The following is a 70,856-nucleotide window of genomic DNA, read 5'->3' on the forward strand; positions in this document are numbered from 1 at the left end:
TAGTTTCCAGTGGCCAAGTCTTCGACCGCAGCTAGAGTGTGCAAGTATCAGTTGGCTCCGCCCGGCCCCGCCCTTCTAGGTGTTACTTCCGGGACGCTTTAGGTGGGAGCGTGAAATAAGGTCTCATCTAGCGTACTGCGCCTGCACATACTGCGCCTTGCGCCTGTGCGTTCCTGGCAGCTCCTCCCCCTACCGGACATAACGGTCCGCGCGCGGCTCCCTGGGCCGGAAGTGGAGTCGAACGGTCGCAGGGTGTGTCTGGCCCTACTCAACGCCCGGCAGTTCTTGCCGTCGCCGCCGCCTTCGGCCACTGCCGAGGCTTCCCGCAACCGCCATGTCCGCCAGTGCCGTCTACGTGTTGGACTTGAAGGGCAAGGTACAGAGGGCTCCCCACCCTCCCTGTTGCCAAGCAACCGGCGAGTTCCTCGCCCCTGGGGACCCACCCTGTTACTGGGTAATCGGCGAGTAGGACCCACCCTGGTCCTAAGCAAAGAAACCAATAGGTCTCACCCAGTTGCTAAGTAACCAGTCTGCCCGACCCTGCTTCCCCTGTGGGCGGGGGCTCAGGCCTCGGTAGGGGCCGCGAGGAGGGTGAAGCGCCCCCGGCTTTGGAGCCAGGCCTAGAGCCAAGCAGCTGCGCGACCCGGGCCGGAGGTGGGGAGGCGTGTCGCGGCCAGTGTGCCTCAGGCCAGTCCCGCCCTCTAGGCGTGCAGCAGCTTCTGTTTATCCGGCTGTTTCTCTGTGCTAGTCTCTGTATGAACTTTTTAACGTTCTTTGTGACGTTAAGTTACCAGGGTTAGGTGAAGTGGGTGGGTGGCGGGAGAGCCCTTTCACAGAAGGAAGAAACTGAGGCACGGAGATGTTCCACAAACCAACCAAGGTCACATTGGTCACAGAGGAGTGGCAGGTTTAGGAGTTGAACCCAGAACCATCTGTTCATTCAGCTGATAATTGGAGGAGCATCTCCTAGGTGCCAGTCAGGGTGCTAAGCCTTGGGCTGCCTTGAGTGAGCAAAATCAGAATCAGATGCTGTCCTTCTGGAGCTCACAGTCTGGGGGAGAGGGACACGGATCTCAAAAAGCACAAATAAATACAAATTGCAGTAGTGCTGCGGTGAGGATGTAATAGGGAGACTCAACTGGGGCTGGGGTCAGGGAGGGCTTCCTGGAGGGAATGACAAATCCAGCTGAAACATGGAGGAGTTGGACATAACTAGGACCCAGGTGCCTTTCCCAGGGGTATCTGAAAAAGCTGCTTAAAGGAGGAGCAACAAGAACAGGTCCAGCAACATTAAACTTCTAAGTCCCACATTGATCAGTGAGACAACTGTGGGTGTCCAGCCTAGGTGGGGCAGGCAGGAGTTAGCTTAGAAGCAGGGGGGAGTGAGGTTGAGTGGCTGCTGCTTCCTGCCCCACTCCTCACCCCAGCACTTTCCCAGAGTTCCTTGAGTGGGTTGCCTGCCTTGGATGCTACCCAGAGTCAACAGCCAGTGATTCCCAGTGTGGGACTTCCTTCCCCAGCCTTCTTAGAGGCAAGGAAAGACACAAGGCTCGCCAAGGCTAGATAGGTGCTAGGTGGGTTCCTAAGTCCTGGTAGCAACTGTTCTTGCTTCCACCTTGGCCCTGTGTCCCCAGAGGTCCCCCAGGCTGCCTGTCACAGCTCACTTGTTCCTTCAGCAAACATTTCAGCAGTACCTAACATGCACCAGGCCCTGTGCTAACCATCTCACCGTGACTGGGTGGTTAGGGCTAGGTCAAAACTCTGCTGCTCAGTGATGTGACCTTGGGCAAGTGCCTTCACCACTCTGGGCCCACAGTCCATACTAGCCAACATGGGCCTGAGGTCTGGCAGGGGAAACACACGGATCCAGATGGTCAGAGCCAGTTAGCCATCAGGGCCTGGTCAAGGCCCCAGGTAATGCAGTTACCCAACCTCAATTTTGGCTGGAGAGAGAGTTATGGTGCTTCCAGGAGGAGCTAGAAAGGTGACCGGGGTACAGTCAGGTGGACAAGAAGGCATTGCAGTGTGTCCGAATGGTGAGGAGCAGCTGAAATTTTTAATGCTAGTGGGTGGAGTTTGGCACGAGGAGGGCTATGAGTGTTGATGATGTCCATACAGAAAAGAGGGCCAGAGAGGACCGTTTTGATCTCACGAAGGAGGAGCCACAATGAGGAGATTATAGCTCAGGAGAAGCATGGTCAGTCCTGCCTTGTGGAAGCTCTCGAGGCAGCCATGGGCTTCCCTTCCAGGCTTAGCAGCCATCCTGTCATTTATTATTCCACTCTCCACAGACTGCATTTTTTGAAAGTTTGCCTCCAGCATAGACTGCGTTTAATCCAAAATAAGGTCATGGCATATCAAGAAGTTCACAACCACACATCTATCTGCCAGCCAGAGCCTCTGATCACGAAGGAAACCAGCATGGCCATACTTAGCTAATAGACAGCGCTCCACAACACTTCTCTGCCCTTATCTTTCTTGCTTCTCTGCAGCTTCTGACACCACTGCCACTCACTCCTCAGCAGGCTTCCGCTGGCCTCCAGGTCACTGTACTCTCTGTTTTCCTCCTGTTTCTCTCACTGGCTCCGGCCCTTCCTCTCCTGCCCTACCCTGGATTCAGCCCTCAGGCTTGGGCCTAGATGTGCCTCTCTGACTGTCTCTTGGGCTGGCTTTGATTTATGTCAATGTGCCAATGACTCAAATTTGTACTATACTCCACAGCACTTAACTGGAGACCCACTGGCCTGCGGGACACCAGGGAGGTCCCACAGCAAGTGCAAACTCGGCATTTCCCAAAATGACCTGCTCTCTCTCCATCTCAGTGACACTGCCATCCATGGGACTGTCCACATTAGAGATCTGGGCATTATCCTGGCCTCCTTTTTCTCACCTCCACATTCACTGCACAGACATGTACTGAGCAGCTACGTGGGCCAGGTTCTGATCTGGATGGAGGGACATAGCCATGGACAAGTTGGAAGTGGTCACTGTTCTCTGGGAGTGTTGGACTTTGGTAGAGCGACAGGCAATAAATGAGGACACATAATAAATGCAGCTGTGATGTGGGCAGTGAAGGTAAACTCAGCTTGGGGGTAAAGAGGGATGGGATATGATTTTTCAACCAGAGCAAGCAGGATAGATTTCTTGGAGAAGGTGCCATCTGGGCTGAGGCTTGAGAAAGGAGAAGAGTCAGGCCAGGGCATTCTGGGCAGAGGGAACTGCATGTGCAAAGGCCCTGAGGCAGGAGCAGATGTGGATTGCTCAGAGACCAGCAAGAGGGCCAAGATAGCTAGAGTGGGGTGAGCCAGGGGAGTGTGGATGTAGAGGGGTTGGAGAGGCTGTAAAGAGCCAGATGGTCATGGAGACAGACTTGCAGTTCTGTGTGAGGGGAGGCTAGGGTATGTAGAAGTTTCAGCAGGGGAGAGACCTAGTCTGACTTCTGTTTAAGAAGACCCGTGGAGCATTTGAGAGCTTGCTTTCAGGCATGTCATCAGTTTGGCTCAAATAAACTCATAAAAATTCCCCCCCCCAACCCCCTCCAAAAAAAGAAGGCCCTTCTCGCTCTTTGTGGGGAAGGAATTATGGGTTAAGAGCAACAGCAGGGGTAGGAGATTGTCACCTCAGTGTTGCTTGCCTCCTCCCTTTGTCCTCTTATTTGGGACCCAGCTTAGAGGTTATCCTTACTCCACCTAACCAGTGCTCCCAGGTCCCCCCCCCACCCCCCCCGGGCTGTGTCCCCTACTACACCTATGGCCTCAGCCACACTGGTCCCTTTGCTTATATCCTGCCTGTCCCCTCAGACCTCAGTTTGAAGGTCAGATCCTCAGGAATGCCCTCAGTTCCCCCAAGCAAGTATCCCAGTGTAGGGACTGTTTGTCTTGGTCATGTGTGTGTCCCTAGGCCCAGCACAGTGCCACCATAGAGGGACACATGGTATGTGCTTGTTGAGTTGAATGAGCAGACCTCTGTTCATCTCTGGTGAGAGTGAGCAAATAAATTGCCCCCTCCTCTCTGTGAGCACTCTGGGGGACCAGGGCTCCATGCTAGATCCCAAAATTTGGATGTCTGGGGAGGAAAGTGGCCTTGGGAAGCTCAGAAAAACAATGTGTTTAGCAAGCAGAAGTGGCCCTGCAGGGATTAAGAAATGGGGCTAGAATCCTGACTCAGCTTTACTTGTTGTGTGACCTCAGGCAGGTAGCACCACCTCTCCTGCATAGACTGCATCTAATCCAAGATAAGGTCATGGCACAATGATCTCTGTAAAAATTAACAGTTCTCCCTCACGGCTGGGCAGTGTATGAGGCAGTATATACTCTTGGCAAGGAGTATCTGAGGGAGGACACTGGAGTCCCTTAGCTTGGTCCAGGTGCCCACAATCTCATCCACTGGTTGCTGGGTCCCTAAGAGGCCTGAGACTTGCCCACAGGCCAGGAAAGAGAAACTAGGAAAGGAAGGGTCTTTCTCCCCTTCACCCTCATCCCTCTGGCTTGAAACGATAAAGACAATGATGTGTTTTACGCAACTACAGGTTCCCAGGCAGTTCCCAGGTTGGTCAGCTCAGTGATGATCTCAGCGCATTTCTGAGTTTTGCAGTTGGCTGTCCTTGTGAGCCCATGAGAGCGGCAGCGGCTCTAGGTGGCATTTCCAAATGGAGCCTTGCTCAGGCTGGCAAAGCCTCAAACCTCCTTTTTATTCCTTCAGGGAGGTGTAACTGACATGTAACAAACTGGCTTATTTAAAGCCCAGAAGTTCAAGAGTCAGGCATTGTATATACTCAGGAAGCCATAAACACACATTCTGTCACCCCCAAAGATTCCTCATACCCCTTTTGTCCAGCCTATTTCCCAGGATTTTATAAAAGGGGAATCGTATAGGATATGCCATCCATTTGCTGGTTTCCTCCTTTTTTTTTTTTTTTTTTTTTGTACATATAAATATTTTATTTTTTTATTTAAAAAAATCTTTATTATTGAGAGTATTATAGATGTCCCCTTTTTTTCCCCTCATTGTCCTCCTCCACCTGGTTCCCACCCCAGGCCTTCACTACCCTATTGTCTGTGTCCATAAGTAATACATATATGCATATAATATCTTTGGTTAATCTCTTCCCACCCCCACCCACACCCTCCTTCCCTCTGAGATTCATCAGTCTGTTCCATGTTTCCATGCCTCTGGTTCTATTTTATTCATCAGTTTATTTTATTCATTAGATTTCTTCTTCGTTTATTTTGATTTTTAGATTCAATTATTGATAGATATGTATTTATTGCCATTTTATTGTTCATCTTTTTTACCTATGTCTCTTCCTCCTCCTCCTGTCTTCTTCTTTCTCTTCTTAAAGAATACACTTCAACATTTCATATAATACTGGTTTGGTGGCGATGAACTCCTTCAGCTTTTTCTTGTCTGGGAAGCTCTTCAACTGACCTTCAATTCTAAATGATAGCTTTGCTGGGTAGAGTAATGTTGGTTGTGGGTTCTTGCTATTCATCACTTTGAATATTTCTTGCCACTCCCTTCTGGCCTGCAAAGTTTCTGTTGAGAAATCAGCTGACAGTCACATGGGCGCTCCTTTGTAGGTAACTAACTGCTTTTCTCTTGCTGCTTTTACGATTCTCTCTTGGTCTTTAACCCGTGGCATTTTAATTATGAGGTATCTTGGTGTGGGCCTGTTTGGTACTCTCTGTGCTTCCTGGACTTGTAAGTCCATTTCTTTCACCAGGTAGGGGAAGTTTTCTGTCATTTTTTTAAAATAGGTTTTTAATATCTTGCTCTTTCCCTTCTCCTTCTAGCACCCCTATAATGTGAATGTTGGTACTTTTGAAGTTGTCCCAGAAGCTCCTTACACTATCTTCATATTTTTGGATTCTTTTTTCTTTTTGCTCTTCTGGTTGGGTGTTTTTTGCTTCCTCATACTCCAAATCATTGATTTGATTTTCGGAATTCTCTACTGTTGAATTCCTATAAATTCTTCTTTATTTTAGTTAGTGTATGCTTAATTTCTGACTGGTCCTTTTTCATGTCTTTGACATTCTCACTAAGATCCTTGAAAATCTCACTAAGTCCTTTGACACTCTCATTAATTCCCTTGAAGCTCTCATTAAGTCCCTTGAAGCTCTCATTAAGATCCTTGAGTAACCTTATAACCATTGTTTTGAACTCTGTATCCAGTAGTTTGCATGCTTCCATTTCTTTCATTTGTAATAGTTTCTTTGTCTCTGCGTTTTGGCTGCTTCCCTGTGTTTGTTTCTATGTACTAGGTCAGTGGTCGGCAAACTCATTAGTCAACAGAGCCAAATATCAACAGTACAACGATTGAAATTTCTTTTGAGAGCCAAATTTTTTAAACTTAAACTTCTTCTAACGCCACTTCTTCAAAATAGACTCGCCCAGGCTGTGGTATTTTGTGGAAGAGCCACACTCAAAGGGCCAAAGAGCCGCATGTGGCTCACGAGCCGCAGTTTGCCGACGACGGTACTAGGTAGTGCTGTTATGTCTCCTGGAATTGGTAAGTGGCCTTGTGTCTTAGGTGTCCTGTAGGGCCCAGTGACTCAGTCTCCCCAGTCACCTGAGCTGGGCACTCTAGGTGCGCCCCTGTGTGGGCTGTGTGTACAGTCTTGTTGTAGTTGAGCCTTGACTGCTGTTGGAGTCACTGGGAGGAATTGACCACCAGGCTAATTGGCTATGAGGACCAGCTGTGTCTACAGTGGAAGAGCTGCTGTGCAGGGGACACCCCTATGGAGCAGGACTTGCTTCAGTGGGACTTGGGTGCTCACTGAGTCTGCCACTTGAGTGTGTAACTTGTGGATGTATAGAGTTGTAATCTGGTATGGCCTGAACCTATCCACCAGGTGTACTGGCTCTGGGGCCACCTGGCAGGAGCTACAGAGATCTGCAGATGGCTTCTACATGTATTGGGCTAGGAAGTGTCCAGGGAAGGCCCAGCTGTAAAGCAAGGCAGGCTGGTGCTAGTGCCGGGTCTTGGGCCTTTTATTGATAGGTTTGGGGCACACTGACTCCAGTTACTGCTAGTTTAAGGTATTTTAGGAAAGTCTGAAGCCTGAGCCAGGATAGGCCATTCATGTGGGAAAGTAGCTGCAAACAGCTTAGGTTCAGGCTGCAAATTGGATGGGGCGGGGTCTCAGGGAATCACCAGGGCAGAACGAACAGAGTGGGCCATGCTGATGGAAACTCAGATATGGCTGCCAGTCAGTTCTGTACCGGGGGAGGTCCCAGCACAGAAACTGTGACCCCTGTGAGCACCCCTGTCTGGGAGAAAGCCACCCCCGAGTTCCTGCCCCAGAGCCAGACAGTCCAGTTCCTCCCCGTGTGTCCCTGGAATCCCCCCAAAGATGTTGTTCTGTGCTGGAGCTCAGAGGAAGCGAGACCGTGTAAGTTCATGTGCAGGCCTTTGTGTCACTCAGCCATAATCCTTGCTGGTTTTCACATCCCAAAGTTACGGGGACTTCTCTTCCCAGCTGTGGAACCCTGGGCTGGGAGGCTGGTGTGCAGCTGGGGCCCCCTGCTTCTCACAGGAGGCCTTGGAGATATCCCTCCTGATTAAAAAAAATGCCACATGCCGGGGTTGGTCTAGCATGCTTCGCACCTCCGCCCCCTCCTACCAGTCTCAGTGTGCTTTCTTCTTTACTTCTTTGGTTGTGCGATTTCCATTCAGCCAGATTTCAGGCAGTTCTGAATGATGGTTTTTCTGTATTTTAGTTGTAGTTTTGATGTGGTTGTAGGAGGCAATGAGTATAGGTGTTTACCTATTGGTTTTCCTGTACATATCAATATTTTTTGCTGGTTTCTTTCACACGGCCCAGTCATCCTGAGATTCCTTCATGCTGTTGCATGTGTCATTGTCACTCCTTTTCATGGCTAAGGAGTGTCCTATGGTGTGGATGGATATGGTTTGTGTCTCTATTCACATGTTGAAGGACATTAACATTATCTCCAGCCTGGGTCCATTTAAAGTAAAGTTGCGTGAACATTCGCTTCTGAATCTTCACATGGACAGTATGGTTTAATTTCTCTTGTGTAAAAACCTAAGAGAGGAATAGCTGGGTCACAAGCTGGGTTAGCTTTGTGAGAACCTGCCAAGCTTTACTGAAATGGTTGTCCTAGGCTGATCAGTGATTGATGCTTCTATATCTCTCTCCCTCTCCCTTCCTCTCTAAAAAATCAATAAAAAAATATATATTTTTTTTTTTTAAAAAGAAATGGTTGTCCTATTCTTTGTTCCCATTGGTAGTGGATGAGGACATATCTAAACCCACAGGCTATGAAATAGAGATGCCAGGAGAAGGGCTTCTCCTCTTCAAGCTACGGGATGGGGTGGGAAGGGTGGTTAGGTTCCAGCAGATGTGAGCACTCAGCAGTGTCCCCCAAACATGTACCCTGACCCAGGCAGAAGAGCAGGGTGAATTAGCACAGGAAAGGCTCCTAGAAGGTCTGCAGTGAGAGTCTATGGAACATTGTTGAACCTGGTGTCTCCCAAGCAATTCAATCCTGGGCCCTTGTCCCACATCGCCTCCCACCCTCCCCTGCAAAAACCCTGCTGGTCCCTGTAGAAGTTCACTTGGTAAACACTCTCCTGAGGAATTCCCTATGGTATGGCAATCAGATGGCCTCCAGTCTATGCTCTTTGATGGATAGGGGCATGATTGGGGCCCCCTGAGGGAGGGAAGCTGGCATTTCTCACGTCCTGCCCCAGGCCCTTGAATTGAGTGTCTTCTCTCCCTCCACCCCTGCCCAGGTGCTCATCTGCCGGAACTATCGAGGTGATGTGGACATGTCGGAAGTGGAGCACTTCATGCCCATCCTGATGGAGAAGGAGGAGGAGGGGATGTTGTCGCCCATCCTGGCCCATGGGGGTGTCCGCTTCATGTGGATCAAGCACAACAACCTGTATTGTATCCCTTTGCAGGAGAGCTCCTGGGGGCCTCCTTTGTGGGCATGTATGTGTGCACATGTGTGCTCACGCATACAACTGAGAGCTGCCAGCACCTGCCCTGGCCTGGCCCAGAGTGTCCAGGCACAGCCTTCCTGCAGCTCCCTGCTGCCTGAGTAGATGGACAGAGAACACACAATGACAAGGGTGATGGGTGTTAGAAGAAGAGGGGGTGTGATGGGACCTCACCTGATCTGGGGATCCAGGAAGACTTCCCTGAGGAGGCAACATTCGGGAGGAGACCTGCAGGCAGGCAAGGCATCTACCAGCCAGAGGAATGGTCAGACTCAAGGAGCACTAGTCCTGAGCAAAGGCTCTGCAAGGGAAAGCAGGACTCATTCCAGAAGCTACGGGGCGTGGAGGGGGCGGGGGGGGGGGGGGCGGGCAGGTGGCTGGACCATGGGGGAGGGATGTGTGGTAGGAGTGAGACCCGAGGAGTCAGCAGGGTGCATACTTCAGGGTCTCACAGGACATCACCTTAAATGTGATAAGAAGTGAACAGCTAGGGTAGAGTTGGGGGAGGCTCCAAGCCCCAGGATCTGTGAAGTGACAGCTTAGGCTTGTGAATGCTCCTTAACTACAGCTGCCATGCAGTGGTCGCCACTTCCAAGAAGAATGCGTGCGTGTCACTGGTATTCTCTTTCCTCTATAAGGTGGTGCAGGTGAGTCGGGCCACAGGGACCACAGAGGGCTGTGGGTCACCCTGATCTGTTGTGTGCCTCCCCATACCAGCCATTCAAGAGTTGTAGGGGAGCTCCAGCTGCCCCATGTATGGGATTCGTCGCCTTAGTTGTCCCCACTCCCTCTCCCCGCCCCCCGCCCTGGTGAGGAAAGTGAACAGGAGAAGGTGGGGCTTAGGGAAGGGGTGCCCCCTAGCCCAGAGGGACAAGTATGCCCCCCAGCTGGCTGTGGAAGGGTAGAGGCTAGCCAGCTGAGAGTTAGGGGTTGGAGAGGTGAGGTAATTGGGAGAAGGGCAGAGCCAAGCTTTGCTCAGAATCTCCTAGGGGACTCTCACGGTAGAGGCCCACTGAGGCCCGCCATGGAGAGAGCTGACATGCCAGGCCCAGGCTGACAGCGAGATAGGGAGGCAGAGAGAGTGGCACATGCAAATGCCCTGGGGCAGGTGTGCACGTGGTGCGGTCAGGGAGCATCAGGCAGGCCAGTGTGCCTAGGACATAGGGAATGAGGGACAAAGTCTGGGGCTGAGGTCAGCAAAGTTGTTAGGGCTGGACCACAGTGGGGGTGTGGAGAGGCATACAAACCTGGTGAGTTTAGATTTCATTCCAAGTGTGATGAGAGATGGTGGGAGGGCTTTAAGCGAGGACTGTTCAGACTGATCTAAGTTAAGATGATCAATCTCTGGCTGCTGAGTAGAGAAAGAATGTGAGGGCAGCAGGGAGGCCAGTGAGGAGGTCGCTGCAGCTTGTAGAAGAGAAATGGAGGGGCCGGGCTGAAGCTGGGGTTTGGGGTGGAGAATGGGACCCAGGAGACCTGGGGTGGGCCCAGGAAAGCGTTTATACCTCCAGTGGTTCCATGTGCAGCTAGCTCAGGAGCCACTTGTGCTAAAGGAGCGGGTGCCGGTCTGACAGTGAGGGCACGCAGTGTGGGAGGGGAGAGCAAGGAGTGGGCCTTCATTACTCAGTGGTGGTGCTGTCGCAAGCAAGGCCTGGGAACGGGGAAGTGGGAAGGAGGAAATTCTACTCCCTGGAGGGTCTAGCAGTTCTCTCTGCTTTGGTGTTAGTGCTAATGAAACATTTCTCCTGGGCATTCCTTCCCTGAGCCTTATAACTTCCTGATGAAACGAGGAGGATGTATCTGCCTGTATGGCTATACAGACTGGGAACTCAGGGAGGCCAGAAGAGTCCAGAAGCATCGCTTGTTCTGTTCCCAGTGGCTCTTGCCTCTCACTTGAGTCACCTCTGACTCAGAGGCCAAGGATGACAGTTACAGTAAGGACTAAAGAGAAGCTGGGAAGGGGCCGCAGGGATGCAGATGTGGGGCTTCTGACCAGGCCTCAGAGGACACCTGCAAACTCTAGCCTGGTTCCTGCCTCTCAGATAGCCACATTGCTGCCCTCATTCTCTGAGTCAAAGGTCTGTAGTATGTTGCCAAGCCTAGAAAATGGTCAAGTGCAGCTTGTGGGCACAAAAGGGTTGTTGTCTCTGGGCCTCAGGGCGTAAAAGGCAAATGGATTTGTGTGGGCCTTTCTCCCTTTCTCATCCTTCCCTCACCCATCTGCCTGCCCCCACTGCCAACATCACAGGTGTTTTCAGAGTACTTCAAGGAGTTGGAGGAGGAGAGCATCCGCGACAACTTTGTCATCATCTACGAGCTGCTGGATGAGCTCATGGACTTTGGCTACCCCCAGACCACAGACAGCAAGATTCTACAGGAGTGAGTAGGCAGAGTGGGAGTCTGGCAGATCACGGCAGTGGGCAGTTTGGGATCCTTTCCCATGCAGCAGCCCTGCATAGTATGTGCATTTTCCTGTTACTGGGTCTTTATTTTCTATCCACAAAGGTGCACTAACTGCTTGGTTGTTAGGGTGTCAGTCACCTGTCTTTGTTTTTTTCTGTCACAAAGGAGGCTGTGATAAAATATCTCCTTTTCTGTAATCCTGCTCTTCAAATAATGGCCACTATAGATTAAGCACTTCTTGTGAACTGTGCCCTGTGTGAACACTTAGCATCCACTCGATTCACAATCAGAGGCACTGTCTCCCATTGTACCAGGGAGCAAAAGGACTCTCCGAGAAGCCATGTAACTTGCCCATGTCTCGTACCGGTTGCTCCCCAAGTGGGAGTGGGGTCACCAGGTTACTTTACCAGGGGGTTAATGCCCCTCTGCATGCCAGTAGTGATTTTCCTCACTACCGCTGTTTCCTTGGACCACCCCCCCCTCCGCCAAATGAATGTTCAATGCACATTGTAATGAGTTTTTTGGGCTTTTTGAAATTTAAGATATTCTTGAATTAAACAGCCACAGATGAAACCAGAGCCTGCTTTTTCTGGAGCCTGCTACGGTGAGGGGCTGTTTTCAAGAATGTCGGTGCTTGACTGCCTTAACACTGAGCATGGTCTCACAGGTACATCACTCAGGAAGGCCACAAGCTGGAAACGGGGGCCCCGCGGCCCCCAGCCACTGTCACCAACGCAGTGTCCTGGCGGTCTGAGGGCATCAAGTACCGGAAGAACGAGGTGTTCTTGGACGTCATCGAATCTGTCAACCTCTTGGTAGACTTCTTTTCTTTATTTTTTTAAAATGTTGTCTTCTCCATGATTGTTGTAAAAGCAACTAGACTTTTAAAATTAGCAAAGTCCTGAGAAATATTTAGATTCTGTGTCATCAGCAGGATTCAGTTGGGGCTACTCATTGCAACGTGTTTGTTTTATCTTCATGAGCTTTTGTTCTTACTTGGAATCAAGACATGGACATTGTTTTAGAAAAGAAGAATATATAAAGTTAGAAAGTGAAGGGCTCCATAACCAGAAAGCCCACCTCACTTAAGAATTTGTTCACATCCTTTGTGATTTTATTCTACAGATATATAAACATATGTTGTTTTTCTATAAAAGAGAGCATAAGATGTGGTTCTCCTGCAACTTGTTTTTTTTGTTTTGTTTTGTTTTGGTGGGAGAGGTGTTGTTTTTGTCTTACTGTTTCGTAATCTTTTTTTTCTTTAATTTTATTTTTTAAATTACCATTAGGTAAAGTTGACCTATAAATTTTAGAATATGTACATGTTTGTGTACCCATCATTATCAGGATACCAAACAGTTCCTCACCTCAAAACCTCCCTCTTGCTGCCTCTTGGTAGTTGCATCCTTCTCCCTGTCTCCAACCCCTGGCAACCACTGATCTGTTCTCCATCACTGTAGTTTGGTCTTTCTGAGATTGTCATATGAATGGAATCCTACAGTATGTGACCTACAGTATGAGTCTGGCTTCTTTCAGCATATTGCCTTGAGATTCATCCATGTTGCTGTGTTTATCAAAAGTTTGTTTCTTCTTATATTTTTTTATTTTATATTCTGAACCACAGTATGTTTATCCATTCACCCACTGAAGGACATTGTGCTGTCTCCAGTGTTTGGCATTTGTGAAAAGAGTTGCTATAAACATTTCGTGTACAGGTTTAGATGTGGGCAGAAGTTTTCATTGCTCTAGGGCAAATACCAAGGAGTGGGGTTGCTGGGTCATGTGGTAAGTGCATGTTTAATTTTATAAGAAACTGCCAAACTGCCGAAACGGGTTTGGCTCAGTGGATAGAGCGTCGGCCTGCGGACTGAAGGGTCCCGGGTTCGATTCCGGTCAAGGGCATGTACCTTGGTTGCGGGCACATCCCCAGTGGGAGGTGTGCAGGAGGCAGCTGATCGATGTTTCTCTCTCATCGATGTTTCTAGCTCTCTATCCCTCTCCCTTCCTCTCTGTAAAATATCAATAAAATATATTAAAAAAAAAAAAAAGAAACAAACAAAAAAAAAGAAACTGCCAAACTGTTTTCCAGAAGTAGCCACACCATTTTGCATCCCTACCAGTAGCACAAGAGAGTTCTAGTTGCTTCACACCCTTGATTAGTAGTTTGTTTTTGTCGTCCTACTATGTATGTAGTGGTATCTCATCATGGCTTTAATTTGTATTTCCCGAATGGCTAATGATGATGAACATCTTTTTATGTGCTTCTTTGTCATCCATATAGCCTCTTTGGAGAAGTGTCTCTTCGTGTCTTTTGAGCATTTTTTAACTGGGTTGTTTGTTTTCTGATTATTGAGTTTTCAAAGTTCTTTATGTATTCTGGATATAATTCTTTTGTCAGATAAGTGATTTACAAATATTTTCTCCCAGTCTGTCACTTGTCTTTTCTTTCTCTTGGCAGTATTTTTCACATAGCAAAAGATTTTAATTTTTAGAAAGTCCAATTATCGAGTTCAAAAAATTGATTCTAAATTTTTTTCTTTATAGTTTTACATTTAAATCTATGATCAATTTTGAGTTAAATTTCACGTAAGTTATGAGGTTTATATTGATTCTTTTTGCATATAGCACAGTTTTTTGTAGTTGTTCTAATAATTTTTGAAAAGACTATCATTTCTCCATTGAATTACTTTTGCATTTTTGTCAAAAATCAATTGGTCATATTTATGCAAGACTATTTCTGGGCTATCTGTTCTGTTCCATTGGTTTGTATATTTATCTGTTCCTTTGCCAATACCACTCTGTCTTGGTAACTATAACTTTATAGTAAGTTTGAAAATTAGATAATGTGATTCTCCCAACATCCCTGTTTTTTAAAATTGTTTTAACTACTCAGTTCCTTTGTATAGAATTCTAGGATCAAGTTGTCTGTATATCTACAAAAAATTCTGCTGGGATTTTGATTGGTATTGCGTTAAATAACTATTTAGTTTGGGGAAGAATTGCTATCTTTAAATATACATATATATATATATATATATATATATATATATATATATATATATATATATATATAATTGATTTCAGAGAGGAAGGGAGAGGGAGAGAAAGATAGAGATAGAAACATCAATGATGAGAGAGAATCATTGATTGGCTGCCTCCTGAACGCCCCCTACTGGGGATCAAGCATGTAACCCAGGACCCTTCAGTCCACAGGCTGACGCTCTATCCACTGAGCCAAACCAGCTAGGGCTGATATCTTTTTTAAAAAAATATGCTTTTGATATTTTTAAAGAGGAAGGTAGAGGGATAGAGAGATGGAAACATCCATGAGAGATAAACATTAATTGGCTGCCTCCTGCATGCCCCCTACTGGAGTTTGAGCCCACAACTCAGGCATGTGCCCTGACCAGAATCAAACTGGTTCATGAGTTGATGTTTAACCACTGAGCAACACTGGCCAAGCAAGGATTTATTATATATTTAGCATATTAAGTCTTACAATCCATGAAATAGTATTGTCTCTCTGTATACAAGGTGGGGCAAAAGTAGGCTTACAGTTATGAGTATGTGAAACACAGAATTTATTCTTGTATTACTTATTAATTATTGTATTATTTGCTATACTCACAACTGTAAACTTTTGCCCACCCCCACCCCTAGTGTACTTAGGACATCTTTGATTTCTTTCATCAGCATTTTGTAGTTTTTACCATGTACATGTTTTAGGTATTTCAGTGTTTTGAAGCTATTATAAATTGTATATTTTTACTTTTATTTGGTAGAATTCACCAGTGAAACTATCTGAGCCTGGAGTTTTCTTTTTTTAGCATATTTTTAATTACAAATTTCAATTCTTTAAGTTGGTCCATTTCATCTAAGTCATTGAGTTAATATTCATAGTGTTGTTTATAGTATTCCCTTATCTTTTTAAGTCTGCAGGGTCTCTACTGCTATCCCCTCTTTTATTCCTGATATTGGTAATTTATGTTATCTTATTTCTTTGTCAGTCTTGTTAAGGTTTCATATATTTTATTAATGTTTACAAAGAATCAACATTGATTTTATTGATTTTTTCTTTATTATTTTTGTTTTCAATTTCATTGATTTCTGCTATTATCTGTAGTATTTCTTTCTCCATGATTGGGGTTGATTTTGCTCTTTTTCCAGTTTCTTAAGGTAGAAACTGAAGATATTGATTTGAAACTTTCCTTCTTTTCTAATATAAACATTTAATGCTATAAATTGCTCACTAAGCATTGCTTTAGCTGCATTCCACAATTGGGGATTTTCAGATTCAAATTTTCAAATTTGACTTGGATTATTTAACAAAAATGTATTGGTTAATTTCTAAATGTTTGCAGATTTTTCTTTTATCTTGTCATTGATTTTTAATTTTATCATTGTTTGACAATATACTTTGTAATATCAACTCCTTAAAGTTAGGTTTTGATTTAATGGCCCAGAATATGATCTATCTTCTCACTCTGTTCTCATCATTTTACATTCTTACATGAATATTAGACTTTCTGTTATTGTTCCATGGGTCCCCGAGGTTCTGTTCATTTTATTCCATCATTTTTTCTGTTATTTTAGATTGAATAATTTCCATTGTTCTGTCTTCAAGTTCACTGACCCTTTACAATGTTATCACCATTCTGCTATTGAGCCTATCCAGCAAGTTTTAATTTCAGTTATTGTATTTCTTAGTTCTAAAATTTCCATTTGGTTCTTCTTCCTATCATGTTTCTTTGCTGAGATTTTCTGTTTTAACATTTGTTGCAAGAGTGTTTGCAATAGCTGTTTAAAGTCTTTGTCAGATAACCTCAGTATCTGTACCAGTGTCGGCATCTGTTGATTGTACTTTCCATTTGAGCTGAAATTTTCATGGTTTTTTGTATGCTGAATAATTTTAGATTATATTCTGGAATTTTTGGACATTATATTATAACTAGAATCCCAGTGCACGAAATTTGTGCACTTGGGGGTAGGGGCTGTCCCTCAGCCCAGCCTGCGCCCTCTCGCAGTTGGACACCCTTAGCGCTGCCACAGAGGTGGGAGAGGCTCCCGCCACCACCGCTGCGCTCGCTAGCCGTGAGCCCGGCTTCTGGCTGAGCGGTGCTCCCCCTGTAGGAGTGCACTGACCACCAGGGGGCATCTCCTGTGTTGAGTGTCTGCCCCCTGGTGATCAGTGCATGTCATAGCAACCGGTCGTTCCACTGTTCGGTCAATTTGCATATTAACCTTTTATTATATAGGATATTCTAGTTCTTGTTTAAATTATATGGAAAATGTTGATATTTTTATGTTAGCCAACAGTTGACCTGGTTCATTGTAGGCCATGGTTTCAACCCCCACTCTGTGAGCCATGCATGTCAGTTCAGTTTTCAAAGCCTACAGCCATTTGCAATTTGAGTCTCTTCCAAGAATGCATTGCCCAGTGGTCAGTCAGGGCACTTGGGTTCTCAAAGTCTTTGAAATGCGTGCCCAGTTCTAGAGACATGAACAACTCCTTGGGGTTGCTTTCCTGAACTCCTCACTCTCTGCTATCTGCCCGATACTTTCTAGCAGCCTGGGGCTTCCCTTTTTTATTCTGGGGCCCTAGATCCCCAAACTGTCACACTTGAGCCTGAATCCTGGGCTTGCCCCACCTCTTGGAATAGCAGCTACATGCATTGCCTGGGGCCTGGGACATGAGAGAGCCAAGAAGTGGGGGAAGTGAGGGATTTCGTACTCCCCCTGAGTGGCAGGAAATTCCCTTGAGGCAAAGCTAGAGGTTTCTGAGAGCTCAGTCTGCACCCTAGTGATGCTCACTTCTACTTCCAGGTTCCTCGCACTTTCACATGGGGGAGGGCGCACTGCTCCTTCTTGGGTGCTCCTGGGTCCTCCTGCTGAACTTTCCAGTCTTCCCACATAGTTGCCAGTACCTCATGCCCAGGTTTTGTATTTGAATTTGGTGACAGAGAAAGAATGCAAGCCAACTCCACCTCACCTGCACGCTGCCTGTCTCCTCAATGGAAATTGTCCCACCTCTACTGTTTGGGTGGTCCATGATGACTGGGCCAGTCCCATCATGTGGCTTACTCAGGTATGCCCATTCTGATTATGACAGATGGTGGAGAAATGAGCATGCTCATGCATCCTCAGACATGCATTTTGGACATCTCCCTTACGTGGGCGTGATTTCTGGAGGTTGAGTTCCCAGACGTGGCATTGTTGAGAGAGCTTCCCAAAGAGATGCTCCCAGTGGATTTAATATGACTGTACTTGCCTTCCTTCTCGCTTTAAAAAAAAAAAAATAAATTTATTTTTTCATTGATTTCAGAGAGGAAAGGAGAGGGAGGGAGAGAAAGAAAAGTCAGTGATGAGAGAGAATCATTGATCTACTGGGGATTGAGCCCACAGCCTGGGCATGTGCCCTGACCAGGAATCCAACCATGACCTCCTGGTTCATAGGTCGATGCTCAACCCCTGAGCCACACCAGCCAGTCTGCCTTCTTTCTTTTTAAGCCAAGGGGCAAGATGGTAGCCTTGCTAATAACTATGTTTCCTCCTGCCTGAGACCTTGGTCTGACATTTTGTTGAAACCAAAACATGGTCCATCTGGTTCTGGGAGGAAAAGCAAATCCCAAGAGCACTTTATAACCATCTGCGTGGGAAAGCCTGGAGCGTTCAGCGGGTTTGGGGGTATGTTTGGGGGGCTGTGCCTGAAGAACCCTGTTCCTCCATGCATGGAGGCAGGTATGGACATCTAGGCACGTTAGAATGCCTTATTCCTAAGTGTGTTTGCAGATCTGGCAGCTGAGTCAACATTGGCCTCCAGATTCCGGAAATCTGGATGGAGTGGAGTACTTAGCAGCTGATCTCTCAGCAAACATCTCTGTGCCCACCTGGAGAAGGCACTGGCTTTGGGCCACCTGTCACACCTCAGCTTGAAAAGGCAATTTGTCATGATTGCTGCCCATAGGGCCAAGATTAGCCTCTGGCTTTGTAGCTTTTTGTCTCCACTTCCTGGCCCTCCTTCCCAGCATTCATGACTTCCTGTGTTTAGTTACAGAAGGCCATGCAATCCCAAATCCCCAAGGAGGAAACAGCCCCCCCAGAGAAGGGGACCTAGGGGGCAGTCACAGTCATGGGGAGCACGGAGGGCCATGGATTGAGGCAGGTGGGAGTAGCACCCAGCCAACCTGGAAAGAGAGGACCCACATCGACCGCACTTGCTGAGTGCCTCCTGTCCTCAGGCGCAGTCTCCCTGCTGACCCGGCAGTGAGCATCTTGGCATAGCCCCTCACTAGAGAGGGGATGAGACAGGCAGACAGGCTGGTGAGAGGCAGGGGAAGTGGCAGCTGCTGTGCCCTATGAGGTCAGGGAGCTGCCTGCTAGGGCGAGGACAAGGAGAGGCAGTGTGGCCAGAGTATAGCGAGTGATGGAGCTAGAATCTGTAGGGCCTTCTGTCCTGCTTGGTGCCTTTCTCAGGGTCATCAGCCACTCGGCACCTCAAGTCTCTGCTTCCCTCAGAGGCAAAGGCTTTCATGTGGGCATGTGGTGTTGTTGGGACACTCATGAAAGACTGGACAGAATTTCCTGCTTCTCTGCAGAGATAGGCAGCTCGGGCCCTCCACCATGTGAGTGTGGCTGGCACCTCTGAGGAGTGGCCCCAATGGCCTCAGACTCGCTGTTGGTGTGCATGTGGCCTTGTGCAGAGGGGCACTCTGGGGTGGTGGTCAGGGCTGTGGCCCCAGCACCTGCCAGCTGTTCTGTTCCTTTGGTACATGACTCGCCCCTCTTTGTCTCAGTGTCCTTTTCTCTAAAACGGACTCAAGGAGAATAGCTCCAGCCCTGCTCGGTTGCAGTGGTTAGACGCAGGGGTTCTCAAACTACGGCCCGCGGGCCACATGCGGCCCGCTGAGGACATTAATCCGGCCCGCCGGGTGCTGCTGCCTGTCCTGCTTAGCAGCCGACTCATCCTGGGCCCGCAGTGCGCATAGGAATTTATTCATAGTTTTTTTTTTTTTAAACTATAGTCCGGCCTTCCAATGGTCTGAGGGACAGTGAACTGGCCCCCTGTTTAAAAAGTTTGAGGACCCCTGGTAGAGCATCAGCCCGCACACCACAGGGTCGCAGGTTCAATTCCTGGTCAAGGGCATGTACCTGGGTTTAGGTTCAATCCCTGGCTCCAGTCTGGTTGTGTGCGGGAGGCAACCAATCAATGTGGGAGCCAACCAATTGATATATCTCTCTCACATTGATGTTTCTCTCTCTCCCCCTCCCTCCCTTCCACTTTAGATAGATAGATGATTGATTGATAGATAGATAGACAGACGATAGATAGATAGATAGATAGATAGATAGATAGATAGATAGATGGATGAAGGAGGGTAGCTCCAGTAGCCTCGTCGCACTCTCAGATACCTCCCGGTTGGCATATGAGTTATAGGGTTGCTCATGCCATAGCCCAGCCCCACAGACTGTTGAGGGGTACAAGAGGGCGCCTGGTGCAGAGACACTTTTCGGTCTGTGTGAACACCGATTCCCTCTGTTATTTTGGATCCGTGGTTATCAGACTTCAGGGCAGCCCGGGGGAGCAGGGAGGGTTCAGGGCTTAGGAAGCTCCATCTTTAACGAGCCCTCAGGGATGTGAGCCTGGTGGCCTCCCCACATGGAGGAGCTGCCAGGTCTACTCTGGGGCATTGGGGCTCCTGAGAGGGCATGGTGCATGGGAGAGCCCTGAGACAATATGCCAGGCCCAGGTCACCAGGCTTGTCCATGAGGGAGGAGCTCATGTGGCCCAAGACCTCGAGGGTAAGGCCACAAGTGTCTGCCTCACTGACCCTGGCAGGAAGGCTGGATGGGACGGATGAGGCTCCCCCAGCTCAGGAGACAGTGAGAAGGGCATCAAGAATGGAGGTGGCCGGGAGAGTCCTGCAGCATGGTGGGGGACAGCGGCTGGCGAGCTGGGACCTCCCCTCACACCCGTCCCCTTCCCACAGGTCAGTGCCAACGGCAACGTCCTGCGCAGCGAGATCGTGGGTTCCATCAAGATGCGGGTCTTCCTCTCAGGCATGCCCGAGCTGCGCCTGGGCCTCAACGACAAGGTTCTCTTCGACAACACGGGCCGTGAGTACCAGAGCCACGGGGCTGTGCACAGAACAGTCTCACCCGGCAGCTGTATCCTGGGCTCAAGTTAGAGCTGAGGGGAAGGTCACCTGAGTGAAGGAACATGTTGATCCCAAGCACCTGGAAATATTTTCACACCGTTTACAAGACAGCTATGAAAATTAATTTTAAAAAATTAATGATAACCTAAAATTAATGCGTAATAAATTAATAGGAGGGACCTGGCCTAGAAGTAGAACTTCCTGTGGTGGGACAGGGCCAGAGCAGCCTCAGGGGTCCAGATTGTTGGTGCCTTGTGTTTGCAAACTGGATCACCCACCTCCCGGCTTGCTACAGGCCCAGCAGCAGGAGCAGTGTCCCGCCTGGTCAGTTACATCCACAGCAGCAGTAGTCGGGGCCTCTCAGGCATTCGAATGCCCATCAGGGCAGTTCCTCTCCGGGGCTGGATTTGACCCACACAGCTCTCTGTGGGGTGGAAAACCAAGGCAGGACTCCAGAACCCATGGGGTCAATGGGGCCAGAGCCCTCGGGAGCCCCGAGCCATCAACACACACACACACACACACACACACACACACACACACAGCTGGGTTTGTTAGTCATTCAACAAACATGTCCCAAACAGCCACCCTACCTGGTGACTTGGTGTGAACCAGGCCAACCAGCCCTGCCCTCAGCATGAGCCCAGTGTCTGGACGTGAAGGGGGACCTCCATGTGGGTGAGGAGGGATGGGGGTGGGGTGGAGAGGTTTGTCTCAGAACCAGGTCCCTTTTGGTGTTCGTGGTCCAAGATGCTCTCACAGATTTGGGGCACCTCTGCTCTGCCAGGGGTGGGCCCCAGGCAGTGGGAGCATTGCTGAGAGTGGCCCAGAGGCCTCGGGTTCTTAACCCCTCTTCCCTTAGGCGGCAAAAGCAAGTCAGTGGAGCTGGAGGATGTGAAGTTCCACCAGTGCGTGCGGCTCTCCCGCTTCGAGAATGACCGCACCATCTCCTTCATCCCGCCCGACGGCGAGTTCGAGCTCATGTCCTACCGTCTCAACACCCACGTGAGTGCGCCAGGCTCCTCTCCCCGGAGCTGGCTCTCAGCTTTGGGCAGCAGCCGTGGGGGCTCCATGGTGGGGGTGGATTGGGGGCAGGTCCTGTCTCCTTCCTGTGGTTGGAACAGTCCCTGTCCAGGACGAGGCTCATGTCCATGACGTGACACTCAGGGTGGGCATGAGGACCCTGTGTTTAAAGACCCAAACTTTGGGAGGGGCCAGGCTGCTTTGGCATCACTGCTCCTTCCTGGGACCCCCACCAATGATGGTATCTGCATTTTCACAGAGGCCCTTGGCATCTCCCTACCACCTGGGTCTCTGTGTTCTGGGCTTACCTGGTGCAGCCGGGACTCCTCCTAGGGCCCCAGGCATTGTGTGTCGAGCTCACACCTGGGTGAACGATCCCTTGCCCTGGGCCCCGCCTCCCCTCTGTGAAATAGGGCTTTATAAAACAGCCAGGTGTGAGTGCCCTCTCCACTCTCCCTGACAGGTCAAACCCTTGATATGGATTGAGTCAGTGATTGAAAAGCATTCCCATAGCCGCATCGAGTACATGATTAAGGTGGGTGTTTGTCATGTGGACAGTCAGCCTGGGGGATGGGACAGTCCTTCCTGGTGAGGGTGTTTCTATGTCTCTGGCCTGTCCAGGGCCTTTGGCACAGAGTTCTAACACAAGGTTGGGGCTGCCGTGGGGCTCAGTGACTCCATCCTGGGCAATGAGGCCTGTGGCTGTCATCCTTGCTGCCTCACTGTGAGCTCAGATTCGGGAGTGGGCCGGGGGCACAGAGAGGAGACTCACTGCCCAGGTACTGGGCATGGCCATCATGTCAGTGGCCACATGTCAGGCATCTAGGACCGCAGACCTGGTCCCAGGAGGCCAGGGCTGGGACAGAGGGAGGGATGGGGAGCCCCGAAGGCCAATAGAATAGGAAGGCAGAAACTGAACTTTCAAAATCAAGCATAGGGAGATTCTCGGGGTAAGAGAGGGTGTGAGTAGTGCCTAAGAATGGGCGGGGGTCAGCTTGGTGGAGGGTCCCATAGACCATGCCAAGGGGCACATGGCCCTGTGGGAGGAGGGTGGGTGGGGGCTAAGCTGTCTCACTTTCACCGTTTACAACCTTGACCACGTGGGCCTCTTCTTTAGGCCAAGAGCCAATTCAAGCGGCGGTCAACAGCCAACAATGTGGAGATCCACATCCCTGTGCCCAATGATGCTGACTCACCCAAGTTCAAGACAACGGTGGGGAGTGTCAAGTGGGTCCCTGAAAACAGCGAGATCGTGTGGTCCATCAAGTCCTTCCCAGTAAGCACTGTTCTCAGCGGGGTACCCCCTCCAGACTTCCACCCAAATTCCACATGCTCCCTGTGCCCCAAATAGTGCTGTGGCCTGGCAGCTGTGCCCCCAAACCTTGAGACAGGGCACAGGCTAGGATCCCCACCTGGAGCTCCTGGGTGGGTCAGGACGGAGGGGAGAGCTGAGGAGCTGGCCAGGCAAGGAGGGAAAACTGGAGCCTCTGGGAAAGCAGAGGCTGGCTCAGCCTCGTGGGCCCCTCACCACCTTCCTCTTCAGCATCAGTAAAGTGCCCCCTCTTCCCTCCGTCCCTCCCTCCCTCCATCCCTTTCTCCCTCCCTTCCTTCTCTCCTTCTCTCCGACACTGTGGTGGGAACAGACTGCTTCAAGGCCAGAGCTGCATGGGTCTCGGGAATCCAGCTCCAGGAACATGCAGCACTTTATGCCCTGTGCCAGTTCTGCCCGCTGGTGCGGCTGCCTGGCTTGTGATTAGGATTTTGAGCACTGGAGTCTGGTTTGCAGGGATAGCACCTAGAGAGCCTGGAAGGCGGGTGTGTGCTCCTGATGGTCATTGCTTTCCCACGTTCTCTCTATCTGAACCTCGGTGGGGCTTGAGGACAATCGCAACTGAGTTAAAGAAGTTGGGCATGCAGTCATTCTAGTGCCTTGAATTTTTTTATGTTCACAATTTTCCTCAAATCTATAATTTAACTAGTGGCCCCGTGCACGAAATTCATGCACATTAAAAGGGAATTAATTAGAGGAAATATTTTAATACTGCTTTTTGCCCTTTCTCTATAATAGAAGTGTCAGAGATGAAAGAAAATTAGTAAAATGTATATGAAAATCTCCCTCCTGTCAAAGTCTGGGGCACGCCGCAGAACCCAGAGTCAAGTCCCCCCTCGAAATCACACGAGACCCAGACCCGCCAGTCCCACCCCTGTCAAGCCCCGCAGGGCGGGGGGCGCAGCCTCAGGTCCCCCATCCCTGCACCGGGGTGGGGGGCACAACCTCAGGTCCCGCGTCAAGCCCCGCCGGGCGAGGGGGCGCAGCCTCAGGTCCCCCAGCCCAGCGCCAGGTGGGGTCATGGCCTCAGGTCCCCCGGCCCTGGTGCGAGGGTGTGATGACCATTTGCATATTAGCTCTTTATTATATAAGATTATATAGGATTATGTTACAGAAAATAGAGGGAAAGGAGAAAAAAGACTGTAATCCTGCCACCATAATGCAGCTGCTATTAGGTTTTTGGTGTGTTGCATTCTAATCTTGCTGTGTGTTTTTGTTTGACTTTGTAGAGTGGAGACAATCTGGTGTTCTTTGTTCTTTGTTCTCTCAGCCTCGTATCAGAAGCATTTTCCAGGTCATTGACTATCTTCTTGGTGGTCAGTTTTGTCAGCAACAGAATATTCCATGGAGGGAGTATTAACCATCCTAGATTGTCCACTGTTTCCACTGTTCAAAATAGCATTTATGTTAAAAACCACAGTGGGAAGATAAATCAGAAGATAAGTCACATGGTTAGCTCTAGGGGAGGCAGAGGACATGGCTAAGGGCTAGAAGCCAATCATTGTGGACTGTACCTTATTTTGTAGGCTATGGTTTGTTTCAATCTAATCTTTGAAATTTTCACTTGACTTTGAAACCATTAAAGTGTTTTTCATTAGTATAAAACAAAATTAAATCAAAAAATGGAAAAAGATAAAAGGTGATTCCTAAAAATCAAAAGCCAAATGAACTTACCAGTGTATCAAGTTGAGAAAACCACACAGAGACGGATTACTTCAAGTGGTGTGCCCCAGGGACGAAAAGAACTGCAAAAAACAATCTTAAACATATACATGCATACGTATCCTTCCCCTGTCTTACATTTCTCCATATCACCAATTCAATATATAGTTTGATTCAGGGTTGGCTTTCTTATTTTTAAAAAGTATCTTTTTTATGATTTTTATAGAAAGAGGAAGGGAGAAGGATAGAGAAAGAGAGAAACATAGATGAGAGAGGAACATCATGATCGGCTACCTCCTCCACTGAGAATTGAGCCTGCAACCCGGGCGTGTGCTCTGACTGGGAATCAAACTGGTGACCTATTGGTTCCTTGCTCAACCATTGAACCACACAAGCCAGATGAGGGTTTGCTTTTTAAATTCAGTTTTTTAAATGTGTAAAATCTTCATGTGGTTAAAAAGACAAAACTATTTTTTAAAAAATGAAAAGGGAGAGAAGAAAGGCGCAGAATTCTCATTTCCATCCCTTTCCCCTAAATCTCTCTTCCCATTATGGAAAAGCATTTAACCTTCTGAAGTGTCTTTTGGTACAAAGAAACAAATAAAAATGGGTATATTACTGCTTCTCCTCCTTTCTTACCTGCTTTTTCCCCCCAACCATTTAGGAGAAATGGTTATAGAAGCAGATCCTCCTTGTTCTTTTTTTAGCTGCATAGTGTCCCACTGCGTGGCATTTATTCTGTCTTTATTCAGATACCGCCCCCTCCCCACTGAAGGGCATTTAGGTTTTTGGCAGTCTTTTGGAGACTGCTCTGAGGCTTGACCTTGGGCTTATGTCATTTTATTTATTTGTTGGTTTAGCTTCAACGTTGGTGCCAGAAATGAAATTGCTGGCTCAAAGGTGAAACAGGTCTGAGATTTTGTTGGGCCGTTTCCCACCTCCCTACGTGCTGTTTACATCCCATCAGCACCCGCTCCCAAGCTCCATCAGCAGTTGCCGTGGAGCTTTCAGACATCTGCCAACCTGAGAGCAGACATGGTCTCTCTGTGCCATTTCTCGTATAAACAGGATGAAATGAGGAGTTCACTCATTTGCTTCTAGAGCCTATCCAGTGGCATCTTTCACCTTAGATTTGAGGTCCTTTCAGGGCAAGGTCTGGTAAATGGGATGAGGTACAGTTTTATCTTTTCCAAATGGCTATCCAGCATTTACTAAAAGTCCATCTTTTTCGCAGTGGTTTGAAACACCAGTTGATAACAAATCAGATTTTCAGGCAGCATTAGGTCTCCTTCTGAGTCCTCCTGCATGGAGGCCACATTTTAACTTGGGGCTGTATTCTGTATTAACATCTGGGAGGGCCAGCCCCACCCACCATACACCCCCATGCCTATTGGTTTCGTTTTCCTTTTAAATTTGGGAATCTGCTTGTTTGTACTAAGTTTCTAAGTTAAGTGGGAATAATTAACACCTTTATGAGGCTGTGTTGTCCTTTCCAATAGCTTTGTCCTACTGGCACCTTTGTGCCTTTTAGTAATGTTTTAGCATTTGCCTTGTCTACCTCCAGTGGGCTTTCTCATTGTTAAAAAGTACTTTTATTGAAGTATAACTTGCGGAAAGGTACACAAATGAATTGTGAACAACTCCACTAGTTTTCTCAGAGTGAATATATCTGTGTCTGGAGCCAGGTAAAAGCCACAGGACACTCCACACCCTTCGAGTCTCTGGGACTCACCAACAGTTTTGCTCATTTCTCATTAAGATGATTTTTTAAAAATATGTTTTTATTGAAAAAAAATGTTTTTGTTTTTAGAGAGAGAGAGGGAGGGAAGGAGAGAGAAAGAGGAAAAACATTGATTGGCTGCTTCCTGCATGCACTCTGACCAGGAATTGAACCCGCAACCTTTTGGCGCATTAGAGGATCATCGCTCAACCAACTGAGCCACACTGGCCAGGGCTCATTAAGATGATTTTTAAGCCAATGTTTTGGTAAATGGGGTCTTCTCTTCCATTCTGTCCTTAACAGGTCACTAATATTTGTATGGCAATTTTATGTCCTGGGACCTTACTGGATTTTGGCTTGTGGTAGCTTTTCTTTTGATTCTTATGGGTTTTCAGATCTCCTTTCATATCTTTTGCACCTAGATGCAGTTTTTCTCTTTTCTCTCCTATTCTTTTCCATCTGATGGCTTCTGGCATCTCATTGCTTCTGTCTCCAGGGCCCTTAAGTGGTGATGGAGAGAATGGCCTCTTGCCCTCTACTGGAGACACTTGGTTTCTCCTCCAAGTTCAGTGCAGCTGGGACTGCAGACTCAACCCAGTCCTAGTTGCTGTGGTTTTAGCACAAGTGGGCATCGCATTTAGCCAGCTGCCTTGTCAGTGACCATTTCAGTTCAGATGTGCTCATGGATGGATCTTGAATGATGTATTTGTGCACCCTGGTAAGCTCCACCTGATCGTGGTATCTATTCTTTTTAATATGCCATTGAATTCTGTTGGTTAACATTGTATTTAGGATTTTTGCATTGGTATTCATACCTGAGATTGATTTTTGTTTTTGGTATAGTCTCTATCAGGTGTCAAAGTTATACCCATTTTATAAATTTTCTATCTCCCTTCTCTGTGCTGCAGAAGTGTTTAGCCTTGAGATTGGTTTGAGACAGTTGGTAGGATTTAGTTGTGTGACTATCTGGATGTCTGCTACTTTATCTCTTGGAATGGAATTTGGGCCATTTATAGTTTCTGTTGGAGTCTGTTCGGGTAAATTATATTTTTCTACAAAATTAACCAACTTTTCAGATTTGTATATACAAAGTTATAGAAAGTGGTTCTTTTCCCCCTTCTCTTATAACAGTTACATTTCTTATTTTGTATATTTGTGTCTTCTTTTTCCCTTGATAAGGTTACCTAGTGGTTTGTTTTTTTCAGATTTGCTTTTTAATTTGTTTGTTTTAATATTTTCCCATTTTATAAGTCTTTCATTTTAATTTCTTAGTCTTTTTTGTTCTAATTCTAATTTTCTGAGTTAGATATTTTAATTCGATTATTTTGTTTTTAAATTTGCATTGATGTAAGTATTTAGCCACAGATGTTCCTCTTTAGCTGTGTAACTGACTCGTTATATTTCATATCATCGTTATCCAGACATTCTGTCAGCAAGTAGAGTTGAGTTGTGGTTTTTTGTTTACTTGTTTGGTTGGTTGGTTTTTAATTGCCTGATAGAAGGGCCTTTTGTTTTCCATTTTCTCCATTTCCATTTGGTACATTGAGGTCAAAGAAAGTTATTTGTACTGTTTATACTTTTAGAATTTGTTGAAGTGTTTGTTGTGGGCCAGTATAAGGTCAGAATTTATAAATATCCCATCCCATGTGCACTTGAGAAGAAGTAAAGCCTGTTATTGGGGTAGAGAGTTTGACATATGCGCCCGCGAAGTCTGCATTGTGCTGTGACGGCATTACTGGAAGCTCTGCCTCGCTCTGCTTCCCATCGCATTTCCTGCAGCATCTGCTTTACAGAAGCTGTCCTGACACTTGGATCATAGATACTCATAATTATTATGTCTTCCCCGTGGTTCATAGGGCTGCAGCTTCTAGGATTGTGGCCTGAAATTCTTGCCCTGAACATCTCAGATTTTTGTTCTGGTTATTGTTTTATACACAGGCTGATGGAGCTGATTTTATTATTTATTTTCTGCCTGCTTTGTCTGTTGCCAAGCCCACATTATTCTCCCCTCATTGTCCCAGAGTCGTTAGCACACGTCACCGAGTCGGGCAGAGTACAGTCCCTGCTCTCAAGCTGGCCCTGGCGGCCATGACTGGAGAGTGACCACTCCATACCAGGCAGGGAGGCATGAGCCAGGCGCTGGGAGCCCTGGCTCTGGGGTGGAAGGACAGCCCCTCCTCTGGGGCAGAAGCCTCCCTGTTCAGCAGCCGCTCCTGCTGCCAGAGCCCTGGGGTCAAGGTAGTGTCCCACGTGTGACAAGACCTGCGCTCTTCCCTGCTCCCCGCTGCTCTGGTTGAGATGCACGGGAGCTCAGACAGCCAGTACTCCTCTCGCCAAGACCCCTTGCTCCTCTCGCCAGGACTTGGGTCCCAGTCATTCCCCGCCCTGCTCCGAGCCCTGTCCCTGGTGTCACTGCTCAGCTCTGAGGCCAGAGCCGCCACCCTTGGGGAACAGCTCCTCAGGCAGCCCCAGCCATGGCCTTTTAACTTCTGTTACCTCTCCCTGTCTGCATTCCTCATTTTGACAGTCCCCTCTTGCTCTCCGTAGCCTCCTGACGCTGGGCAGGAGGTGTTAACTTGGACTCTCATCCCCGGCAGCCTGCACCTGCGCTCTTCCCCTCTTCTTCCTTCCCAAGGCCCGTTGGTCTCATTTGCCTCGAAGTGATTAGTCTTCTCTCCCTGGGAGCCTGTGAAACTTGCTCCTGATCCTTAGAATTCAACCATCATGCCCATCATGGCCTTCAGTCCGCCCAATAAGGCTGGTGGGGGCAGTCCTGGAAGACAAGTGTACATGTGTTCAAAGAGCTGGGGTGCCAGGTGTCTGCTGGCCACACAGGGAGGGTTCAGTGGCCAGGCTGGCAGCCTGTGTTCTCCACCTAGGCCGGGGCCTCGGCCTGACCATCCCCACCCTTGTCTGCTTTCCCAGGGCGGCAAGGAGTACCTGATGCGGGCCCACTTTGGCCTGCCCAGTGTGGAGGCTGAGGACAAGGAGGGCAAGCCCCCAATCAGCGTCAAGTTCGAGATCCCCTACTTCACTACCTCCGGCATCCAGGTATGTGCCCAGGCTGCCGGGCCCAGAGCAGACGGGGACAACAGAGACGCAAAGTCCGCTCAGGCCCAGAGGATTGCAGGTGACACACAGCATCACAGCAGCTTAGAAAAGTGTTTCCATCAGGTTGCCACAGCTCTGCCTCCTCCACGGGCAGCCCGGCCCCGACCGAAAGAGGCCTGTACTTGTCTCCTCAGCCCTGCCCTGCGCTCTGCTCCAAGCCCAGGGGTGCATTCGGCCCCCAGAACTGGAGTTTGAGCCTCTAGTGTCCACAGACTTGTCCCTGTGGGGCCCATCTTCCTGGGCACCTCCATGGGAAACCTTTGAGGGGAGGAGAACCCTGGACCCCTCTCCAGGAATCTCTAGAAGCCACACTTGTGAGCACACATCCTGGCTCTTTGTCGCATCTTCTAGAAGCACAACCTAGGTGCGTTGCAGACAGACCAATGCCCTTCACCTCTTCCTCTCACCTCTGTTCACTCACTCATCACAACCTCCCCCACCCAGCCCAGGGGGGTGGTTAAGGGGTCACCAGCAGAGAGCGACATGGCATGCTCAGGGCCCTGGTACCTGTGCCCCAGGTGCGCTACCTGAAGATCATTGAGAAGAGCGGTTACCAGGCCTTGCCGTGGGTCCGTTATATCACTCAAAATGGAGGTACGTGCAGCCCACTGTGGTGGGAAGTGGGGGTGCCAGCTGAGAGGGTCCCTAGTGGCCGAGCAGCTGCCTCCAGGGTGGCTGCCCCTAGGGTGGCATTCATGGACACCTCCCTCCCATCTCCTAGATTACCAGCTCCGGACCCAGTGAGGGGTCAGTGCCCAGCCCCTGGTGCAGGGGCTCCTGGGGAAGCACTAGAAGGCCTGCCAAGCCCGTCAGAAGGAGGACACCCCGACACTGGCCACCATCCTGGCTCTGCCGGGAGACCCCTCCTTCTCCGGACATACCTGCTCTGCCGTCTCCACACTTGTCTCCAAAGCCCCTTCTCCCAGAAGAGGCTCGTCTTCCAGATGTCCTGTCTCCTTGCCCCGAGTCCGCCTGGGGGAGGGAAGCAAAGTCTTTCCCCAGAGGCCACGGGCAGCCTCGGGGCTGAGTCGTCCCAGGCACCAAGAACATCAGAAACTCGCCAGGCTGCTGTGGGGCACGTTTTGGCCACCTTGCCGTTCTGTTGGCCGTGTGTTTCCTGAGTGTCTCTGGGGTTTTGTCTTCTTCCTCGTTGCTGTTTACGTGAACCTTGCTGTCCGCTCCTCCTGCTCCTCGTCCTGAAGCTCTCAGGCAGCACTTAGTGGGGACAGGAGCCCTCCCCCTGGCCTCCTTCCACACTGCGCATCCTCCACTTGGGGCCAGAACCCCCAGCACTTTGGCCCCTTGGGGCTCCTGGCCTGGACCCACAGGCTTTGATGAGGTGCCACCCCAGGGCTAACCTGTGCCACACAGTGCTGTCGCTCAGCCACATCAGTGTTTGTCCCACCTGGGGAGGTGGTGCAGTGAGGGCCACTGGCCTCAGAGGACACAGGTCATCCATATCTGTGCTTGGTCACCCCTCCCCTGTCTGTGTTTGTGTCATAATTAGATTAAATTTCATTAATTAAACCCTGTGTCTGCCTTCCCTCGAATGCACTGGTGGTGCAGATGCCGCCCGGGTCACCAGGGGCAGGTGCAGGGTTCGTGTCAACCTGTGTGTGGCCTTGCGTGTGTCACCAGCTCCCAGCGCCTCTGCCCCGCCCCCAGTGAAGGAGGGACTGGGCAGTCAGTGGACAGCAGAGCCATTGACCTGAACCACCTGAGGGCACACAGGCAAATTCCCTCTCATCCAAGGGATTGTTGTGACCCCCAACCCTCAGACTGCCAACAGCCTGCCCCCATCTCCTCGGCCTGATGCCCTCTCTCAGTATGGGCCTCATCCCAGCAGCATCTGTGTCCCTGGGAGCTCACTAGAAATGCAGATTCATGGGTCCACCCTGACCTGCCAAGGTAGAGTCTGGGACAGGGCCCAGGAGACCAATGAACAGAGTGCAGTGATTTGTATTTGCACTGGAGTTTGAAAACTAATGCCTGGTCCATAGAGAGGATTGTGGCTGCCTGGTCAACAGAGGGAAATGTGGCAGGTGCATGGGCAGCAAGTGCCTTGTCCTCCCACCGCAGGCACCTGCCCTCATGCTCGCTGCTGCTCTAACACTGATGGCCTCCCCCCGCCCCCACCCCCACCGATTTCAAGGGCTGTGCTCCTTTCTCCTGCCATACCACCCAGGTCCCCTTGCAGGTCTACTGGACATCGCCTGAGTGCAATCTTAGCATTCCACCCACTTGGAGTAAAGAACACTGCCCCGGCCCAGGGCTCAGGCCCCAGCACTCTGAGCCACCGTGATGCCTGCCCTTCACTGCCCATGCCCACATCCACAGCAAGCTAAGAGGCCCTGGTCTGATTCCATTTTCCATTCTCACTGCCATTCCTGGAGGCCAAGCCCCAGCCTCTAGAGCCCCCAGGGCTCATCCACAATGCAGAGCAGACGCTCTGCTCCCAGTGATGTTTGGGACAATGTTGCTGGCAAACCCACTATAAATACACAGAAATGCATAAACTAAAGTGAATGTGCACAGCTGAGCCAAGCAAGGGGATATCTGCACGAGCCTAACACGAACCAGGCACCGAAGAAATAGCAAGAGCTGGTTTTCTTGGGAGCCTAGGAATTTGGATTGAAGGGCCAGGTAGTGGGTGGGACTTCGGGCCTGTGGTGGTTGGTGAAATGCCAGGGAGATTCCTACATAGTGACAGTAGGAAGATGGGCTCACTAGAAAAACTGTTGTCTGGTCCTGGGAGACAGGAAGCCCTCTCGACTCTCGGCTGGAGAGCTGGTAGAGAAAAGTCTCCCCTGAAGTAAGGACCAGTTTAGAGCTGAAATGTGCATTGCCCAGATGGTCTGAAGACACCCAAGCCAAGACGATTATAAAAAAACTCTCACCCTAGCTGGTTTGGCTCAGTGGATAGAGCGTCAGCCTGCAGACTGAAGGGGCCCCGGGTTCAATTCCGGTCAAGGGCACATGCCTGGGTTGCAGGCTCAATCCCCAGTAGGAGGTGTGCAGGAGGCAGCCAATCAATGATTCTCTCATCATTGATGTTTCTATTTCTCCCTCTCCCTTCCTCTCTGAAATCAATAAAAATATTTTTAATAAAGTCTCTCCGGCCCAGCTGGTGTGGCTCAGTGGTTGAGCATTGGACTATGAACCAGGAGGTCATGGTTTGATTCCGGTCAGAGCACATGTCCAAGTTGTGGGCTTGATCCCCAGAGGGAGGTCTACAGGAGTCAGCTGATCAATGATTTTCTCTCATCATTTATGTTTCCATCTCTCTCCCTTCCTCTCTAAAATTAATAAAAACCACACAAAAACAGACTCTCCGGAGGGGAGTGACTCCAAGGTTCTCACTCACAGAACCACCCTACACATGAGTGCACATCCAGAAAATTATAAAACGTGGGTGAGAGTGTGCTGTGTAAGCAGCAGGATCAGATCCTCAAGACCTTGGTATAAGGATTATCAGACATATAATATGCAGCATATGTGCCCTAAGTGATTACAGGCAAACGGACTCAAATGTAGAAAAGAACAAAATGCTGTTCAGACAGGACCGTTGCGACACCTAACAGGGCAAGTAATCTGTATACAAGTTATATAGATAACTTGTAGAAATCAGAAAAGGAAAGAACCCAATAGAAAAATGGGCAAAATGTGTGAGCAAACAATTCTGAGAAGATGAAATACAAATGGCAAGTAAACATGAAAAAATGTCTAACCTTGTCATAATTAAGGAAAGATCACGATTAGATGCTATTTCACATTCATCAGATTGACGGGAAAACTAAACTGACAAAACCAGAGACTAGTGAACAAGTGGAGCTTGAGGACATGTTTATCCTGCTAGTAGTTCTGTAAATTGATATAATCACTTTTTTAAATTGGCAAGACGGCAAGGTTCAAGTGCTGCTCAGGCTCATGTGCACACAGTGGGTAACACGCAGTGAGCCCTACACCAAAGACGTGCACTCACACACTTTACATATGTGTATTATACCTCAGCGTTTAAAGCTTCAAAATAAAAATGCTAACAGCTAAAAAAATAGAAACCATGTTAATGAAATGAGCAAATTGCAGAAGGATGTTGTCCTATTATTTATACAAAGTTTAAAATCATGTAGCCCAGCCAGCGTGGCTCAGTGGTTGAGCGTCAACCTATGAACCAGGAGGTCATGGTTCAATTCCGGTCAGGGCATATGCCAGGGTTACAGGCTCGATCCCCAGTGTGGGGTGTGCAGGAGGCAGCTGGTCAATGATTCTCATCATTGATGTTTCTATCTCTCACTCCTCTTTTCCTCTCTGAAAGCAATAAAAATATTTTTTAAAAATGAAAATAAAATTACGTAAAACAATACTTCATACTGTTAATGGCCACATCTTACCTAATAAAAGAGAAACATGCAAATTAACCATCACTCTGCTACGCCCACAGCCAATCAGAGTGAGTATGCAAATTAACCCAACAAAGATTGAGGTTACTTTGCATAAGCAGGCATGGAGTGGTGCGGAGTGAAGCCTGCTATGAGGGGAAGGGGGGCGGCAGAGGGAGCTACTGTAGTGATACTTCAGACAGAAGTGAGGACTTGCAGCTCCAGGCGGCCCGGGAGCGAGGAGGTGCCGGCTCCCGGGCAGCCAGGGAGCGGGGACTTGCCGGCTCCTGGGCGGCTGGGAGCGAAGCCAGGGGAAGGAAGGCCTATTCTTGCACGAATATCGTGCAACGGGCCTCTAGTAGTATATAATAAGATATAGAAGCATGTAGGCGAAAGACTAACTCCAAACTCTATATAGTTGTACCCTCTGGGGTGGGAGAGAAATGGGCCTCATCTGGGGACCATGGCCAAGTTTTATTTCTGGTCTGTGTGCATACTTGGACATCTGTTCAATAGTCACCAATGTTTTTGTGATGGTGTAAGGCTGCTCTTAATATTGTAATTCAGATCATGCCCCCGCCCTGCTCACCGTCCTACCATGGCTCCCCAGTGCCCTCAGAGTAAAACCCTCACTCCCTGCCCTGCGACCTGGCTTCCTCTCGCCCTCCTTCCCTCTGTTCCAGCCACTCCCCAGCTTCTCACCTCGGATAGTTTCCAGATGCAGGCCCCCTGCCTGGTGCATCCTTCTCTTCGCTGCCTCCTCTTTGACACCCACAGCTCAACTCAAATGTCACCTCCCCCGGCCACTCCAGCTTGGGACTACATGCAGTTGTCCTTTGTTTCACATTTTCCCCGTACCCGATCTGCCTAGAAGCCCCCCAAGGGCAGGCAGGGTCTCCTGTTAGGTTAGTCACTGCTGTGTTCACAGGGTCCAGGGCAGTGCCTTGTGGTGCTGGGACCAGGACCTGGGGATAAGCCCCCGAAGCTCTGTCAGTTTTGGCCACCAGGGGGTGACCATGGGTCAGAAATCAATGTTTGGGGACAAACTCAGCCTGAGCCAAGGACACAGGGAGAGATGGTCCAGACAGGCCTGGGGAGTGAAGGGCTGAGAACACCTGACCACCCAGTGGTGCCCTCTCAGCCCCGCGGAGGAAGCTAGGGCAGCCACAGATGAAGGGTGGGCAGGGCACTAGGGACCATGGTCTTAGGGTGGTGCCTGTGATCCCCACCAAGTTGGGGCCAGTGAGGGGTCAGGCTGTCCCTCCCAAACTCCGGAATTTCAGCTCATGGCAGATTGCCCAGCCCCTGCCTGAGCCCACAGCCCCCACACTGTACACATGGGGACACTGAGGCCCAAAGACAGGCTGGAGCATTCTTTAGGGTACCAGGACCAGGCAGGGCCCCCACGCCTAGTGCTGCCCACCCAATCCCCTCCAGCTGCCCTCTGGGGTGAAGTTGTGGGCCTAGTGGGGGAGGGAAGGCAGGGCACCTGTCACCTACGTCCTTCCAGCTCCCTAGTCAACAGACGGGGAACTGGGCTGCCCCCACCCCTGGGCTCACCCAGGAGCTCCTGTCCAAAGCTGAGTCCTACAGAATGGCTCCCCTTGCTATGTGACCTTCTCAGACTCCTTGCTCTCTTTGGGCCTATTTCTATGACCACGTGCGGCTTCCGCATGCCCTTTTGTTAGAAGCAAGAGTCTCTTGAAGAAGGAAGTTCTAGGTTGTTGTCAACCAGTTGCCTTCTCCAGGGGCCAAGACCCTTTTAGAAGATGCAAAGGCCCTGGTGTTGCCAATTCACTGTTGGTTTTTTAATGAAGTGACATTCACACAACATACAGCTAACTTTTTAAAGTGAGCCAATCCGTGGCATTTAGGGCATCCACAAAATTGTGCAACCACTGCTTACTTCTGTCTAATTCCAGAACGTTTCATCACTCAATGAGGAAACGCATACCCTGCGAAGTGGCTCCCCACCCAGGTCCCCTGGCAGCCACCCATCTGCTTTCTGTGTCTGTGGATTCGCTTCTTCTGGGCATTTCATATAAATGGAATCACACACATGTGGCTTTGTGTGTCTGGCCTCTCTCAGCAGTTTTCGAAGTTCATCCACGTTGTAGCGTGTCAGTGCTTCACTCCTTTTTATAGCCAAGTAATGTTTCATTTTACCATATATTGCTTACCCATCGTTTGTCGATAGACATCTGGGCCGTTTCCACTTTGGGCTGCTGTGAATAGTGTTGCTATGCACATGAGTGTAAAAATGCCTGTGTGCATCCCTGCCTGCATTCTTTTGGGTCTATATACCCAGAGAGGAATTGCTGGGTCATGTTTAACTTTTTTGAGGAATTTCACTGATTTTTATAAGACTAAAAAGGCCACAGTTCCTGGCCAGACTGCGAATACTGTGCCTGGAAATTTCTGGCATGTTCTTTTCGATGAGCCCTTTCCTCTGCCAACCTGCCCCTCCCATCAGCCCTGCTCCCCTTCCATCCGCCCCGCTCTAGCCTGACTTTCATATCACAGACACCCCACCCCACGGAGACCCCAGCCCGCCCAGCCTCCCTTCCTTGCCCCACCTCAGAGCAGCATCTAACTCTGTTTACATCATCACCCGCACATTTTCAATGTTAGATAATACTAGCATTAAATACTTCATGTATTTAAAGTGCTACCTAATTTTTTTTGTTTGTTTTAGTGACTGTACAGATTCACTTTGGGGTTGAGATATAACCGCAACAAAATGTGCCAAATACTCAGGTCTGAAGTGTGTGGCTTGATGCATTTTCCCCCCCTGTGTATGATCAGATGACACATCACACCACTCCATCCCCCAGGCAGGCTCCCTGTTGGCTAACAGTGTTGGTTCATTTCCCCTGTCCTTGAACTTCAGATCATCAGAACCACAATTGGTTCTGTGTAGGATCTGACTGCTTTTGCTCAGCATCGTTTCTGTAAGATTCACCCACGGGGCCCATCCTTTTTCCTTGCTGTATAGTATTCCACAGTGTGACTTCAATGCGACCCATTTGCCCAGTTATGTGGATGTGCATTTGCATTTTTATCGTGTCCAGAGGGGTTAGGGAGGAGGCTGCTCTGAGCACGTGTGCCTGCTGCATGTTTTCATCTCTCCTGGGCCCATGCCCAGGGGCAGGGTGTCTGGGCGATAGGGAGAGGGAGAGCTGTGTTCCGTTTCCGTAGACACCGTGAACAGTCTTCCAAGGTGACAGCACCGTTTTAACTCCCCCAGCAGCAAGTGAGAGTTCCTCACCAGCCCTACTGCTGGTGCTGTGGTTCATGCATGTGCCAGCCCCACTGCAGTCTGGACCCAGGCCCACTGCCAAGCTCCCATGGACCACGCCCACCTTCCTAAGCCTCTGCCTTCTGTCCTGGGCTTTGGCCACCATCCCTGTGTTTTCCTCCCACCCGCCCCACCTTCATCCGCTCACTGAACCCCCGCTCAGCTCGGTCTTGAATTAAGGATGTCTCCAGGTCCTCCTGCCGCCCAGGAAATGACCACAGAGTCGGAGGTGCCAACAGAGCCAGACTCTAATTCTCCTCCCCCGAAGAGAGGGAACGCTCCTGCCTTGGTGAGTGCGGCCCCGCGATGCCACAGCACGAAAGGGAAACCGAGGCTTCCCCGCCTTCACATCGATCAGGGATGCTCCTGCACTTCCCACCTTTGGAATCTCCCCTCCCCCGACTCTTGCCTCCCCTCCTGCACCCACCTAACCCAAGCCCCTTCGCCCACTGCATTGGACAGGCCCTGACAGTCCCGTCCCCCGTGTGGCATGTGCCCCTTCATCCAACTCACACCAAGGCGATGCTCCTATGACCGTCACCAGTTTACCGCTCTGCGTGACTTCCCAGCATTTGTTTCCTGCCCAGGCCAGTGAGTCCCTGCCCAGTCTGGCTCCTCTGACCTCTAAGCCCCTCCCCTTGGGGAGAGTGGGATGGGTGACAGGTGATCTCAGTGCTCATGGCACGTGGGGTGCTGGATGGGGGCCGGGAGGGGCAGACTATCAGCCCAGGGTGGCAGGGGAGGATTTGGGATTTTACAGCTTCCCCTGGGGGGTGAGGGTGGGACAGGGTGAGCCAGGCAGGAGGGAGGTAGGAGTGCGGGAAGGGGATGGAGTGAAGAGGTCAGATTTGGGGGCATCTAGACAGAGCTGAGAAGGCTTGAGGACAACAGGGCTGTGGGTGGGGAGGACATGGGGGTGAGTGCAGTGTGGAGGGGCCTCCCACACACTCTGGGCAACAAACACACCCGACCAGGCGGTTCAGTTCCTCAAAAATGCCACATCCACGTGTGCACACATGTGGAGGCAACATGCACACAGACACAGAGACACACGTACAACGCACAGGCACACGCTCACTCTCAGGCCTGGCCTTTGAGGGGACGATCTTTTCTGCTCCCCCCCCTTCACCCCCAGGACCCTAATCCCTCCTAGGGCCAGGTCAGGTTCCAGTGTCACTGAGCCAGAGTCAGATGCCCTTCCTGCCCCTGAGCCCCTGCCCAGTCCTGACCACCGCATGATGCGTGTCCTGCTCCGTTCCCCATACTGGGGTTCCTCAGGGCACATGTGGGTGTGGGAGGAGTGAGCAATGCCTATTGAGCAAAAGGTCTTGGTCCCCTCAGCCTCCCTCCCCCTGCTGCTGCCCCCACTCTCCCACCCTCAAAGCAGGGCTCCCCACTCCCTGATCCCTCGTCCCACTCAGCCTCACCCTTTAGTGGAGCCAGGCACAGACACCCCAGCTCCAAGGGTGCAGGGGTGAGCCAGAGGAAGGGCGGTGGGGCCAATGGCAGAGCTAGGCTCTATCCCAGGAATCAGGGAGGGCTGCCTGAAGGAGGGGCACTGGAGCTGGGTTTTGTAGGATGGGCTGGAGCTGGCCAGGGACATAGGCGGGCATCCTCTAATAAGAGGGACACACCCAGTAAATCCCTCTAGTACAGCCTGAGCCCAGAGCAGTTCCATGGGAGGGGTCATTGGGCCATTTGCTTTGTTGTTGTTGTTAATCCTCATCCAGGCTATTTTTCCATGGATTTTTAGAAAGAGTGGAAGGGAGGGAGGGAGGGAGGAAGGGGCAGAGAGAGAGAGAAACATCGATGTGAGAGAGACACATCAATTGGTTGCCTCCTGCAGACACACCGACTGGGGCCGGGCATTGAACCTGCAACCCAGGTATGTGCCCTTGACCGAGAATCAAACCCATGACCCTTCTGTGCATGGGCCAATGTTCTAACCACTGGGCAGCACCGGCCAGGGCTGCTGTTTTAAAAAGTGTGATAAAATATGCATAGCAAAGTTTACTTTCCTTTTTAACCATTTTAAGTGTCCAGGTCAGTGGCATTAAGTACATTCATATTGTTGTGCAGCCATCACCACATCCACCTCTAGAACCTTTACATCTTCCCAGACAGAAACCCTGTCTCCGTTAACACGCACGCCCTCTCCTCCAGCCCCGGCCACCACTGTCTGCTTTCAGTCCATGAATCTGACTCCCCTAGGAACCTCGGGTACAGGACGGGGAATCATACAGTGTTTGTCCTTCTGTGTCGGGCTTATTTCCTTTAGCATAATGTCCTCAAGCTCATCCATGTCATAGCAGGTGTTAGAATGCTCTTCCTTTTCAAGGCAGAATGCTATTGCATTGTCTGGAGGGACCACATTTTGTTTCTTCATTCATATGTCATGATTCTATTTTCTATTCTTTGAGGAACTGCCATACTGTGGGTTGCTTGCTTTTAAACCCAGAGTGGTTCCCAGGTGTCCCATCTGGCACCTGAACAGCCCTCCCTGTCCCCATTTCTGTCTGACACGTGGGGTTCCCCCTCAGCTGAACCCCTCAATTGTTTCATTCCTCAGATCTGCTCTGAGAGGCAATGATTGTTATAAAGCCCATTTCACAGATGAAAACTGAGGTTGGAAAGCAGAAGCGACCTGCTCATAGTCACCCAGCAGGGCCTGCCATGTCCCAGCTCCCGAGACCACGGGCTGGGAGCCCTCCCTCACCCCTCCTCCCGCCCAGAATGTTCCCAGCCCCCCGGCAGTTCCTGCACAGGCAGCCCATCCCCTGCCGCCCGCCCCGCACGCACGGAGAGCGTTTCCCACCCCATCCTGGCTCTGAGCCCTTCCAAGAGAAACAGGTTGCACCTGGCAGTGCTTCCCAGAAGGCCACGGGCGGCAGGAGCCCGGCCACGTGAGTGGGTGTGTGTGGGGCCTGAGGTCACATTGCAGCTCCCACCATACACGGCTCGGGAGGGGCGGCCCGGGATCCAGGCCCCAGAGAGGCCTGGGAGCTCTCAGCACACAGAGCTCCCTGCCCGCCTGCTGGGAGGCCAAGGCTGTCTGGGCCTTCGTCCATCATCTGGGAAATGGGCTCACCGTGGCCTTGCCCCTCAGGGAGGACCCTGTGGGAGACGCGGGGGATGTGTGCAGGACGGGGTCGGGTGCTGGGAGAGCTAAGGCGCCGGCACTGGTGGGCAGCAGGGTCAGCACAGCCACCGTCACAGCAGGGGCGGCCCTCCAGCCCCAGCCGCAGGTCTTCCTACTCAGCCTGACTGCACCTACGGGGGAGCCAATCCCACCCACAGCCAGCAAAGTCAGAAAACAGATTTAAAAACCACAAGAAACCGCCACACATCTTAACACTCGGTTTTTTAAATCCACAGATCATAAAATGAAGAGGAAACATCTTAAAATGAACAATTCGAGGGCGTTTTGTGCATTCACAGGGCTGTGCAGCCACGGCCAACATCTAATTCTAGAGCATTTTCATCACCCTAAAGGATACCCGTCCACATTAGCAATCACTCTCCCCCCGCCCCCCGGCCTCTGCCAGCCACTAATCTGCTCTCTGCTTCTGGATTTGCCTGTTCTGGACATTTCGTATGGATAGGATCATATCACATGTGGCCTCTGTGTCTGGCTTCTCTCAGCCCGTGTTGAAGCGTGTCAGTGCTTTGTGCCTTCTAATGGCTCAGTAATACTCCACCGTGTGGATGGACCATGTTGCGTTTCTACTCTTTGGCTACGTGAATGGTGCTGCAGTGAATGCTGACTGACGCATGTCCATGTGTCCCTCTGCACACACATTGTGTCCTCCGACCAGGAGAGTCAGTCACGTGGCTCAGGCCCGACGGAGATAGCACTGATTTATTGAACAAAGTTCTACATTTTTCTCGCATCCCTTGAAAAGCATCTGTCTCCCCCAGACTTGGGGCTCCTTGGGGGCTAGGCTGGGGGGCCAGAGGTAGAGGTGTTGAAGGAAAATGGAGACACACTATCCCCACTTGATGAATGAGGGTGACTTTGAGAGGGGCCGACTTCCCAGGATCACACAGCCATTGAACCCACAGCCACAACTCACTTGGACTCCAAGTACAGTGCTCCTTCCACAAACTGTATGGAATGACCGACAACCCCCCTCCGGCTGCTCACCCTGACCCCCTCCTGGGCCCCTGCAGCCCCTGCCCAGGCCAGAACAGCCTGTCCCCTGTTGGGGGGGCTGTTCCCCCCGGTGGCCTCGGGGTCACAGATACGGCCACTAGGCCTGGCTATCAGCAGGAAACAGCTTGGCAGGACAGGAAGCCACAGCGCTGGCCAGCCGCGCCCTCCCCAGCTTTGGCCAATCCGTGGCCAGATATTTTGGGAGCCACTATATAAACCCCAACTCGGCTCCCAGTTGTTCCCGGGGAAGCACAGTGCTTCACGTTCCCCAGCAGCCGCTGGCCCTGTGGCTGCTGGGACAGGGGCACGTGGGAGCTCAGCGCAGGGCAGGGGGCAGGGGCGCCAGCTCGGGCTCAAGCCGACCCCCATGCAATCTCTATGCAGCCACTTGCTTGCTGAGCGACACGGGGCAGCGCCTACCTCTCTGAGTCTCAGTTCTCCCCTCCCCATGGCCCACCCTGTCCCTGCTCCTGTCCCAGGAAACACAGACTTCACTCCAAACACAATCATGGGTCCCAGAGCCTTGCCTGGCGTTTCTGGGCCTGATGTGGCACCTGCTGACACCCAGGGGCCCACCCAACCCTGGGCAGGGCCCGGGAACCTGCATTTTCAACCCTCCTCATGATGAGGTCCTTATACAAGCTCAAGTTTCTCAAATTCAAGGACATACAACTGGTCCAGGTCTCTCCAGGACTCCTCCCCTCCCCCAGCCAGGCCCGCACAAGTGCTGGGTCAGAGAGGCAAAGCGGCAAAACCAGGTTGCAGTTCTTCCCTGTTCACCGAGGAGGAAAGTGAGGCCCAGAGACAGGGTCTCTAGAACACGGGCCCAGGGTGTCCTCCTGGGGCTGCGTGGTTCCAGAGATCACATGGTCAGCTGGTAGCGGGCTTGGGATTCAAACCAGGCCCACCCACCCCCCGGCCCCAGCCCTGGTCAGCACAGAATGAAGCCACCAGGTTCTAATGACTCTCACCTGGGATGGGCTAACAGGCACATTTCACTCGGGACGAGTAAAAGTGAAACGCAGAAGTGAAATAAAAATACTCAAGCGCTCACTGAGGCTCAGAGTCAGCTCCCACTCTCAGCCCTCGACCTTTTCCTGGTGAGAGGCGAGGGGGCAGGACGGCAGGCCAGGCGGAGGAGGCCAAGCATGGTTATGTAAATGGCGGGCCCAGCACCTGCGGGCCCCTTGCCATTGCGGGTGCTGGAGCATGCCCTGCCGTCCCCACCCTCCCCACCCGGGGCAGCTGCAGCCGGCGAGAGGGAACGGCTGTGCCAGATATAACCCAACCTGGCTCCACCCACAGCCAGAGCTCCAAGCCAGGCCTGTGCCTGGAAAGCTGGGTTTGGCCAAATGACCTGGGACAGGTCCCTGTCCCGTTCCGGGCTTTCATCTTTCCCCCGGGAAAGGTCTCAGCATAGCCACGTGCTCCCCGCCGTCCTCCTCAGGCCTGGTGGAGATGCCACGTGAGCCTGGCCTGACTCTCAGGCTTCTTTCCTTCCCGGCCGACAGGCCGTGCGCCTGAACGGGGGGAAGGATCCTTATGCCTAAGGAGCAGTCAGGTGTCCTGGGTTCGAGTCCCTGTCTGAACTCACTGGCCTCGGTGTTCTCATCTGTAAAATGGGGCCTGGGAAGGCTGAGAGGGGTCCTCTCCAGACCCATTGCAGGGGGCTCAACAGGCCGTGAGTCCAGTGGGCTCCTCCAGCTCCAGGGCACCTGGCCAGCCCAAAGGGCAGCTCATAACCGGGGACCACAAAGATGGCTTTTCTGAGAAGCCCAAAGCCAAGGAGGAAATCCTTTGCGTGTGGGGGACCTTGGGTAGGGGTGCCCCCCGATCCCGTACCAAAAGAGACTGCAGAGAGGGCAGAAGGCGGGAGTTTTAAAAAGAAAACCATGTCCCAATAATGCAAATTCAAGCCCACGGGGGTGAAACTGAAGCGGGAAAGAGAGAGCGACGGAAGCGCCTGCCAGGGGACGCCCACCTCACGCCAAGCAGGGGCCAGTCACCACCCAGCCTTCCTCCCAGCCTCCAGGGCTCGGCCCCTCACTGTGGATCTGGGACCATGCTGCCACCCAACCCCATCACCCTAGTGAATTTCTGGCTTCCAGCCCAGACCCTGGCACCAGAGGGGCTCTGAATAAACAATGGCAGGTCGCCCACCCTCTTATCTCACGGGAGGAGGGGGCTCTATCAGCCTGCTCTGCCCAGCCTGGCTTCAGTCTGGCCATCACACAAACCCCAGTGTTCTCTTACAGGAGTCCCAGGAGATAGCCCACGGCACACGGAAAGCCGGGACAAAGGAAGTGCTCGATAGACGGTCACTGTCATCTCCCCCACACCCCATCCTCGCCTTGCAGCCCTGAGCTGGGGCTCTGGTCTGCACCCCCACAAGGAGAAGGTAGGGCAGAGGCAGCCCTCAGGATCTGACAGGGACTGGCAGACCCCCCCGCCTCAGTTCTTTCTAAGAAGCAGCAGTGATAACATTCCTCTAAAAGGGGAACCGGTGGGTTGGGCTGGTGTTGCAGAACCTCCCGCAAAGCCCCCCCTCCCCCACCATGCACAGCCCTGTTGTCCCTGGGCCGGCTTCAGGGCCCACTGGGCCCAGCCTGGAAAGATTTTTATGTAAAAGTGGTCGATGCAAATCCAGGGGCCTAGAGACCACGAAAGGCCCCACTTCCCCCTTCGCCCCTCTAGCCTGGGGGTGGGTAGGAAGGCAGATGGACACCCAGTTGCCCTGACTAGAGCCGCTTCCAGCGCCCACCCTCTTCTGAAGGGCCCTGGCCGCTGGGCCAGAGGGAAGGGGAGGGACCACTGTGGGCCGCCAGCCCCCTATTGAGGGATGATCACAGAGGCTAGCTCGGATTTTCTTAAACTGAGATAAAATTCACGTCACCACATTCACCATTTTAAAGTGTACACTTCAGCGGTTTTCAGAACATTCGCAGTGTCGCGCTACCACCACCTCTCGCTAGACCCAGAACATCTCCATCACCCAGAGGAGACCCCGTCCCCGTCAGCAGTCTCTCCCCAGGCCTCCCCCCGCCCCTGACAACCACCCGTCTGCTTTCTGTCTGTGGATTTGCCTGCTCTGGACACGTCATCTACATAGAACCACATGCCATGTGGTCATCCGTGCCTGGCTCCTGTCACGCGGCATCACGCTTTCAGGTCCATCCACACGGGAGCGCGTGCCAGGGCTGCACCCCGTTCACGGCCGAGCCATAGCCCACGGAGTGGATGGCCGCTTCGTGTTCACCTGTCCGCTCGCGGATAGACGTTTGGTTTTCTCCACTTTGGGGCGAGCATAACCAATGCTGCTGTGAGCATTGGGTTCAAGGTGTGGAGTCGGTGCCTGTCCTCCCTTCCCGTGTGTCCACCCCGGGGGTAAAGTTGCTGGGTCACACGGTGACTCTACGTTCGATCTTTTGAGGAACTGCCAGGCCCTCCCGCAGCCACGGAGCCTTTTTACAGTCTTCCTGGCACCGTAGGCGGGTCCCAACTCCACACGTGTTCGTTTTTGTCTTGGATGCCGTCCTATTGGGGGTGAAGTGGAGCCCTTGTTTTACAGACAGGAAAACTGAGGCTCAGCGAGGGGGACCCACTTGTGGGAAAACTCAGCTCCTCAGCCTCGAAGGCAGGGAGGGGTGCGGGTGGATCACTGGGGAAATGGGGCAAGTGAGCTCCAAGGGATTTCCCCAAATGGGAACCAGAGACCTGGACGGAGGTTTGGGGTCAGAGGGCCCCCAGTTCAACCTCCCTGTGCAGGTGAGGAGTCTGCTTACATGCTCCCAGGACAGGGTGCTCACCACCTACAGGGCAGCCTATGGGGACCCTCACCCTGACAGCTCTCAGGGTTAGGAGGTTCTTTCTCAGACGGGGCCTCTGTTTTCTCCTGGACCCTCACCAGCCTGCCCCTGACCTTGAGGACCCCTTGCCCAAGGGCAGCCTCCCAGGGGTCCACAGACACAACCCAGCCCCCACTCAACCCCCCTCTGGCTTTACAACCCGATTTCCGATACATAAAATCCATGATTTTAAAAGGAGCCAAATGCAATGTGGGATCCTGTGGCGCATAAAGGACACCCGTGGAAAAGCGGGTGGCATTCACAAAGTCTGGCGCTCCATGCACAGTAACGTAAACACACCAGCACTGGTCCCTCCGATTTGGCAAAGGTACTGTGAAATGTATTTTTCAAAGCAGGGAGGGTGTTGTACGGGGCTCCCTGAACGTCTGTGTGACTTGTCAAGAAGTTTAAAATCATTCCAAAATGAAATGTTTATTTAAATAATCATCTGGACATAAACACACATCGCCTCCCCAGACCCCACGGTGGCAAACAGAAAAAGAATCATCTCAGAACGCAGGACGTGGGCCAGCTCTGGGGACCCCGGGATGCCTCACCTTGCTGTTCCCGAGGGCTCTGTCCCAGCCCGAGCCATGCCTGCACAGCCTCCCAGGGAGTAAGCTCTTCACACCTTGTCTTCAGTGTCAGCTCAGAGGCCCGAGCTGCCTCCCAACCCCCGTCAGCCTCCTCCCCACCACACACAGCCCATCAGACTCCATCCATCTATTCACAAGCACTTATTACGCAGCCGCTGTGTGCTCAGCTGGGGGTACAGCAGTGGGCAAGATGGACAAGAATTCTTGTCAGTGAGGAGAGGATGTATACCTGTTCGGAATGACATCAGGTAAAATCTTCGGGATACAGAAAAAGTGGGTCAGGATCAGCAAAATGTGTGGGAAGAGAAGGGTTGTCATGGCTGGAAAGGCCTCATTTAGGCTGAGACCTGCAGGAGGTGAGGGGGTGAGCCAAGGGAACAGCATTCTTGGCAGAAGAAATAGCCAATGCAAAGGACCTGAGGCCTGGTGTGACTATGGGACAGCGAGGAGGCTGGTGTGCTAGGACTGGGGGAAAATGAGGTCAGAGGGTGGCCAGGACCAGACCACTGGGCCTTGTGGGCCTCAGTGAGGGGTTCAGATTTTATTCCAAACATGCCTGTGGGCATACCCAGGACAGGGCCCAGCACACTACAGCTGCTCGGAAAATATTTGCTGAAAGTGGGCGGGTATACCACAGACCCAGCTCTGTCTTTGGAGCTTCAGGGCCTTCGTATCTGCCCTTGGAGGCCCCAGGGTGCAGGGAATTCAGGCCTGTGTGTGCCTTCCTGAGGCAACTGGAACAGTGTGAAACTGCAGGGAACAGCATGAATGCATTCTGGAAACGAGCCTCTGCCTCCAGCAGGACTGCGCTCAGTCGGCCTCTCCAGGCTGGAGTCCTTGTCCAACTCCTGTCGGCCTCAAGCCTGAACCCAGGAAGAATGAACAGAAAAGAGGCCACTGTCCTGGACAGTGGAACCTGAACTGCTGGCACTTCCTGCCAGTCCCCCAACAACCCACACATTTTCCCTGGTGAGGGTTTATTCCACTACCACCAGCCCCGTCTATCAGACCTATCTGGCAATGACACCACTTCACCAAGCCAGAGACCCAGGAAAGGGGGCATGGGGATGATAGGACCTCAGTTTCCCCATCTGTAAAATGGACAGGAAAAGCTCCCCAACCTGCCTCACTCTGGCGTCCCTGAGCGCCAGGCACTGCCCGCTCCTGACCACGCAGGGCCCAGGCACTGTTTTGATCTCTCCCTGCTCGGTAGACCTGGTGCCACAAGTCTGATGGCTGCGAAAACCACAGCGTGGGGGCTGCTATCTGCTATCAGCCGCGGGCTGAGGGCGGTTTTGGGGCCTCTCTCTGCGTGTGCTTCCCAGAAGAGCTGGCCCATGTCATCACAGGGGAGCTGGCAGAAAACAGGGGGTTATCAGGCCCCTCATCGCGATTCTGGCCGATTAGAGCCTTCCATGCCTCTAATGACTTGTTTACAGGGCTTCTTTTTCAGATTTTCCCCCCGATACCAGTCAAGGGGTCAGGGCTAGGGAGAGGGGAGGCCGAGCTGAGCTGGGGCTTCCCGAGGTCTCCTGGAAGGAGGCAGGCCAGAAGAGGGTCTTGGGCACGAGTGAGGGTTAGCTGCTGCACGTGGGGGGGCTCTCCAGGCAGAAGGACCCGCCTTTGTGGGCAAAGGCTTGGAGGCGAGGACCGCCGGCAGGCTCAGGTTGATGAACTGGGGCTTATCTCAAGGGCAGCGGGAACGTTGCAGAGTTTAAGCCAGGAGGTTAAGAGCAAGGGTGAGGTTCCAAACCCAGCTCCCTGCCTGGGCCTGGTGATGGGACACGTGGCGTGCCCTCTCTGAGCCTCAGTTTCCTCATCTGTGAAGTGGGGCGGGTGGGAGCCATCACCCAGAGGGTGGGCCTGAGGGAGAAGCCCTATGCAGGGACCAGCAGGAGGGGGCTGAACCAGCAGCAGCATCATGGAGAAGTAGGAAATCCATAGGGAGGGAGAGGAAATGGGTGGTTGCTTAGGGCTGGGTGGGGGAGGGACAGTGACAGCTAAAGGTAAGGGGTGCGTCCTGAGGTGACGAAATGTTCCCAGATGGAGCCTGGTGATGGTTGCACCACCCTGAATACCTAAACACCATTGAACCGGGTACTTTAATGGGCAGCATTATATGGTCCGTGCATTTCTATCTCAGTAAAACTTAAAAACAAAAGCGCAGGAGGCAGATCCAAACCTCCCAGTGAGAGACATACTGTGCGGTGCTGAAGGAGGGAGGTAGTGAGCCCCCGTCACCCAAGCCAGGACCAGGTGAGCCTCCGCTGGGAACCCCAACCTCCCCAGCTGTTTCTCCCCCTCCTCCAAAGTGCCAGGTGCCAGGGGCTGCCCCTCAGATGTGGCATCAAGCGCCAGGCCCCCCGCCTGCTGCGATGCCAGGCCCAGCCTGGGGTTTCCGCAAACTGACTACCTGTCTACCTGCTAAGCCACTTCCTCTGGGGGCCGCCGCCTGCCCGCCTGTCTGGCTGGCTTCCCCATGCCGCTGGCATAGCCTGGCCGCGAGGAGTCAGAGCAGCTTGGCTTTGTCCCCCTGGGGGTCCTTCAGGAGCAGAACCTTCAGTGGGCATGGGGCTGACACTGCCAGCCACACCGGACGGCTGTGAGGTGCAGGGCCTTTGCACGGGCTGTTCCCTCCGCCGGTGTCGTTCCGCTGGCCTCTCACTCGCTGGGGGAAGCCCTCCCCGACTCCGGCATCCACACGGGGACACACTCTCCTGAGCGCCTCATTGTTCTCCCGAGTGAGTGCCTCCGTACCTGGGATTACATGTGTGTCTGTTTCCTGGAACCCATCTCCCACTGGCCTGAGAGCCCCTTAGGAACGTGGCTTTGACTGTCCCTGCCCCCAGCAAGGCCTCAGTAACTATTTATTAAATGACTAGGGAGTCTGGGGGAACCGTGCCCACAAATTCCAGGGGGAAACTACATGTGGTTTTATCATAAAGTTAACAAGAAAATGTCAGGGAGTCAAGGAAAAAAATCAGGGGAGTTTTCACAATAAACCCTGAAACGCCAAAGAAAATTTTGTGCTTGGGGAAGTGTCAGGCTGGGTCCAGCCCCACCTTCCACCTCCAAGAGGCAAAGTTGGAGCAATGTGATCCTGGGGATCACACCCTTCCCCGGCCCCCAGCCCCATTGCCCCCCACCTCTTGCCTTCAGATAGTCCCAAAACCAGAGGAAAAAAATGAAAAAGGACCCTTTCCTCCCGGCCAGGAGCTCTGTGCCTGTAGTTCAAGGACCACTCCCCTGAGCCCAGGGCCTGATCAGAGAAATCTCCTGCAAGAAGGAGGGCAGGGTGGGGGAAAGGTGGAGGGGGTGTAAAAACACTGGGCTTTCTTAAGGCTGACCACAGCTCCAGGCTGGGCCTGGGACACAGCATTTAGTAAGACCCCCCCCCCCCCCCCCCGCAGTATGGCTGCTTGGGAATAGGCCTCAGTTTGGATGCCACCTCTGAGAAGGCCTCCAGGATACACATGTCCATCCTGGGTCAGGTATGGGGTCCTGGGGATCTTCCTTCACCCTACACACCTGGAACCTGGGGGGACCTGGCAAGATAGAAATCATCGCCTCCCTTGGCGCGCCCCCCGCCCCGCCCCTGCCCTTGGCATGTACAACTGGTTCCCACTCAGGGGGGACGATGGTGCTTCTCGGTACACAGCTCCAAGGTGAGGAGGCGTGCACCTCTCCAGTTCAGGAAGAGAGAACGTGGAAGCCTGGAGGACAGCATCGAGGGACAGTCAAGAGCGAGGTGTCCAGGACGATAATAAATGGAGTCAGAGCTGCCATGCCCGAGGAGCCACCTTGCACGTCTTATACCTCAAACCTTGGAATAAGGCAAAATAACCCCCTTGAACCTGTGGACTGGGCCCCAGCAAACTTGTGCCCCAAAGAACGATTTGCAAAGGTAACAAGGAAGCAGATATGATGACCACAGGACTCTGACTAAGGACGGAAACTTAAAAACGTGGTCTGGCATTGGCCTCACTGTGCTATGTTATCTGCACCTACAGCAATGCCTTCCTCCGACTGATATAATTTCCCCTTCCCTTTCTCATAAATTCCCTTTGCCTTTGTCTCCTAATCAGATGTTATTTGGGCTTCTGCCCAAATCACTGAGTCTTGAATCGCTATTCTTTTGATCTCAAAGAAATGCTTATTGCCAACAGGCAAGGCCTGGGTTCAAACTCTGCCTCTGCTCCGACGAAGCATTCCTCTCCGTGTCACCGCCATGACTATCATTGTGCGTCCGGTGCTCTCTCTTCAGAGGAAGGCCAGCCCTTTCGGGGGGGAGGGTTTCAGAGGCAGCCAGTGGGCCCCAGCAAGGCAGCTGCTCTGAGAAATTATGCCTGGCAGCCAGGTAGGCATGGCTTTTGCTTTCCCCTGAGCTGATGTCCTGGTTCCCCAACGTTTCTGGCAAACCTCTGCCCACCTCCCCCCACCGCCCACCTCGCCCTCTCTGCCTGGGTCACACTCTCTGCAGCCGTGTGGCTCCTTAGAAACCCAGCTTGTTGCCTACCCCAGGGCCTTTGCATGTGCTGTTCCCTCTGCCTGAAGTGCCCCTCCTCCAGATCCTCATTCAGGGCATTTCCTCACCTCCTTCAGGCCTCCGCTCAAATGTCACTTCTTGGGAGAGGCCCCCTAGCGCCCCACCTACCCCGTGACTAAAGTAGCTCCCAGAGCCCCCCCTCTCTCACTGCCCTGTTTGTATAATTTCCTGTCTCTACCATGACTTACAATCCAATGATCAGAGTCCCTCCCCCTGGAACATCAACTCCATGAGGCAGGACTGGGTCTGTCCTGTTCATTGCTGTATCCCCTGGGTGGGCAGACCAAGCCTGACACAGAGTAGGTGCTCAGGAAACTCAGAGAACCAAGGGGCATTGGTTTTTGGAAACCTGAGGTCTTTAGACAGAGAAGAAGGCAGGAAACAGGACTGCGACCTGACAGGGACAGCAGAAATGTGCCCAAGTCCTCTGTCCCCACCACCCCCACTGCCCCACTGACCCCGCTGATCCTCTTCTTTCTCAATTTCCCCCCTTGAACCACTTCCCTTCCAGGGCACCTCGTCCTGGGGGAGGGGGTAAAAAACACTGCCCTGCCTGTGGGTTCCTTGGGCCTTACCCCAACCCTGAAGGGGGAAGAGAGATTGTTATTATTCCCCCAGGCTGATGAGGAACAAAGTTAGGGGGCCCAGAGATGGGCGGTGGGAGGCCCAGGGTGCTATAAAAAAACACTCCCTCTGCAAGAAAGAGACCATGTAATGCAATATATGTAAAAATCAAATGAGCACAAAACTTCCACGATGAAGTAACTCACTCCATGCAGCCTTATTTACAATAGCCAAGATTTGGACGCAACCCAAGTGCCCATCAGTAGATGAGTGGCTAAGATGGCTGTGGTGCATTTACACCATGGAACACAACTCAGCTGTGAAAAGGAAATGTCACCTTTGTGACAGCATGGATGGACCTGGAGAACACTATGCTAAGTGAAATAAGCCAGTCAGAGAAAGACCAGTACCATCTGATTTCACTCACATGAACTGACAAGCAAAATAGAGACAGTCTCCTAGATAGAGAGCAGGCTGACAGCTGGGAAAGGGCTGGGGTGGAAAGACTGAACAAAAAAGTTAAAGAAACGAGAGAAAAAGAACTCCTGGGCATGGACAACAGTGTGATGATTGTGGCAGGAGGGACTGGGTAGAGGTGGAGGAGAGTATGGGGGATATATGGCGATGGGGAAAATAAATCAATAGCTATTTTAAAAAAATTTTAAAGAAACTGTCAACATCCTATCTAATAAAGAGGGAATATGCAAATTGACCATCACTCCAACACACGAGATGGCCGCTCCCCATGTGGTCAAAGATGGTCACCCCCATGTGGACACAAGATGGCCACCACAAGATGGCAGGCAGGGGTGGGCAGTTGTGAGGGACCAGGCCTGCAGGGGAGGGCAGTTGGGGGGGACCAGGCCTGCAGGGGAGGGCAGTTGGGGGGGACCAGGCCTGCAGGGGAGGGCAGTTGGGGGGGACCAGGCCTGCAGGGGAGGGCAGTTGGGAGGGACCAGGCCTGCAGGGGAGGGCAATTGGGGGGGACCAGCCTGCAGGGGAGGGCAGTTAGGGGCAATCGGGCCGGCAGGGGAGCAGTTAAGCGTTGGCAGGGGAGTGGTTAGGGGGTGATCAGGCAGGCAGGCAGGCAGGCGAGCAGTTGAGAGCCAGCAGTCCTGGATTGTGAGAGGGCAGTCGGACATCCCCCAGGAGTCCCAGATTGGAGAGGGTGCAGGCTGGGCTGAGGGACACCCCCCCCACCTCCCTCCACCCCCCTCACCCCATGCATGAATTTCATGCACCGGGCCTCTAGTTCTAAATAAAGATGGTCTGGCCCAGCTCGGGCAGGATTCCCCCCTTACTGTCATCACCCCGGTCCTGGGGGAACTAGGCTTCCGAGGGACAGCTGTCCAGCCCTAAAGACCCCTGAGAAGTCGTAGTGCCAGATGGAGTTCCTGGGAGGTGTTGCCAATGGAATGTGATGATAAGGGTCTGGCCGATGTCCCAATCCCAGTGACACTAAGTGTGTCAGGGAGGTCAGCCAAGGTGGCCACACACTAGACATCAACCCTGAGTCCGTGAGCAACTCTGGGGGGGAGGCGAGGCGGGGGCAAGAAACACAAACAGCAAGATCCAGACCAGAGGAAAACGCAGAACAAGGGACCCAGTTCCGCAACAAATAAAGAGCAAAGCAGGGGGCGTGGAGGGAGGAGGAGAGAGGAGAAGCTGAAGTTAAAGAGACCTAGAGACATTTCAACCCAATGCCACACGGGCTTGGAACAGGATTTAAAGAAATGCATCACAGTCCTAATCGGTTTGGCTCAGTGGATAGAGCGTTGGGCTGCGGACTCAAGGGTCCCAGGTTCGATTCTGGTCAAGGGCATGTACCTTGGTTGCGGGCACATCCCCAGTAGGGAGTGTGCAGGAAGCAGCTGATCGATGTTTCTCTCTCATCGATGTTTCTAACTATCCCTCTCCCTTCCTCTCTGTAAAAAATCAATAATATATTTAGAAAACAAAAAAGAAAGAAATGCATCACAGCCCTGGCCAGTGGGGTTCAGGTGGTTGAGTGTCGTCACCTGTGCACCAAAGGGTTGCCGGTTCGATTCCTGGTCAGGGCACATGCCCAGGTTGCAGGTGGCAGGTTTCGGGTTCCATCCCGATTGATGTTTCTCTCTCTCTCCCTTCTTCTCTCTCTAAAATGAATAAAAGCATATTTTAAAAACACTTTTAAGTAAATTCAAAAAAGATATGTAGTATATTTTAAAATTTACGCATAATATAACTATATAAATGTAAGTATACATATATTTACATATAATAGTTTTGCATATGTTGTATACTTGCACACATAACATATTTACATAAAATATCCTATATAATAAAGAGCTAATATGCTAATTAGACCGAATAGCAGAACGACCATCCGGACAACCTTCCGGACAAAGCCGGGGCTGCGAGGAGCTTTGAGGGCCGGCCAGGGCTGCAAGGGCCGAGCCCCTTACACAGATTTTGTGCATCGGGCCTCTAGTTTATGTAGAATATGTAAATTGGCTGCATCACTGAATTAGCAAATATTGTCCCTCACTCTTCCAGGAAACACAGGGCCAGCTTCCTGCAAGCCCCTGGTCACATTTTCATCAGCGGGTCAATACATAACCTTGTTTTGTGTGTGTTTCTGTTGAAAGACATCTTGTTTAATACATATCGTTGATTCGTTTACATTGAACTCGTGGCCATCAGCGCTATAACTCACGCCTGAATGAAGTTCAACTAACGTATTTTTTCCATAAGGCATATGGCAGCCTTCCCGGGCTTGGAGACACCAGACGCATTTCAGCACTACGGTTGGGGGCCTTTTTAAACAGCAAAATCACCAACAAAAAGCATAAAAATGGGATAACCATGACACTAAATAGACACTTGTTTACAGTCTGAACGCTAGAACAAGAGGGCACTGCGCCCGCCTCCGCTGGGAAGGTGTGTGTGTGTGTCAGTGACTCACGTTTTTTGCCACTCTGCATGTGTCCCCAAATTGATTTGGGGTTCCACAGCTGGATGAAGGGGCAAGGGAGAAGAAGGGGTTGGGTGCCTGTCCCTCATGTTTCCGCGAGGCCAGGCCCCTTCCCACAGGCTGCTGTCCTCTCGGCTCCCCTGGGACCCAGGGTGACCGCAGGCCCAAGGCCCAGGGAACCAGGCAGGCTGGCCGCTGCTCCATGCTGTGGAATGGAGACTACCGTTGTGCCATTTCACAGAGGAGGACACTGGGGCTCAGAGGGGTGACGTGGCTTGCATAGGTCACACAGCTGGTAAGTGGCAGCGCTGGGATTTGAACACAGCCAGCCCAACTCTAGAGTTCACACGGCACTATTTCTCCTCAAAGGGATGGGCTTTCAGCTTTGCTCAGCCTCCCCAAAGCCCCACTTTGTCCTTGACCTTCCTCCCTAGATTTGAGGCCAACTCCTGGGCTGTGGTCTGGCCAGGAAACCCACCTCCCTCTATATGGATCCTATACTTCTGTTGATGCGGCAGACACTCACCGCATCCCAGGCCCCACCCCCGCCCCCTGCTGAGTCATATCAGCCCAACGGAACCTGAAGTTTTTCTCACAGGTGCTGCTGACATGCCATTGTTTCCCCCAACTGCTCCTGCACTTCCTTTCCTTGAACCCAAGGGCAGAGCTGAACTTTTTTAAAAAGTTGCAGTGAAACTTACATAACATAAAATTTTACCATTTTATCTTTTAACTGGTGAGAGAGAGAGAGAGAGAGAGAGAGAGAGAGAGAGAGAGAGAGAGAGAGGAAGGGGGAGAGAGGGAAACATCAATATGGTGATCCACTTATTTATGCACCCACTGATTGCTTCTTGCATGTGCCCTGACCAGTTACTGAACCAAAAACCTTGGCGTATCAGGACGGCACTCTACCCAACCGAGCTACCCAGCCTGGGCTAAAATTTACTATTTAAACATAAACAATTCAGCTGCATCCACAATGTTGTGCAACCAACACCTCTCTCCAATCCCAGAGCATTTCCACCACCCTACAGGAGACCTTGTCCCCATGAGCGACTGTCACTCCCCACCCCTCTCCCTCAAGTCCTGGCAGCCACTAATCTGCTCTCTGTCTCTGTGGACTTGCCCGTTCTGGACATTTCATATCGATGGGATTCATGGATTATGTGGCCTTTTTTGTCTGGCTCCTGTCACTCGGCATGATGTTTTCGAGGTTCATCCATGTATAGTGTGTGTGTCAGAGCTTCATTCCTTCTTGATGGCTGAACAATATTCCATTGTGTGGATGGAGCATTATTGTTTATCCATTCATCCACTAATGGACATACGGTTTGCTTTCACCATTTGGCAACGGTGAATAGTGCTGCTATGAACATTCTTGTACCAGTTTTTGTCTGAACGCCTGTGTTCGATTTGGGGGGCTATATCCGTAGGAGTGGAATTGCTGGGTCATATGGTAACCTTATGTTTAAGTTTTTGAGGAATCGCCAAACTTCAGCAACTGCGCCATTTTACATCTCCCCCAGCAAGGGCCTAGCTTTTTTTAATCCTTCTGACTTTCACCTAACTAGGACCCAAGTTTTCAAATCTTGGTTCAACCACTGTGACCACATGATCCTTTTCTTTCCTATCATCCATCCTGCTTTTCTGGTAACACCCAGTTCTCTTTCCAGGAATCACCCATCTCATCCTGACCTGCGGGCCTGTTGACTCCAGAGCCCCCCACTCCCTGGTCTGGGGGGGGGGGTGGCAGAGGGATTTGGGGAACTAGAGATGGCTCTTCCAGTCAAGAAAATCCCTACTGACAACAGATTCGAGATCCACTTGCGGGGAGCAGAGAGAAGCGGGCTGCTTTGGCGGCTGCCAGGGGCTCCTGAGCCAGCAAGATTTTAAATCTGTTTTTGCACAGAAATAATCGAATAGACCTTAAAATGGGAATAAAAAAGAACCTGTGTTTAGAGTCGCGGGCCGAGTGTCTAGGCAGCTGGCAGTGTTTAGCCTGGCACAGACGATCTAAGGCAAGTGTGCGGTTAAGGTCGTGTTCAAAAATACGGCTGCAAAGCAGCAAGCTCCGGCTGGGCCGTGTGCCCTGTAATTCTCTTTCCAAATAAAAGGCAGAACTATTCCTGGCTGGGTTCGGGGACTTCTGCGGCTGCCGGGGCTCCAAGGAGGCCAGCCTGGAATGTCAGGCATGGCCCGCGCCCTGCCAGGCCGGGCCTCCTCCGACTGGAGTTTACGTTTCAAGTCTGTAATTGTAAGACGTTTTAATTAAAATGTTATTCCTGCGGGGGCTGTCCAAGGCTGCCTGAGCCCAGGATCCCTTACACAGGAGACCACGGGCTCGGGGCTGAGCGCTGGGAGTGTGTGGTGTTTGGCAGTTTGAGTCCATTTTGAGCTATTTGTGGAGGGGATTGAAAAAAAAAAGAAAACCAAACATCCTTTGATGTTTGCCAAATATAGTATTTTGATTTTCTATGAGTAAACCCTGATTTAAAAAAAATAATGTACTTGGTCAGCCATACAGAGGAACGAAGCCCTGATTTATGCTGTAAGCAGGATGAATCTTGAAACGGTTATGTTGAGTGAAAGAAGCCAGACACAAAGGGCCCCATGTTGTGTGATTCCATTTATACAAAATGCCCAGCGCAGGCAAGTCCATGGCCACAGAGAGCCGTTTGGTGCTTCCCAGGGGCTGGGGCAGAGGAGTGGGGAGTGACTCCTAACGGGCACCGGCTTCCCTGTCCTCAGGCACATGTGGCAGACCTGTCACCTCCCGTTTCTGCACAATGGAGCCAACACTGCTCTCACACAGGGCAGGGCCACTCAGGAGACCCGACAGTGAAATGGGCGTGAGCTCACCAAGATGGCCCAGCCTGGCCCTATGCCCCCCGACACCCCCTCACCGGCCCTTGGACAGGACCCCTGCTCCGCTCCCACTGCTGCAACCATGGATGCTTCTACGTCGCTGGAACCCTGTTCTGAAGCCGTGTGCCCCTTTCAAGAATCCTGGTGTCCACCTCATGCCCAAGGGTCTGACTTAATTGTGCTCTGTGGGGCCAGGCAACCAAGGCTCTGGGTTGTGTCTTGCAACATTTTATTTTGAAAAATGTGCAACCGATAGAAAAGCAGCTAAAATAATGCAATGAACATCCACACACCTTGCACCCAGATTCACACACGACCAATGATTTACCCACATCCCCTCTCTCTCTCTTTCTCTGTGTATAATTGATATAAATGATAAATACATAGTACATAATTTATATATTTGCTAGAGGCCTGGTGCACAGATTTGTGCACTGGTGGGGTCTCTCAGCCTGGCCTGCGGGATTCCGCAGGCCGAAACCAGCTCTCCAACATCCCCCGAGGGGTCCCAGGTTGCGAGAGGGCGCAGGCCAGGCTGAGGGACCCAACCGGTGCATCATCGGAACTGGGGAGGGACCGAGGGAGGGCTCCAGGGTTCTCTCACCCAGTCCCGATTGGCTGGACCCCGGCAGCAAGCTAACCTACCGTCTGCCCCCTAGTGGTCAGTGCATGTCATAGCAACTGGTCGAAAGGTCAGACACTTAGCATATTAGGCTTTTATTATATAGGATATATTATTTAATTTGTTCAGGCTGTCATAACAAAATAGCACAGACAGGGTATCTTACACAACAGAAATGACTGTCTCGCAGTTCTTGAGGCTGGAAGTCCCAGATGGAGAGTTCAGCAGGGTTTGTTTCTCCTGAGGCCTCTCTTCTTGGTTTGCAGATGACCTCCTTCTTGCTGCCTCTTCAAACGGTCTTTTCTCGGAGCACATGCCCACCTGGTGTTTCTTTGTGTCAAGTTCCTCTTCTTATAAGGGCACCAGTCGGATTGGATCAGGGCTCACTCTGTGGCTTCATTTTAACTTACTCGCTTCTTTGAAGACCCTACCCCTCCAAATGCAGTCACATTCTGAAGTACTGGGGGTTAGGATTTCAACAGATACATTGGAGGGGGAGAGGGGAAAAAACACAAATATTCAGTGCATTTTGAATCATTTGAGAGTGCACTGCAGACATCATGCTCCATGACCCCTGAATCCTTCTGCCTGCATCTCCCACACAGCTCCAGGGAAAGTGTCTCACTCCCCAAATTTCACATTTATTTATCTAACCATTCTGTGGTCAGATGAACTCAACTGTCCTAATTAGACCTGCTGTGGTCTGAATGTTGGTGTCCCCCTAAAATTCATATGTTGAAACCTATCTACACTAATAAAAGAGTAACATGCTAATTGACCATACATTCGCGACGCCCACCAGCCAATCAGGAGTGAGTATGCAAATTAACCCAACAAAGATGGAAGGTTAATTTGCATACACAGGCACCAAGCGGCTGGGGGCAGGGTGGGACACTTGCGTCTTGGTAACGACACAGGTGTTCCGCACCACCCCAGGCGCTCCGGGCCTCTGAGCAGCATGGGAAGGTGGAAAGGTGGCTCCAGCCAGTGCGAAGGCGGTGCCGGCAGCCAGGGGAAGGAAGGCTTATTCTTGCACAAATCTTTGTGCATCGGGCTCTAGTCCCCCAATATAATAGTGTCAGGAGGCGGGGCCTTTGGAAGACGATTAGTCATGAGGGTGGAGCCCTCATGAATAGGATTAGTGCCCTTATAAAAGGGACCCCAGAGAGCTCCTTGTCCCTACTGCCGTGTGAAGACAGCAAGCAGGTGCCATCTGTGAACCAGGAAGTGGGCCCTCACCAGACACCGAATCTGCTGGTGCTTTGATCTTGAACTCCCAGCCTCCAAAAATGTGAGAAATAAATTCGTATTTGTAAGCTGCCCAGTCTACGGTATTCTGTTACAGCAGCCTGAGTGGATTAAGAAGACGTCCTTCATGGCAACTTTCCCTTTTCTCAATTAGGATCCAACCCAGACTCACCTGCTGTCTTTTGTTTTTATGTCTCTTCAGCCTCCCCTTCATCAGAAGGGCCTTCAGCCTTCCCTGCTGACGTTTTGAGGGGGTCCAGGCAGCTGTTTTTGCCGAACGACCCTCAGTGACCTGGACTGCTGGTCCCTCTGCGCAGGTCCAGGTTGTGTGTCGCGAGGCAGCATCTGCAGAAGCCATGCTGTTCCTACCCGGTGCATTGTCTCGGGAGGCCCCTCTCGTTGTCTTGCTCCATTGCTGGTGATGTTAAAACTGTGCTCTCTTGGTTCAGGTGGTGGAACCATGTGTCTTAAATCTCTCCCTGGCCCTTAATGTTCAAGCACAGCTGGAAACAACTGGCAAGCCTCCACATCCAGCTCGGGGCTCCCTCACTCTGGTCAGGTGATAAAGAGCCAACAGGGCCCCGGGGCAGCTTAGACTCTATGTGAAGACAGATGGGATGCATTCCTGGAGGCTTCCTGGAGGAGGTGACCTGCAAGCCATGTCTGCAAACGAGCTGCACCCAATGCCATCCCAGAGTCCTAGATTCTCATAAAAAATTCAGCAAGAGCCTCCTTCTCAGCTCACCCAGCCAGGCACTCATTTCCACTGCCCCCTCACACACTGTGCAGTTTCCCAGTGCAGCGTGCAAACACGCTCAGGCCCCCATCATCAGGAGCCAGACCACCTGGCCTTCTTGGAAGTTTATGGTCTCCAGGGGATGGGATTTGAATCTCTTAATTTAACCCTGCTTCTCTGAATCTGAACCACAGGCCACTGTGTCCGGCGGCTGCCTTGGAGGGAGAGAGAGAGGGGAGCTATTATGGGTTCTGAGGGCTGTAATTTTTGCTGCTCTGAAAACACCTGGGGGATGGGGAGCAGGAAGACGATCACTGGCTTCCGTTACCGAGCCTCAGTTTACCCATCTGCTAAAGGGGCAAGTCCTTCACACCTGGCAGGAGGCCTATGAAGAGTGGGAGAGATGCTGCATGTGAAAATGCACCCCAGGGTCAGCTCTCAGTTGGGGTTTTGTCTGTCTGTGTGAGTGGGGGGGGGTCTCCCACTCCCCTCATCCATGCCACCAACCAGGGCACGTGGGGGAAGTGGCGACTTTAACCTCCAGGGGACACTGGGCGATGTCTGGAAGCATCTGGATTGTCACAACTGGGGAGCGGATGTTACTGGCATCAGGTGGGTGGAGACCAGGGACGCTGCTCAATGCCCTCCAGGGCACAGGCTTCCAGAGGGCAGTGGTGCCCAGGGTGAGAATTCCTGGACCCAGGGAGCCAATCGAAGGGGACATTTGAGCTGGGATCAGAGCATGCCACCCTAAGTGATATTTGCAAGCCCAGGCAGAGGGGACAGGTGACACTCACACGCTACGGCATAATAATCAGCAGGGGAGAAAGCAGGAGGCTGGCGTTGGCGTCCCTGGGCGACATGGAGGCAGCTCTGTGGTCACACTGTTTGTCTCAAGGGCTCAACTCTGCCTGGTATCTCAAAAACAGCTACAGGTAAGATGTTCACACATGGGGAAGGTTGTGTGCCAATAAAACTTTATTGATGGACAGCAACATTTGAATTTCATAGAACTTTCCCATGTCATAAAATATTGTTCTTCTTTTAGTATTTTTTTCAACTGTAAAAAAGTGTAGCCCTAACTGGTTTGGCTCAGTGGATAGAGTGTCCGCCCGCAGACTGAAGGGTCCCGGGTTCGATTCCGGCGAGGGCATGTATCTTGGTTGCAGGCTCGATCCCCAGTAGGGGGCGTGCAGGAGGCAGCTGATTGGTGTTTCTCTCTCATCCATGCTTCTAACTATCCCTCTTCCTTCTTCTCTGTAAAAAAATCAATAAAAATATACTACTATATTTAAAACAAGTGTAAGCACCATTCTTACCCAGGGCAGGATGTGGTAGCTCAGGAGTACAGGGTTTCTTTTGGGGGTAATGAAATGTTCTAAAATTGATTGTAGTGATGGATGCACAGCTCTGTGCATGGACTAAAAGTCATCAAATTGTATAGCATGTGGATTCTAACTTTTTTGTTGTTAATCCTCACCGAGGGTATTTTTTCCCATTGATTTTTAGAGAGAGTGGAAGGGAGGGAGAGAGAGGGGAGGGAAAGAGAGAGAGAAGAGAGAGAGAGAGAGAGAGAGAGAGAGAGAGAGAGAGAGAGAGAGAGAGAGACATCGATGTGAGAGAGATTGGTTGCCTCCCACACTCACCCGGACCAGGGATCGAGCCTACAACCTAGGTACATGTCCTTGATCGGAATCAAACTCGAGACCCTTCCGTCTTCGGGACCATGCTCTAACCACTGAGCAACCAGCTAGGGCTGTGGATTACATCTTTTTTAAAAAATAAATCTTTATTGCTCAGATTATTACAATTGTTCCTCTTTTTTCCCCCATAGCTCCCCTCCACCCGGTTCCCACCCCACCCCATGCCCTTACCGCCCCTCCACTGTCCTCATCCATAGGTGTATGATTTTTGTCCAGTCTCTTCCCTCACCCCCCACACCCCTTTCCCCACGAGAATTGTCAGTCCACTCCCTTTCTATGCCCCTGATTCTATTATATTCACCAGTTTATTCTGTTCATCAGATTTTTTTATTCACTTGATTTTTAGATTCACTTGTTGATAGATATGTATTTGTTGTTCATAATTTTTATCTTTACCTTTTTCTTCTTCTTCCTCTTCTTAAAGAATACCCTTCAGCATTTCATATAATCCTGGTTTGGCGGTGGTGAACTCCTTTAGCTTTTTCTTATCTGTGAAGCTCTTTACCTGACCTTCAATTCTGAATGATAGCTTTGCTGGGTAGAGTAATCTTGGTTGTAGGTTCTTGCTATTCATCACTTTGAATATTTCTTGCCACTGCCATCTGGCCTGCATAGTTTCTGTTGAGAAATCAGCTGACAATCGTATGGGTACTCCCTTGTAGGTAACTAACTGTTTTCCTCTTGCTGCTTTTAATATTCTCTCTTTGTCTTTTGCTCTTGGCATTTTAATTATGATGTGTCTTGGTGTGGTCCTCTTTGGATTCCTTTTGTTTGGGGTTCTCTGTGCTTCCTGGATTTGTAAGTCTATTTCTTTCACCAGGTGGGGGAAGTTTTCTGTCATTATTTCTTCAAATATGTTTTCAATATCTTGCTCTCTCTCTTTTTCTGGCACCCCCATAATTTGGATATTGGTATGCTTGAAGTTGTCCCAGAGGCTCCTTACACTATCTTCATATTTTTGGATTCTTTTTTTCCTTTTGCTTTTCCGGTTGGGTGTTTTTTGCTTCTTCATATTTCAAATCTTTGACTTGATTCTTGGGATCCTCTAGTCTGCTGTTAGATCTCTGTATAATATTTTTTATTTCAGTCAGTGTATGCTTAATTTCTGATTGGTCCTTTTTCATATCTTCGAGGGTCTCACTAAATTTTTCAGAGGTTTCTAGAAGATTCTTGAGTAACCTTATAGCCATGGTTTTGAACTCTATATCCAGTCATTTGCTTTCTTCTATTTCTTTCATTTGTGATCTGTTTCTTTGTCTCCACATTTTGGCTGCTTCCCTGAGTTGATAGAGTGGCTTTGTGTGCTAGGTGTCCTATAGGGCCCAGTGGCTCAGCCTCCCCAGTTACCTGAGGTGGACACTCTTGGTGCACCCCTTTGTGGGCTGTGTTCACAGTCTTGTTGTAGTTAAGCCTTGATTGTTGTTGGTATCACTGGGAGGAATTGACCTCCAGGCCAGTTGGCTGTGAGGATCAGTTGTGTCTACAATGGGAGAATTTCTGTGCTGGAGACACCCTTATGGGCCAAGACTTGCTTCAGTGGGGCTTTTGTGCTCACTGAGTGTGCCCCCTGAGTGTGTCCCTTATGGATCTGAGGAGTTGTAGTCTGGATGGTCCCACTCTGACCACTGGGTACACTGGCTCTTAGATCTCCAAGGAGGTGCTAATTTAGCCTCTGCCTGAGGCCACCCAGCAGGAGCTACAGAGAGATCTGCAGATTCCTTTTCTTTGTTTGGGGTTTGGAGGTGCCCAGATGAGGCCCAGCTGTGAAGCAATGCAAGCTGCTGTGGAGCCTTGGGCCTTCTTTTGGAAGGTCTGGGGCTCTCTGACCCAGCTGCAGTTTGTTACATAATTTTAGATTGCAAAAGGCCAGGCCATTCATATGCAAAAGCCTCTGCGCACAGCTTGGGTGGGGTTGTAAATTGGGTGGGGCAGGGTCTCAGGGAATCAACAGGGTGGAGTAAACAGCAATGGCTGACCATCAGCCCTGCCTTAAGAGGCCCCCGGGTCTCAGTGTCCCGCGGTAATTGCTGCAAGCACCTCTGAGAGAAATCTTTCCTCATGTTCTGGCCCGATGCCAGACAGTCCAGTTTCTCCCTGTATGAGTCTGGGTCTCTAGAGTCTCTCCCAGAACTAGAGTTCAGAGCAGTTGGGAGCTTGTGTCTCCCTCCCGATTGAAAAAGACAACAGTGTACTCAGTTGCCAGCCCCTTTCCGCGTGCCTCCATATCTCCGCACTTCACTTCCGCACCTCCTCTGAGTCTCAGTGTGCTTTTCTCTTTCCTTCTAGTTGTAGAATTTCCACTCAGCCAGCCTTCCTGTGGTTCTGGATGATGTCCGTTCTGTCTTTTAGTTGTAGTTTTGAAGTGGTTGTGCGAGGCAGCAAGTTCAGGTGTTTACCTATGCCGCCATCTTGGTTTCTCTCTGGATTACATCTTAATAAAGCTGTTACGAAAGGGAAATATACCATAGCCAAAAGTGGAAACAACCCAAATGTTCATTGGCCAATAAATGGATAAGCAAACCATGGTTCACCCATACAATGGAGTATTATCAGCCACAAGAAGGAAGGAAATTCTGACACATGCGACAGCGTGGATTGACCTTGCCGACACTATGCCAAGTGAAAAAAGCCAGACACTAAAGGGCAAACACTGTGATTCCACTCCTATGAGGCCCCTGGAGGAGTCAGATTCATAGAGACAGGAAGTAGATGTTAGGTGCCAGGGGCTGGGGGAGGTGGATGGGAGGTTCGTGTTTAATGGGACAGAGTTTCAGTTTGGGAGGATGAATGAGTCCTGGAGATGAATGTGGTGATGGCTGCGCCACAACTGAAGGTGCTAACACCACTGACCTGTACACTTAAAAATGGTTATTAGGGCGACTTTTATGTTATGTGTATTTTATCACAATGAGACAAAGAAAACAAATATTCCCAGCTCATGGGCTATACACAACCAGCCTGATTTGGCCCCCGAGTTGTAGTTTGCTGACCCCTGGGCCGCCCCATACAGGTTGGCTCTGGGAATTAAAGTGTGTGAAGCCGGATGGAGTGGCTAACCCCCACCCCCACCCCCACCCCCAGGAGAGGAGCCCACCCAGGTGGGCTAGGGCTGCATCCCTACTCATCCTGTACCCCTGAGACCAGACCCGTCACGCACCCTCTCCAAGCCTCAGTTTCCCCATCTACAAAGGGGAGGGCCTTCCTGTGCACAGAGTTCCTCTGGATACTGGGGCCAATGTCAGGACACAAGAGGTTGGTTATAGGCTCAAAGGGGACCAAAAGGCTTCGCCCGGCGTCCCGTGGCTGGCAAGTGAAGGAGGCTGGATTTGAACCAGGGTCTGGTTTCCCCCCGCTGCCTCCTGGAGAGAAACCATGACTGTGCATAGAGGATGCGGGAAGGGTGACACATCGCGGCAGAATGCAAGTGTGGAGGTGGCTTTGTCTCTGGGTCTCTCTCTGGGCCTTTTGCCAACGGGCACACAGCGTTTGTGAGTTGCTCCTCCGCAAATAGCAACGTTTCCTAGAAGAAAAATGACAGGATATTGACAAATAATTTCTTTCGAACCCAAGCCTGAAAATCACGTTGAAACACAAAATCCATCCCTCTGCAGGTGAGCAGATAAACAAAATGTGGTCCATGTATACAATGGACTATCACTCGGTCGCGAAAAGGAGGGAGGCACGGACACGCACTAGAGCATGGGTGAACCTCGAAAACATTCTACGGAGTGAAAGAAGCCGGACGCTCAAAGCTACAGAGTCAATGATTCCATTGATATGAAACGTCCAGAATAAGCAAATCCACAGAAACAGAAAGCAGGTCCGTGGTTGCCAGGAGCTGGGGGGCGGGGGTGGAAAGTGGCTGCTGATGGGGACAGGGCTTCGTTCTGGGGAGATGAAAATGTTTTGGAACTTGGTAGAGGTGGTGGTTGCACGACATGGTGAATGTACCCAAGGCCATGGAATTTTCCACTTTAAAACAGCTAATTTTATGTTATGTGGATTTCACCTCAATAAAAATACATGGATAAAAATAAAAAATAAAACAGAGGCAAAAAAAGAAAACCTCACTGCCAGCATCTGTCTATCCAGTTGGAGGGGGTGGGCACACACTTTCTTTCCACCTTGGGGAGGGACCATGGCGTCAGTGCCCCGGCCGGGGAGTCCTGGGCATGGGCTCTGCCAGTGTGTCAGCGCGCTGGGGGGCGTCCCGGCTGGCAGGAGTGCAGGCCTCTCAAAGGTTTTCTGTCAGGGCTTGAAAGGGGGCCAGGTGCCCCCCCCCACGCCCCTACCCCCCACCCCCGGAGCCGAGCAGTCTTGGGCCTGTTGTTCTCAGCAATCTCGGCCTCGTGTTAGCAGGAAACACGGCCAAGTAGGGCTTCCTGCGCGTCGGAGAGAGGAAGCTCCGTAATGTTCTGGAAGGCTGGGTTAAAAATAACCCCGGTATATAAGGAGAGCGGAGGGTCCCCTCGCTCCCTCACTCGCGCGCAGGCCGGCTGGGCGCTGGGCAGAGCAGGTGGTTTGGGGCCTGAGTGGGGCCAATTCCCTGTCCCTGGGCCCTGGGGCTGGGAAAGACAGCCAAGACCAGAGTCCCGAGGCTGCCTCGCTTCCAAAACTTACACAGAATCAGGACATGTGGGTGTTCCTGCTTTAAATCCTTTTTCTCTGGCAAAGAATTCAACCTCCCGGCACTATCAGGGGAGAGAGGACTCAGCTGGGGTTGTGGCTGTGCGCGCACGCAGGCTCAGGGGCTGGCAGTCAGGGTTCAAATCCTGGCTCTGCCACCTACCGCTGGGTCTCAGTTTCCCCATCTGTAAATATAGGACCAACAATAGCTCCTATGTTGTTGTGAGTACTAAGCACTCAGAGGAGACCCTATAGTGGATGCTGTACAGGGCTGAACAAGTGCTATGAATTCTTACCATTATCTCCACGGTCTTTACTTCCCTGGGCAAAGCAGACCCACATATTCTTTCATCTAAGGTGGGTGTCAGTCCTAGCATCATCCCACCCTCCACAGGTTCAGCAGGTGAGGACTGGCATCAGGAGTTGTCACTGTGACCCGAGACCACACGGCCACGTTGTCGGAGGAGATCTTTCCAACCTTGCCTTCCGGGAGCCAGTGAGCACCACCTGACACTTTGCATCTGGAGGCCTCGCTCGCCTCACCCTCTCCCCACAGAGATTTGTCAGGGTCTTCCTGACTTCGGGGCCCGTGTCCTTTCTGCTCTACCGTTAGACGTTAACATGTGGGCGTCAGGAGGGTGCAGTGGGGAGGTGGACGATCATCACCCTTTACGAAGGCAGGCTGTCTGTGCTCTGAGTGGGTGGGGGTTGCCTTCTCGGAGGACTGTCACTGCCTTCAGATCAGCGAGAACAAAGCCTGGGCACTGCCCACATTTAGGGACAAACCCAGCACCAGGGTTTGGGGCATCTCACCCTGGACGGAGCCACACGGATCAGGAAAATAAAAGAAGCCTCCAACGACCAATGTCAGGAAGGAGAGAGATGACCCCAAGACAGATCCTACACATAGTAAAAAGATCACAAAGGCACATTATACACATTTTGATGCCAATCAATGGCTCTGATGATGTGGACAAATTCCCGGAAAGATACCAATTCCCAAAGCTCACTCAAGGAGAAACAGATCACCAGGATAGCCCTGTATCCGCGGTTGAAAACTTCCCACCCAGAAACCTCCAGGTCTGGATGGCATCCCGGTCAACTTCCCCACACAGTTAGGGGAGAAATAATGCCCGTTTTACACAGACGCTTCCATAAAACTGGAGAGGGAGGAAGGCTTGGCAACTCACGCTAAATGGGGGGCTGCTGTGGGGTGCACTGTTCAGTAGAGCAATGGGGCCCCCACCCCCCTCACCCCAGAAGAGCTCCTGTTCCCTTCAAGGGGATGTTTTCTTCGGCCGTTAGGGCAGATCCCCACCCGGCTTGGGGAAATGAAAGGAACGCTTGCTCTCCAGAAATCGGATCCAGACGTGCCAGGCTCTTGAACGGCGCCTTTGTACCCTGAGTGTTGCCACAATTGCGCCGTCCCTGGCTGTGGCCTGCAGATCGCGGCCGCCTGGCTCTGGGGCCTCATTCAGAAGTCGCCGGCGTCCTCGACCAGCTATTTTTAACTGGCCAAAGGGGACTTGTTATGGACGGGGTGGGGGGGGGCAGGGAGGGGCGGGCGCGCAGTGAGAGGAGATGGGGGGCATCTGTGAGGCCGAGGGCTGTGGCAGGCAAGCCAGGGGCTCCACTGGGGTGATGATGAACGAATGATGTGAATGGATGCACCCAGTCAAGCTCCAGGCCTCAGTTTCCCTCATCTGTCAAATGGAGGTTTAAATCTCATCAGGGGCTTTAATTCCAAAGTAGTATGAGAGCCACATTCCATCATCAGCCAACCTGAGGGCCTCAATCTCTCTCTCTCTCTCTCTCTCTCTCTCCCCTTCTCCCTCTCCCTCTCCCTCTCTCTCTCTCTCTCTCTAACTCTCAGTGTCTCTTCTGTGGGATGCATGCATTTCTGCAGCTCTGCCTGCATGGGGAATCACTCTGTAGTCCAAGAACGAGATGACCAGTTATACTGATGGATGGATGGATGCATTATTCCTAAGTAACTGGCCCAGAGCCTTGCGCAGTCACCCTGTCCCCACGTTCCAGCAGGGCGGCTGCCTTCTGTCCCCAGCATTTCAGAATGAGCCCGTGTTCTCTCTGGGATCTGAGTTTTTCCATGAAACAAGAAAGTAGATGGCCAGGCCCCTCTGGGAAGGGGTCTCCTGTCCCTGCCGAGATGTCCTGAGAACCTCGAACTCCCAAGGGGTTGGGCTCAACTGCACACCAGCCCACGTGCAGCAGCACCTTCCGCCAACCCACCTGGAGGGGCAGGTACAGAGGGGAAACGGAGGCACGAAGAGGCGCCATCCCTCCCCCAGCCCAATAGGGGCGGCTGCCTGGCACCAGGAACTGGGCTGTTCACCAAAGTGTCTCCTGATTGTCGAAATTCAAGCTCTTTGCTGGCCATCACTTGCCCCTGCACATGGAGTCTGTGCTGGGGGCCGGGCTCCTGCCTGGTGTGGGGGTCACAGCCTGTGAGGCTGCCTGGCCTAAGCCCCCTCCTTCCCTATTACCTCTCCAGGTGGGAATCGGGCCCATGGCGGCTCTCCCGTGGGCCCACCCCCACTGTGACTTGAGCATCCTTGGACTGTAGAGGGCATTTCCCTGGAGGGACACCCCTGGGCTTGGTGCGGGGTGGGGGGGTCCACAGACACACATTAGAATCCTAGCTGGCCACTGACCTCCCGGGCCTCAGTGTCCACTTCTGTTAAAGGGGCACATCTTTGATCCCTGCTGCCGAGGATTATGGGGGCCTGACAGCTGAAATATACACGGTGTGGCTCCTAGAAGCAGCTATCCAACCAAAGAGGGGCCCTGCTGCCTGCTCCCTGCTCTTCCTGATGAGAGCCCAAGCCCCTGCCGGGTGTTTTAAAAACTGTGGTAAAATGTACATCTATATATAAAAGCCTAAGTGACCGTTATGACTGGTTGACCAAATGACCGGTCGATGGGTCACTGTGATATGCACTGACCAGCAGGGGGCAGAAGCTCAACACAGGAGCTGCCCCCTGGTGGTCAGTGCGCTCCCACAGCCAACCTCCCGCGGTCCCTCCCCCAGGCCAACCGCCCTGATTGGACCCAATCGACCCCAATCATGACTGAGCAAGATGGCCCCGATCAGCCCCGATTGCCGGCCAGGCCAAGGGACTGCACCTGTGCATGAATGCATGCACCGGGCCTTCAGTAACATATAATTGGTGCCATTTTAACCATATGCAAGTGTGCGATTCAGAGGCATTTAGTTTGTTCAACCTTCACCTCTATCTAATTCCAGAACATTTCCATCACCCCAAAAAGAGACCCTGTCCTCATTAGCAGGCTTTCCCCATAGCCCTCCCGCCCCTGACAACCACGAATCTGCTTCCTGTCTCTGTGGGTTTGCCTGTTCTGGACATTTCATATCCACAGAATCATACGCTATGTGGTTGTTTGTGTCTGGCTCCTTTCGCTCAGCACAGTGTGTCCAAGCTGCATCCACGTTGTGGTGAATAGCAGTCCTTCATGCCTCTTTATGCTGAGTAACATTCCACTGTGTGGATGGATCGGGTTCTGTTCATCAGGTCATTCTTCCATTGATGGACATTTGGGTTGTTGCTCTCATTTGGCGACCGTGAACAGTGCTGCTATGCACATGTGCGTGCAAGGATTCAAACATCTGCTTTCAGATCTTTGGGGTTGATACTCAGGAGTGGGATAGCTGTGTCACGTGGACAATCTATGTTGAACTATTTGAGGAATCCTGCTCCATTGTGACGCTGGTAGAATTAAGCCTGAATTCCCCCTTGGACACACCTGCTATCCACAGCACCCCAAGTTGCTCACCAAGCAAGACCCTCACCTTGCCCTGCCTTCTCTCAGCCCTCGTCTTCCTCACCAATGCACCGGTCACTTAAAAAGATGTAAATAAAGCCCCCACCATGGCCGGGCACACACTAGGACCTTAAGCCAAAACGGTTGCTCCCTCACCCCCCCCCCCCCCACTTCTTGAGTTTTTTGTTTTCTCCTCTGTGTAGTATTGCCAGAAAAAACACAGGATGCCCAGCTAAATTTAAATTTCACATAAACAAAAATTTTTTCCCATTCTGTGCAAAATTTGGGATATGCTCCTACTTAAAAAAAGAAGTGCTGTTTATCTGAAATTCAAATTTAATTGTGTGTCCTGCATTTTATTCACTGAATCTGGAGACGGCCTTTGTGACAATGGCTTCTCATAGCCAGGCGGAAGTCCCCAAACTCAGACATCACAGCCAGGCAGACACCAGAGGCGCTGCGTTTGTGGCCCCAGCGTCTGATCCACCTGCCTCCCGTCAGCAAAATCCCACTGAAGCCTGAACTGCTGAGATGTCCCCAATCCACTGTGAGTTCCCCGAGAAAGCTCTGGGGACAAAGACTCTGTGAAGACCCTGGGAATTCTGTGAAGGTCCATTTCAGTCTGATGACAAATGCTCTAAATTGGTCCCCAGCCCCAGGCTGCCGGAAGGCCAGTGAGCAAAGGGGTGAGCACACAGGGTGGCCCCATGAAAGGACACCTCACTCAGGCCTGCCTCCTGGGGCGCCGAGGTCTGATTCACGCTTCCTCGTATTCAAACGGAGCCCACCAGGGCCGGAAGCCTCTCTGTGAGGGGCAGGTTGGCCCGCACAGGCGACACTTCTCCCCCTCGATGTTCCCCAGAACCTGGCCCAGGCCCTGCGCACACATGATACTTGGGAGATGGCGGCAGTGCCTGGAAGGAAACCACTGCCATCGCGTCCCTCATGAGACACGGCTGGAAGGAGGGCACCTTCCCCAGGGCCGGCTGATACTACAGGGATGGGAGGCCCAGGGCCTGAGGACTTTTTTTTTATTGATTTCAGAGAGGAAGGCAGAGGGAGAGAGAGAGAGAAACATCAATGATGACAGAGAATCATTGATCGGCTGCCTCCTGCACGCCCCACACTGGGGGTCAAGCCTGTAACCCGGGCATGTGCCCAGGCTGGGGATCAAACTGTGACCTCCTGGTTCATAGGTTAATGCTCCACCACTGAGCCACGCCAGCCAGGAAGGGCCCTAGGACTTTCAGGAGCCACTGGAATTTCTCAATTTCTTTTAAAATTAGAAGAAAAGAAAAGGAACTTCTAAGGCAGAAAAATACATTTTCATTAGTCCCTTGCCTCCAGGGAGAATAAATGAAATAGTTAGGGCCTATGAAAATCTACTCAGGTGTTGTAACTTATTTTTTCTTTAATGAAGGGAGTATATCTCATTCCATGCAATATTTGGTACATATTTATGCTAAAAAAAAGTGTTTACCTGAAATTCAAATTTAACTGGGTGTGCAGTGTTTTATTTGCTAAACCTGGCAGCCTGGTGTCTGGGTGACAG

At 51.3% G+C, this 70,856-nt stretch overlaps 1 protein-coding gene across 1 annotated transcript; it reads left to right on the forward strand.

Annotated features, from left to right (window-relative positions):
* Positions 1-222: 222 nt before the first annotated feature.
* Positions 223-30,971, forward strand: AP1M1 (adaptor related protein complex 1 subunit mu 1). The gene is made up of 12 exons (XM_080673615.1): positions 223-376; positions 8,756-8,912; positions 9,545-9,612; positions 11,214-11,344; positions 12,036-12,183; positions 20,356-20,482; positions 21,386-21,528; positions 22,010-22,081; positions 22,664-22,822; positions 29,184-29,309; positions 29,888-29,963; positions 30,091-30,971. The coding sequence occupies exons 1-12, from the start codon at positions 335-337 to the stop codon at positions 30,111-30,113; spliced, it is 1,272 nt and encodes a 423-aa protein (XP_080529741.1). The 5' UTR covers positions 223-334; the 3' UTR covers positions 30,114-30,971.
* Positions 30,972-70,856: the final 39,885 nt, after the last annotated feature.

This window comes from Plecotus auritus (genome assembly GCF_963455305.1).
Source record: "Plecotus auritus genome assembly, chromosome: 6".
NCBI classification, from domain to species: Eukaryota; Metazoa; Chordata; class Mammalia; order Chiroptera; family Vespertilionidae; genus Plecotus; species Plecotus auritus.

Bases quoted from the DNA above. Each gene is read 5' to 3' on its own strand.
- AP1M1 (XM_080673615.1), top strand. From the start codon at position 335: ATGTCCGCCAGTGCCGTCTACGTGTTGGACTTGAAGGGCAAG. The intron at 20,483-21,385 runs GTGAGTACCAGA...CTCTTCCCTTAG, and splicing joins TCTCTTCGACAACACGGGCC to GCGGCAAAAGCAAGTCAGTG. The intron at 29,964-30,090 runs GTACGTGCAGCC...CCCATCTCCTAG, and splicing joins TTATATCACTCAAAATGGAG to ATTACCAGCTCCGGACCCAG.